The 72089-nt window shown below is 40.9% G+C and overlaps 3 protein-coding genes across 4 annotated transcripts; all 3 read left to right on the top strand.

Annotated features, from left to right (window-relative positions):
* The first annotated feature begins 29627 nt into the window (after positions 1–29627).
* On the top strand, positions 29628–36085 carry eaf2 (ELL associated factor 2). The gene is made up of 6 exons (XM_061087997.1): positions 29628–29796; positions 30813–30907; positions 31952–32088; positions 32478–32656; positions 32838–33050; positions 34010–36085. Exons 1-6 carry the CDS (start codon positions 29694–29696, stop codon positions 34051–34053), a joined length of 771 nt encoding a protein of 256 aa, XP_060943980.1. The 5' UTR covers positions 29628–29693; the 3' UTR covers positions 34054–36085.
* A 4097-nt stretch (positions 36086–40182) lies between these two features.
* On the top strand, positions 40183–53820 carry LOC133021660 (sterol 26-hydroxylase, mitochondrial-like). 2 transcript variants are annotated; one of them, XM_061088606.1, is made up of 9 exons: positions 40183–40503; positions 42321–42511; positions 44946–45145; positions 46361–46558; positions 47736–47899; positions 48513–48679; positions 51157–51238; positions 51720–51926; positions 52657–53820. In XM_061088606.1, exons 1-9 carry the CDS (start codon positions 40228–40230, stop codon positions 52774–52776), a joined length of 1605 nt encoding a protein of 534 aa, XP_060944589.1. In that variant the 5' UTR covers positions 40183–40227; the 3' UTR covers positions 52777–53820. The 2 variants fall into 2 exon arrangements, 1 of the variants encoding a protein (XP_060944589.1); XR_009682966.1 differs by lacking the exons at positions 51157–51238; positions 51720–51926; positions 52657–53820 and adding exons at positions 48931–49829; positions 49961–50042.
* A 3912-nt stretch (positions 53821–57732) lies between these two features.
* Positions 57733–70007, top strand: LOC133021334 (sterol 26-hydroxylase, mitochondrial-like). The gene is made up of 9 exons (XM_061088126.1): positions 57733–58123; positions 59198–59388; positions 61355–61554; positions 62752–62949; positions 65308–65471; positions 66137–66303; positions 66819–66900; positions 67293–67499; positions 68236–70007. Exons 1-9 carry the CDS (start codon positions 57854–57856, stop codon positions 68353–68355), a joined length of 1599 nt encoding a protein of 532 aa, XP_060944109.1. The 5' UTR covers positions 57733–57853; the 3' UTR covers positions 68356–70007.
* The last annotated feature ends 2082 nt before the right edge of the window (positions 70008–72089 follow it).

Raw genomic sequence — 72089 nt, 5'->3', positions numbered from 1 at the left:
GCCAAATATTATGCCCTGTAATTGGATGGTTTGAAAGAAATGCAACACGGGAGTCAGAGTTAACTTCTTAGGTTTTTATGCACACTTACAACTGATCTTTATAATGATCTGCTGAATTCATATTTATGTGTCCATGGATAAACAGAGTGTCAACTCTTTTGCAATAATGTAGTTAAAAGACAGTGTTGCATCATAATCTTCTCTCCTGTCTGCAGGAGTGTGTGTTTGTGTGTTGGTCCCTTTTGCTCTTCACACACTTATTTAGATATTAACCAATTGTGTCGGATCATGAATCGGGGTTGTTCTGGTCACTTTAGCCCTGATGTCCTGGCTGTGACGGTCCATGTCCTAATAACTTCTGATTAATGTTGTTGTTTATTGTAAGGGAGTAGAGTGAGGGCAGGTCTGCGGGGGAGTGAGGAGGGAGGACATGTGGCAGAGTAATCCAGCACAGAGTTTTTGAATGCATACATTGGGCAAAGCATGAACCAAATTAACCTACATGAGCAAGAGGAAGTCGGTTAGAGGTTATAAATGTCGGTTTCAATCAATTTTGGTTGATTGAAGAGAAGCTGCAGCAGTGGACAGTATGCAAAAAGTCAGTTTTCTCAACATTATAGGATGTGAACTTTTTCAAGTAATAACACCAGTTAAAATTATGAACCTGAATATCAGCATTATATGTCTCCTCCATCCAGATTGTAGTGCCTTGTAGTGTCTTCTCTGTGTTTCTTTGTTAGAATAAAAACATGGAAATGCCCCATAGACACTACAACCTGTCGTCAAACCTTCCCTATTTATGTACAATAAAATGAAAAGCACTTGTTTGAAATTGTAAAGTTACATGGATATTGACTTTCGTCTTCTTTTGGCCTTGTGTCGACACGCAGTTGCCTTTTTATAGACCACAGCTCTATAAAAAGACCACAGTTTAATTTCCCTCTTCTCACATTTCCCATGAAAACAATATGAGCCAGGAAAAGACGTCAGCCAAAACAGACCAAACTGTTGAGGCTGTGCACACTGCTGTGTATCCAGCTCTAATTACATCCAGTGTTAGTACCAACGCCACAGTGTAGAGCAAAAACACACAAACAACAACAACTATCGAGTCAGATACGGTTGCCATAAACATGCAATAAGGCAGTAGTCGGGTTCAACGAAAGTCTATGTGTAACATACACACACACAGACACACACACACACACACACACACACACATATCCCTGGGGTGTTTTCCTGTGTCTGTTGTCATTTCTGCAGGATATCATAATGACCTCAGCAACACCTACATCAACAATCAACAGTCTGCTCACATTCATACCCATATGCTCAGACACGGACACGCAGTTACACGCACGCACACACACACACGCGCACACACACACACACACACGCACACGCACGGTGTCTGACCTCATTCCTACAATCTGTCTCATGGGAGAAAAAGGAAGAGGTGAAATGAAGGGAGGCAACTCTTGCAGAGATGAATTCAGCCGCAGGTGTGAGGTATAGTGCAAGAAAAATAGACGGTAAAGGTCTGACATGGCAGAGGAGGAAGAGAAGGAGGAGGAGGAGGAGGAGGATTGAGTTTTGGGTGATTGGATAGAGGGATAAGCAGAGAAAGAGATAGACGAGGTAGATAAAGGTATCAGTGCCATCCTAAGAGTGGCGTTAATAAACAAGAGGAGGCTAATAAGGCAGGAGAGGATTTGCTAGGCAGCAGATGGCTACGTGAGTCACTCTCATAACCAGGAATGAAGGGAGAGAGGGAGAAAGAGAGGGGTTGAGAGTGGAGGTAGAAAAGAGAAGTATGGGATTGATGATGGAGTGAGAGAGGAGAAGAGAGAAATCATTCAAGTATGCCATTGAAGCACATATCTTTTAAGAATAAAGACATTCTGCTGTTTTGTTCAGCTGCTTTATTTGAACAAAGGAGGAACATGTTTCATTGATGCTCCGATGTTCCTGGAAAAGGAAGAGCCTCTTCTCATGAGAGACCTCTGACAGATGACTTGACGAGTCTCCCCTCACTTCCATGCACCTCACCAAACAGATATTTTCCAGAGGGGCTGTACGCGAGAACACAAATGACAGAGTCAGTTGCTCTGGATATTTTCCATAATGTTTGGAAAATTCTCCAGCAAGCCCATGTGAGAGTACAGGTGGAGAATGTCCAGAAAATTCACCGCAAGCAAGTGGTCATGTTGATGACGTTTCTAACCCATGACAGATGCAAAATGGGAAGAGTACAAATATCTCAAGATGAAAAAGAGGAGCCAGACACGGACCAAGACGTCAACTTGGAAAAGCAACGAGATTCAAAAGCTTTTGGTGATAAGAGCCAACACCAATGTCAATACGCTGTAAACAATATACGTATAAATGTATATAAACCGACACAGGAAACACAGCTCCTCTAAGCTTTTCTTCATAACCTTTTGACTCAACACGTCACCTGTGCTTGGGTTAAAATGTTGCCAATAAAAGCTTACAGTCCCTGAAGACTTCACATCGTCTTTATAACATGAAATATTCAAGACTCAAAAGGCAACAAGAGTGCAAACCTGCACTAAGACCCAAACGTCTCCTTAAATTCAATCAAACTGCACCAAAGTCCACATAGTATCAGTCTCCTAAACACGTCTGATATTCTTCATCGAGATCCATGAATTATTCCCTGGGAAATTGGTAAAGTTTTGAAAAAATGCCCACAGGCTAAAGTCCTCTGCAGCGGCCACAGGTTCGATTCCGGCTTGCAGCCCTTTCTGGCGTGTTTTCACATGACAGAGATTGGGAACAAACATTCAAGCTATCATTCATTATCCTCCAAAAACTAAAAACCTGTGCGTGGATGTGTTTTGATCAGATCTGACTGACAGCGCCTGTGACACAAGCAAACAACCCCCCAACTGTCCACTTGTTTCTGTCCAGACACAGTCCAGTGAACCCGAGCAGTTTATATAACACGCAACGGTTTCAGAAGGAAGATGATGGGCAGTGTCGTCCGAGTGTACGTGACAGGGAGATGAGATCAGACATTCTTGTGAAATAAAGACTAAAATAACTCAATGTTACAGATAACGCCCCTCGCCAGCCATAAAAAACCTTCTGCAGGAGTCACTAGACGACCTTGCATCATTTTATGGGTTTGATTAATAAGTGAATTAATTGTTTGATTGAAGAATACAAAATAAGAACTGCTAGATTCTAAAGATGAAATTTCAAAATAGTCCCAAAAGAAGAATTTATGGCTATAAAATTACCCCAATTCCAAAGCAATTGCTCTTAAACTCAGCCATGTGTTCTCAGTCGCTTCCCTACTCTGGATCAATGCTGCCCCTTGACCTTGCTGAGGGCGTGTCAATGTTTTCCAAAAAGATTTTCTTGTCGGCTCATTGTCGGCTCTAACAAGGATCCACAGGAGATGCATCACGGCCTGGTTATCGACTGACTGGCTCCTAGAGACGCCTGCAACCAGGGATCCGTATCTGCCGTAGGCATTCGGGATGTCATCGTATGACTCACCCCTTCTTTGAAGAGAGGGGGAGAAGAAGACGAGGAGGAGGAAAGGAGTGAAATTATAGAAAGCAGGGGAAGCAGGAGAATCCCCTTTCTTCTTTCTCCTTCAGAGGTTTTAGGAGAGGAGAGGAGAGGAGAGGAGAGGAGAGGAGAGGAGAGGAGAGGAGAGGAGAGGAGAGGAGAGGAGAGGAGAGGAGAGGAGAGGAGAGGAGAGGAGAGGAGAGGAGAGGAGAGGAGAGGAGAGGAGAGGAGAGGAGAGGAGAAGAGAGGAGGGGAGAGGAGAGATTTTTAGTTGACAGTGAAGACAGGGAAGACAGGGAAGCATTGAGGGAAAAGGGGGACAGGCAGATGGAGAGATAAGAGTGAAGAAAGGGTAGATCTGCAGGGATGTGATGACTTACAGAGGACAAGAGAGAGAGGACGTGAGAGGAGTGAAAGTGACAGAGAGGAGAGGGGATGGGTGGGCGCTGGGTTTGGAGATGAGGAGGAATGATGGTCATTGATCGACTGTCTCCACAGTTTACAGGGACCTGGCTAACAAGCGTCAACACTCCAGGCCTGGATGAACCCTGTGATGTCTTTGTGTGTGTGTGTAATGCTGCTAGTTAATCCATCCATCCATCGTCTTCCACTTAACCGGACCAGGGTCATTGACGTCGCCGGCCGAGTAGGGTATCACTCTCCCTAGCAACACTTTTCAACTCTTATTGGGGGATCCCAGGCATTTCCATGGCAAGATGGGAAATATAGTCCCTCCAGTGAGTTTTGGGTCGACCCCGGGGAAAGTATTCCTAAAGGACTGTACACTCTGTCCAGGTCCCATACCCTCCCCCAAAATGCTACAGACATTCTCCTGTTGTTGTTGACATTTACAACCACACATTGTCTCCAAAATCTGTTTACCGCAAAAGAGGAAGGGAAAGAAGACAAAAACAATCATGAAGAGAAGGTTTCCCTCATATCGTGGAAGTGTTACATTACTCACACACCGTCTGTCGGCTCCGCAGCCATCAAACCACTCTGAGCTCTGAAAAATCTAACTTGACAGCACCAAACTGGGTTCCACTTAATATTCTGCCCCACACACAGGACAGACTCCAACAACAACTGCTTTTTTTTCTAGATTGTTTGATGCCAGAGGAACTACAATGGTACTCAGTAGAGCACATATTCCGCAAAAGCCTGACAGTCCCCCGAAGAAACCACATTTAAATTTGAAAGATCCAGATTTTTATTTGACTCTGCACCGAAGAGACAGGAGTCCCCTTAACATGCCAGATTTTTTCATCAAGATTCATAACTTTCTCCTGTGGAAGTTGGGGAAAATGTATTTGCGTAATCCTGCTCACAAACAAACAAACTAAAGCTAAAATAGTAGAGCACACAAATCCTCTGCCAAAATTCCAACCAAATGTCACACACTCATAGATATTAGTTCCCTTAATGTGCCAGACTCTTATCACTAAGGTCTGACTGGAAGTCAGTGAAAAGGTCATAAAAATGCCCAACCTCGCAAAATTAAATAAAGGAATAAAATAAATCCTGTATCTACCCCTTTGACCTGATCTGCCTCAAAATGTTATGTTATGTCCCATCCTTCCACTTAGTTTCGTGGGAATCCATTTGGTGATTTTTGAATGATCTTGATCACAATCTAACGAAAATGGAGATAGAAAAAAACCTCCTTTACGTCATTCTGACTAAAATATTCCAAAGAATACATTTAAGATCTATTTACTTAGACTCAAAATGGACATCCAGCCATGGTGGACTGTATCTTTGTATCAATGGCAGAAGGAAATAACTAATTACAACCCCCAGGAAGCCTTTAGCTCGTCCTAACTGGTGTGTAAAGAGATGATTAACCTTGCGTGAACTTCCTAAGCTTCGAGTCCAAACCTCTGGCCTCCCACAGCCCAGCATCAATATCTCTATGCAAACCTGCTTCCATCAACTCGATTTATTTTCCAATTTCCCGCAGGGTGAAGAGTGCTTCTCTCTATCCCCGTCTGCCATCCATCACTCCACAACTATGTATTTTCTGTACCTCTTCTGTTTCCAGCGTCCCATCCTCTCATCTCTTATTTTTCCATTTTCCCGTCAGATTCAATTTCCGTGCTATTCCTCCATGTGTTGACCCACTAGGGGCAGAAAGGAGCAAACCGATAATCGTTTATATACGAGCCAAAACAATCAGTCAAATGATTGAAAGGAAATTAACAATTCAAACATCAACGACAGAGCATTAAAAACCTCACCAAGTAATGTTAATCTAACAATAAATTGAATGACTTAAGTGAAAGGGGTAACATTAACTTTGAGCTCATAGATTTGATTTACGACAAAGCCTAATTTAAACTGCAGTAGACAGATGTTTTCAACAAGAAAACTAATAAACATATTGTACATTACCTTTTATAAATAATGTAATGAATACGCAATGTAAAAACTAACTTTAGGAGCATATAACCTGAAAAGGCTGTGAGTTTTTCAGGTTTTTGTCACATGGTTACTCGGCAAAAGTGAGGCCAAAATATCTGGATCGCCACCTCATGGTTGGCTTTATTGGCAAATGTATTGTGTCAAATATTATAATGACAATATTCATATTACTATTAATGAGTAAGTATTTAAAGATTTAAAACCCAATATAGTGTAACACACAGCTGGTAATCAGCTATTACTGTTCATTAATACATAAGTTTGACTCCTACTGTGACGTAAGTGGAGGTTGCATTGTAAACAGAGGAATAATGATAATATAGTAAAACATCAAAAGGTTGATATGGCTACTTACAACTCATGACACAAGTATAACAAAATTGACAAAAAGAATATTGTCAATAATATAATATTTTAATTCCAACCTGATAACCCATCACTGGTTAGAGCTCTAGTTTACATATGAGGCCACAGACCAGGTCAGATGATGCTCTGTGAACACACACCAGCACAAACACACCAGGCTGCGGAGGAATTTATCCGCCACAACAATTAATCTCGTGGGAGGCAGTTAGTAACTGTATGTGTGTGTGTGTGTGTGTGTGTGTGTGTGTGTGTGTGTGTGTGTGTGTGTGTGTGTGTGTGTGTGTGTGTGTGTGTGTGTGTGTCTGTGTGTGTGTGTCTGTGTGTGTGTGTGTGTGGAGAAATGGGCCGAGACTACACAATAATACTGAAGATATCCTTCGCAGAGACTTCCCCTGATACACACTCGCACACACAAAATGTCAGGGTCAGCGAAGCAAGAGGAGAAGCTCCTCACATTCCCCACACCTGCAGATCATATAACATTCCCAGAGATGACAAAGAATCCACAACAATATCCACCCATGTGTCCTCCATTTCTTCTGGAGGAGACGTTGATGTGAGGTGAGCGTTCAAAGATCAGCCTATAAAACTCTTCCTGTGTGGCGTGATGATGTGAATAATCAGACAGGAGGTTGTAAAACTGAGCTGCCCTGTCCTCAAACAGCTTTCTGTGTCCATGCAAAGCATCACATTACACCTGCTGTCATCCCCTGACTTTCCTACACACAAGGCTACATGAATTATTGAGCGATCCCTGCTTTGTCAACTACTACACCTCCGATTGAGCAGAATAAATTCTCAATCTGCTTCAGCCATTCATAAAAAATGAACATATCCATTTAAAGGTTGCAGCATGCTGGAACAAGGACAAATATATATTGTATATATTTTTCAAAAAGGGGAAACATGCTATCCTGTCATTCACAAAGCAGAGCACATGCTTCCTCACATCTCTGGTCGCTCCACTCTGCAGCTCCTTTCAGCAGAGAAGCTACAGATGCTAGAAACTCCTCATCGCAGGAAATCTAACGGCTGGAATAATCCGCCTTTGCCGGTCTGAGTACTCACCTTTGTTGTGAGCGAGCGTGTTTCTGCTGGTTCGGCGTGTGTCATGAGCTCCGCAGCGCAGCAGGCAGCCTCTCCTCTCCGTCTCACTCCCACTGCGAGCTGGAGTAGAGTGTGTGAGGAGGAGAGAGACAGAGTGAGTAAGTGCGTGTGAGAGAGAGAGAGAGAGAGAGAGAGAGAGAGAGAGAGAGAGAGAGAGAGAGAGAGAGAGAGAGAGAGAGAGAGAGAGAGAGAGAGAGATACAGAGTGTGTGTGTGTGAGCCCTCTCACTGGCTATTGTTACATGGACGGGAGCCAAACTGAGCATGCTCCGCCATGAACAGCCCTTGTGGTTGGCATAGCAACCGAGAAGCGGCTGTTGTGTTTGAGTTGTGATTTGCTTTCTGGTACTCGAGCACACATACACACACACATACACACACACACATACAAACAAACACACACACACACAGCCAAGTAGAGGCAGGTGCTGTGTCATCATCCCAGTTTGGACACTTGATTAATCCTCCATCGTCCCTGACTTTATTCTCAGAGTGAATGAAATGACAGCTGCCCTGTCGTTCAATGACCTGGATTACATACAGAACTTCACAGAGCGTCCCGGATAAAAGTAAAGCCACCGCCGTCCAGACGTCTCTGTAAAACACCCAACGTTAAAACCTGGATAAATGTGGCAAAGAACAATAGAGTCACTGGAGCCGTTCCTGTCATAGTCTCATGATTTATCATCTCTCCGTAAACAGATCCTTACAAAACTCTTCTGTCTGTCTGAATCAATGATTAAGTTGCACAGAAATCCGCCTCCGTTTATTTTTACCTAGGCCAAGGAGGTTATGTTTTGATATAAAGTCCATAGGAGCCCATGGGAGAATAAAGCAGGAGATGAAAAAGCGGTGTCACGCACGAAAAAGACACAGACGAAGATGTCAGGAGAGTTTGTGGCGATAAGAGCCGACGCCTGGGTTGTATCTGTTGCTATTGTGAATGCGTCTCAGCAGAGAACCTACTGCTGGGTTGTGTATGTGAGAAAGGAAAGACTGGACCCCATTCTCCAGAGTTCCTCCGCAGGTCATGTCTGAAAACAGCTTAAGACGACTGTGACGAATTTGATGCTTCAAACATATGAGAGCATGTGCTTTCATGTATTATTATTTGCATTTGCTGTTTGCTGGGCACATCCCATAACCTTGATTTCCGTTGGGAACTCCAGTCATGAAAGGCCCCATGCATGCGTTAGCCAGAAGGCTCATGGTGTGTTTGAGTCTATGCGACAAACAGAGCAGCAGATGCCTTATTGCCAAAATTAGCCAACAACCTCTTTCGTTTCTCACGTCCATAATGTCGCTTTCTTCACCGCTTATTTTAGACTGACTCCATTATTCACAGAGCTCTATAAAGCACCGGTGACGCAGTTAGCAGTGGTCAATGCAGCCCGCTCACAGTAGGGGTGTGCTCACTAAACGCCCGGTGTTCTGCATCACAAAGCTCCCTGCCATCAACAGAAACAGTAAAACGTCCATGTCTGGTAAAGTGCTTCTTCAATGTTCAGCAGCTCAATCACAAGTCCAAAAATCAATATGGTGACCACAGGAGGGGGTTCATCAGAGGTTGGAGGTTGGTCTGCATGTTAATGTTTATTAGGGATGAATATGCAGTGACATACTGGATGTAATTGCGGCTAAGATGGCAATTGAATCGTACAATTCTACCGCACGTGCTGGTAAAACCATGGCAGGTGCTGCTCACATATAAATATAAACAGGCAGGTGGTGTGGACGACATGTGCAAAACCGTTCACAACAAAAACACATGAGCTCCATTTTGCAGCATCTCAAATGTGTGTGTACGATTGTGAGCAAGACACCAAAAGATGATTTGGGGATAAACTCAACTGAAATATTTCCAGTGAATGGACCTTTAATTAAGAAAATAATCTGCAGATAAATCAGCACTTAAAATGGATCGCTGTTTTCAGACATACTTTGTTCCTAAAGTTCCCCCATTTATTCTTATTGACTCTCTTGCATAACTTATGCTTTAGTAAGGGTTGGATCTTAAAGTGTTAAACATGTATGTGAATATTCAACCAATTGCCTCAATCACAGCTGTCAATCATGATGTTTTTTTACAGCATCAAACAACTAATTCAAACAAAATTTCCTGGAAAAATTAGAACTACTTGAAATAACAGTAACCATCTTTTGAGAAAAATGTATTTAAGGCAGGGTTTTTACTTTGGTCCATGTCCCATCTGCTAACATGGAGGAGGTAGGGTTTATGATCTATAGTCCAGGCAGCCACAGGAGTGATGGAGATGCTTAGGCTTCACCTTTGGGGAGCTGTCACGTCGTTCATTTATATCATTTGTTAGAATTATTATTAAAATTTTTATAAACAGTCAATGTTTCGCACATTTGAGTGAAACTTTTACTTTTAGTTATTTGATACATGATTCTAGTTAGTTGGAAGTAAATCTAGTGTATGTCGACTAATTACGGTTGGATGTCTCAATGTGAGGTAGATAAGCTTCGCCTGTGCAACTCCTTTGTAAATTCTGGTTTAAAAGCCCACACACGGTTCTGTCGAAGCCAGAAAAAAATGGTTTTTTACTGCAGAGTGTATGATACACTGCATATGTGTGTTTGTATTCAGTTTGGCCATGTCCCGTGATCACACCCATCCAGAGGTATAGGTGGTACTGACACCGAGGGGTCGAGATGAGATGTATCCACTGAGCTGCCCTGCTCCGCCCGGCGACACACGGCTAGATAATTTATGAGGTCTCCACCACTGGTTCAATAATTCAAAGGGCCCTCGCTCTGCCGTGGGTGAGTCACGGACAAGCCTTTTAATGAGGAGGGAGGGAGAGAGGGAAGGAAACGAGAAAGATAGAGAGGGAGGACGCATTTGAGAGGTGCAAACTCAATGAGAACGTGCCACACCAGGACTTTTTGAGGCCTGCCAAATTTAGCACAGTCTCCGTGACTCAGGGGAGGAGCCTCACGAGGGGATGAAAGAGGGTGAGACTGCTTTTAGTGAAGGGTAAGTAACCGTGGGAGCCTGAAAGCATGAAGCAGCCGACTGGAGCGCAGGGTTTTTCCCGAAGCGGCACACACAGGACAGGACTCACTCCTAACACACACACACAAACACACACACACACACACACACACACACACACACACACACACACACACACACAAACACACACACACACAGGGGAGGCCTAGTGTGTGCACAGGCAGCGAGGTTAACAATATGCAGAGAGCTCAATGCTGCACAATAGCTGTTACTGTTCCTACACAGCAACAATGCATCGTTGTTGACCCTCTTGGCTGGAGGGATTGTTTACATATCGAAGGGAGGAGGCAGAGTGTGTTAATACAGGATGCCGTAAAAACACGTCCTTTGCCAGTGGGTTTATCTGGTGGTTGATGACTTAGAAAAACCACAGCGGCATTGTGGGGCACAGCGCAGCCCTTTAATGCCCGACAATCGATAGAGTGATGGGTGCCATGGGTGGACTTTGATGCAGGGCACATTGCACAAAGGAACACAGTGATACACTTACAGGAGAGCGGCCACAGGCTGGACACACTGAACTAAATACAAACCATCAACTGGGTCTTGAAGTTGGGTTCATTTGGTCAAACAGAAGTAGCTCCACTACTCCTCAGTGTGTCGATATCCAGGAATTCCAAAAATCTCTGCCTGTATTTGTAATGCATATCTTAAGAACTGTTTGTTGTATCGGCGTCACACTTCCCCTCTGTATTGTTCAGGTTCCAAAAAGGAACAAAGTCGAATTTGGTGCGAATTGTATACATGATATGTTCAATATTAATTATTTAAAATTCTGAATAAATAGGCGACCAGAGCTCTAGCACCATCGACTAGGACTTTTCAACATTAGTGTCGATCCCCACAACAGAGAGTTAAAGGGAAGGATAACTGAATCTCCAGTTCAGGAGAATCAGTTGTAACAGCAGCATTTATAACATAATCATATAGAAAAAAATATATTTTAAAAAAGGGATGTGAATGTTTACAAGGTAAGTTTAAAAGTTTAGTACTGGGTTTGCCATAACTGCACTGCTGTTATTTTGGTAATAAAGTCTGACTTCATCCTACCTCGGCAGTCATTATCATACTTTACATTTGACTTGCTGATTTCATATTTTGTGTGAACACTCTGGTGGATTTCAGTTTCATATCGGAGATGAATGAATATCTCTTACTTATTCTATTCAGTTTGAAAGTCACTCTGGAAACTTTGGTCCTGACAGAATATCTCAACAACTACTGAATGCACCGTCAGGAAATCTGGTAGCGACGCTCATTCTTCCCAGACAGTGAATTATAATGACTCCTCAAGCACAAGTATGAGGTTTACAATTGTGGTGTTGAATGAAATGAGTCTATGTGTGTGGACTGTAGTTGTTCTGTGACAGGATCCTCTAATCGTATCTTATGACTCGAGCCATTTTCACACATGAAGGTATAGTCTGGGGTCAAATATGGAGATATAGATCTGTTTGTTTGTTATTTCAGAGATATTCAGTTAATTTAAAACAAGACAGCAACCAAAGAATCTTAATGATTATTTCAACAACTTATCAATTACAAAAACTGTATAAAATAACAAGACAGAAGCTTCCTACTCTAGATGCACAGACCATGGCAGCGTTTCATATTGCGATCCTGTGCAGGATAATATGTTGAGAAGATCTTTTCTGCTCATCAACAGCCGAATATGCTGGCAACCTAAATGTGTGTGTTTTTATTGATTGGACCAGGCAAGGAACAGTCTGGAAAACAGGAACTAAATGAAAAACAGAGGCCACACGTAACCAACATGACCCATTTACCTCATCGTTATTAAATTTCCCATCCGCAGGTCTGATAGGAAGGAGACGCTGCAGCCGAACTCCATTAAACTGGAATTTACATGTCAGATGTTAAGTAGAGAAAAATGACCCATATCCTCAGATGTGTTTGTGAATTAATATGTCAGAAGACAGTGTGAGTGTGTGCACATGCATCCTCCTGAGCGCTGTATTGGCTGATTTATATCCCCATGTGCAGAGGGGAGCCTGCTATCATAATCAGCATGCCTGCAGCCGCGCACTACACCGAATAAACCCAGCCCTCCTGATGGGAAGCCTTGAAATCCAATTTTCCTGTCGATCTATCAGTCTCTACAGTAAGTCCCTCTCGGAGCTGGGTCTCTTAGTGCACCGCCTATATATGCCTCTAATCAGTCTGCCTTGGTTGGTCTCCTCCAAAAGACACCAAAGATATGGATAGAGGAAGCGATGTAATGCAGGACTGTGTCATTATCATCATTTCCAGCCACAGGTAAATGAGAAAGAGGCACTTTCTTAAAAATGTTAAACTGATCCGCTTCCTCTGATTGTCCCATTTTCTTCCAAATGCCACTCGCAAAAGTCTGAATCTGAATCATTAAGCTGTTTTCACACCTGTAGTCTGAACCATGTCTTTGTTTTGGTTTCACATTGTAATGTAGGGAGCACACTATAGTATTTATATAAAAAACAAATGTCCCGTCGCCATCACCTACATGGGCTGCATCTGCCTATACTTGACATTGACCTATTTGTAGGCGACCGTGAAGTCGACATTTTGTCAATTCAGCTATTACAGCTACTACAAATGAGTCATTAACTGTGTTGCAACTGTAAAATCATTATGGTATTTCAACCAGCAAAATGAACATCATCATCGTTCAAACATTACATCTGCTGAGGCATTTTTCCACCTTTTGAGGCAAAGACAAGCAATCCTGTGAGCTGCTTTTGATTTACCTCATGCAATTGGTCCGAAAGTCCAAACTATCCTGAAATACAGTTTTTCACTCTGCAAAGGATTTAAATCATGGTTCATTTGATCCGGAGCAAGACCACCTCTTTCAGACGGACTGTGTTTTGATCTGCTGGTCTGAACTGTGTTATTTTTGTTCGGAGTAAACTGAAAAGTCCCAAAGTCTGGACCAAAAAGGTATGAAGGCTGCCTCAGATTCAGACATTGCATACACACCTCTCTGAATGTCCAATCTAAATTTATTGCCCCAGTAGATACAGTAAATACACCGCGATTGATTCGCCTCTGTGCTGTGGACCGAACGCATTGAATCTCCAGAACTGAAAAGGAAGCAGAAGCAGCGCTGCCTGGTTCATCTTCAATAAAGGAAAGATTAGCCTCTGAAACTGAGAGATCAATGATCAATGTTCCTCTTTTCAAGAGGCGGCTGCTCGGGCAGACCCTGCTGCTGCGTGGGAGGTCGAAATAAAAACACATTGGCCATCACAACTCCACCACGGCGATCTTTATGGTAATAGATGGAAGCTCCGGCAAACAGCAGAAAATTCCGCATTTACACATCAATGAAGGGGGCTGGCTGACACACATTATAATACAGAATATGCAGACAGTGAACGAGGCTTTTTGAATCTCAATGAAACTGTACTCGGGGCTGAGTGAAGGCAACAAGCGTTTGGCTGTGACCTGTTGGAGGCAATTAGTCTGCATGAGGGCGAGGTCCGTGTCTGTATCGAACACAGTTGTGTTGAACAGTGCAACATTATGCAATAGCCGGGATGTAACCAAAGGTACACGGAAAGAGCAGGAAGCCACACAAGGTCGCTGGCCTTTGAATAACTGCACGTGGAAAAGCCATTAGAGGAAACCTTGGGCTATCTCTGGATCAAAAGGGTCATCCACCAGTGAAGCAGATGCCATTAAAAGCGAGCCTCCTATGTTAAATATGGACAGACACTATGGGAAGAGCTGTTGATTATGTAAGTGTGCAAAAAGGCTGGAATTCAGAAAGGAGTTTTTTGTTTTAACCAGGGAGGTTCAACTGTATAGAAACTAGGGTTGCAAAGGGGCGGAAAGTTTCGGGTAAATTTCCGGAAACTTTCCGGAAACTTTCCATGGGACGATGTAGCTCAGGAATTTTGGGAATTTTGAAAAAAAATAAAATACGCAAATTAAATGGTGAGCAATAAAAACATAATTCAAAACTCTATGTTAAAGATGTATGGATATCTCATATGTGGAGACATTTCACCCAATCCAATGTAGAAGGAAAGGCTGTGTACATTTGCAAATACTGTGCAAAGACCTGTGTTAAGAAAGATGCAGAAGCATATTGTCAAGTGCCCAAAGTTTCCTCATGGCTCAAATCAGCCTATAACAAAACAAAATGTTTATATTTATGTCTGTATATGACAAGGTAAATACAGTTAGTATAAATTACCCACAACATTTCCAGTTTATTCCCGTTAATTCCCGTTAATTCCCGTTAATTCCCGTTAATTCCCGTATATTCCTGTTAATTTCCATGGAAAGTTTCCAACTTTGAATATTCCTGGAATTTTGCAACACTAATAGGAACCAACATTATTTCGGCCAGGTTGCATGATCAGTGACTGTGACTCTACATCCTGTCTCATAATGTTAAAAAACTGTTTGCAGGTTTATGAAAGCCATGCAGCGAAGGTGTTTAGGAGCTTGTATCACTGTTTCATCGCCAGCGGCTGTGTCGATTCAGGTCGGGCCCAGTAAACGAGTTTTTGGCGCTGAACAATTTCAGCAGCTCAGCTACTTTTAAAAAAAGACAAGATCAGTGAAAAGTGTTTACCTCTGGATTTAAAGTCCCTGGCTGCCAGACAGTTATTGTGTTTCCTGCTGCGGGAAAACGCTGATCACGGCAGTTTATAAACGGATCAAGAGGACTTTTCCGGTCAGGTTTTTACCTCAGGGGGCTTTACAGGGCTCCATGATTCTTCTTTGCATCCTTTCCCCTTGATTTGTATACGGAGAAACATCTACTTTTTATATCAGCACTTCATGGAGGAGAAAGACAGAGTGCGGAGGTTGTACGGACCAAAACTTCAAAAATATATATTACAGATGAAATTGCTGAAGGCAAAGCAGACGCACAGAGAGTCAGCGCCGGGTCTTCAGCCTTTTGAACCAGACGGTTTCCTCAGGGACCCTGATGATCAACTAACCAACCTCTTCACTGAGCACAGGCCTGTCAATTCAGCTGCTTTCAGCATAATCTTTCCTCCTGGTGAAAAAAATTTGCTCTGACCTGAATCCTAATGGTCCAGTGGAAGGTTGTGGACGCAAACACATGCAGAAAACACACACAAACACACAAGCAGAGGCCGTCTGCAGGATGTCAGGAGAGAGCGGCACTCAGGCTTTCAGTCTCATTAACATTCTGCATCTGGATTCACATTATAAACACAAACCAAGAGGAATGTGCATTCTGCTGGTAAAATGCCACTGACTCTGCTCAGGAGTGAAAATCTAAGAGAACATTAAACATTACCCCACTGTGTGGTGCTTTCTATTCTTGTTCTTTGAGGCCTGGTGCGCACTTGAGGATTTCTAATTTCAACCGAACAGAACAATCCACAGGACACACACACTATAAAATTTGGCCTTAAGATTCTTGTCTTGAAACTCACGTGATCAAGCGAAAAATCAACATCGTCAATTTGCTGAACTTGCATTTGTTCAGTTTTGCAGTGAAAAACAGTAGAAGGAAGAAAAACAATGGATGGAGCAAATGGTCTGATGTGAATGGAAATTTCTAAGAAATATTTTCAGTAGACATTGTACAGTCACTGAGTTTTAACCAACCAGGACATCACCCGTTGGTGTGCGGGCTGCAGGTTTGAAGCCTCGAGTTCCACATTTGGTCCAGCGCCGTCTTGGCTTTTTGAAACTAGAGGTAACCGTATTTGGAGGAGCAGGGGGTGGAGCCTGACTGAGAGCTTGAGGACACTCCACGCCCACCTACACCTGCCCCCTGAACCCATTGGATGGTACTGGCTTTCAATTGCACGGTATGGACGCCCCCCCTAATGCAAACCGTGGTTAATGATCTATTTGCATAAGATGTGTTTTCTCTCTGGCATCTCTCCAAGCTGAAGCAAAGCTATGGCTTTGGCTCTGCAGTTAAAACATTTTTTATTTCCACTGCACCACACACGTTTCTCATCCAATGTCAGCTGGGGATTAGCTCCAGCTCCCCCCACGACCCTCAGAGGATAAGTGGTATCGATCATGGACGGACGGATGGATCAGTCGTGATGGAAAAACTCAAACATGCTAGTGTGTCACGGGGTAATAATGTGGGGTCTGCTCACTTCCTCTCCAGCTGAGCCCAGTTTTTTCCTCTTCGCTGGGCAAAAAGAAAGAAGCAATGAACAGAACTGAGATAAATGAAGGTTCGGACAGAGGGGATCAGACGGGAACATCAGAGCGTGTAGCAGAGAGAAGCCAAAGGGGAGAGGAGGTGCAGGAAATGAGAGCGAGGTTACAAATGGTTGTTAGTGAAGGAAAAAGGTTGGATGGCGTGAGCGCAGCGTGAGCCCCGTCTGCAGCTCTGCTCGTGGCGAGACCGTAGATGATGGGTGGAGAGGTCACGCATTGAGGGAGCTTTACTCTGCCGAAAGCTGTCAGTGAGGTCGAGCTCTGAAATAAATGACAGGAAGCTGCTGCTGCACAGAGAAGCTGCTGAAGTCACCACCTACATATTTTGTCTGACTTTCGATTTAAAGGTGGTACTAGAGTTATATAGGAGGTAGTAAAACATCTTTACCCACATTTTAAACCGATAAAATCAAAACAAAACAATAGTAGAAGGGCGCATACCTCTGCTAAGGCTTACTCCATATCTCACCATGTTTGTGCAAATTAAATACAAATTCCTGGATCCACCCTTTTGAACGTATCCCCGTTAAAGTTAATGGGTTCTTACTTGGGTCATGCCAGTCCCCTCCACAAATATTCATGGAAATCTGTTTGGTAATTTCTGAGTAATCCTCCAGAGACACACACAAATGGCAATAAAAACACTGGAGTGGAACAAAGTAGAACACAAACCTTTGCCAAGGCCCAGATGTCCCCTCAAATTCATGCAGCACCAAATCCAATCAGAGATATCAGTCGTCTTAATGAGCCTGGGTGTTTACATCAAGATCCATAAATTATTTCTTGGGAAATTGTTAAAAATGTGGGGGTCGAAATTTCCTTTCTCATAATGTTTCAGGAAGTGAAAAAACAAGCAGTAAAAATGACAGATTTAATTGAGGAAACAGAAACATAAGGTTTATCCAAATAATTATTTTTTTGTCTGCTTTGTTCTTCTAGCACCACTGCACCACGGATTATGAACCACAACTGCATGTCCTGTATGACAATATGCTAATGCTACCAGAGTAATGAACCTGAATGGATTATGCAGGCTAATCCAGATCCTGTTATTATGGGATTAAGGCTTCATTAGAGCAGGATGCCTCACATGTCTCGCACATTAGAAATGAATGCTGTAAGAAAGTAAAACATCAAAAACAGGTTTTCAATCAATCAAATGCATCACAGGACAAGAGAAGGAAAATGATGATGATGTTCTCAGCCTCATTTATATCTGAATATGTCAAAACTTGTGGAATTCGTTAAAAATTATATGTTTAGTATGAAAACCGAAAGAACAGGTACATGACACAATCAAATCATCACATGGTAAATTGTGTTTTGTGTGCGCCGTCTGTAATGGTTTTCTACATGTGATAAACTGATGAAATGTAAGTCATAAGTACAATAACCTTAAACATCATATAAGTGCGATGTTCTTCATTTCTTAAGCCAATAAATAATAACAAACTGAATTTAAAACAAACCTTAATTATTTAATATAATATACACAGTCTTGTTGCTGACCGTGTATTGTTTAATCTCACAGAAACATGACGAGTTACATTCCAAACTTATCAGTTTCTGTTCACTCTGTCTGTTTAACAGGGACATTTTTCCGTGGAGGAGTCTGAGACACCATGTCCTTCACATCGCTTGTTGAATTGTTTGAGCGGCTGCATGTGTGCGAGTTGTATGTGTTTTCATCTCAGCCGCCCTCATCAGACTGCTCTCCAGTCAGTTTTTATCTTTCACAGCAGAGTTCTCCCTCAATAAAGACACAACATGTTGCTCTGCATGATCCAAACTGTCCAGAGAGCAAAATCTGACATTTTCCAGAATTTATCTAGATGGGCCCTATGTGAGAAAGCAAATGTCTAAGTCAGTTGCTGTGGACATTTTCCCACCACCCACCAGCCACCATGTAAAATAGGGCCAACGCTGGTGACGATGTTCCGTAAAAAGCAACTATAAGTGATTTCCACAGCAGATTTTTCACATGATGTCGTCCCTCCGGCTGCTCTACCCAGGCTCCAACCCCTCACCTGAGTGTTCCTAACATTCTTATTATGATCGGGACATGGACTATCTCCTGCTCTATCTTACGAACAAATGTCCATGTGAGCTTACGAGAGAACACAGCAGAAAAAATTACACGGCGAGCGAGTGGGCGTGTTCATGACGTTTCTAACTCGTGACGGACGCCAAAGTGAAAAAAACTAAACAAAATCGGAATACTTCAAGATTGGTGACAACGCTTGTGTAAATGAAAACATATCATTTCCACAGTGGAATTTAAATGTCTTGCCACATTGCGGGTCACAGACTGTGTAGCTGCGTATTGATTGGTGTGCACGTGCGAAAGGGATGTAAGTGACCGTTTCACCTCCGGCAGCAGCAGCATTTTTCTCCATGGTCTCTTGGAAGCAGTTTGTTGTTGCCACAGCTGCATGATTCTTAACTACTGCACTGGTAATTAGTGGTTGTCTATAATTGGGATGGGGACTAGAGACTGTCATCCACCCACAATGCCCTTTGTTTATAGTGCTTTCTGTTAACACAAGGAGGATGGGTGACACACACACACACACACACAGAGGAGTCTGGCTGCCTTCATGTGGCTGTGCATGCAGCTGTGACTGATGTTCTAACAGGACACAGGGGGATGAGATCCAGTTGATCCTTCAGGCAGGACGCTGGAACAAAGGAGGTTCTCAGGGGACGACAGGGTTCAGTGTGAGAGGCTCGACTGTGTGCGACGGCCTTAAACACATCCACTGTGTGGCATATTTCACAGGTTGGTTGTTGGCCTCAAATTCCTCAATACAATATCTACAAATGAGATGCCATAGAGGCGTCACTTCTCCTGGGGATTGGATATTTTGAATATTTTTACGAGGCGTAATGGCTGAATCAAGGTGGCATTCCTCTCATCAAGGCTGAGAGTCTTTCAGCTGAGGTCAAGAGTTAAAGAGAGGGTGCATTTGTTTAAATTCTATTCAGCCTTTTACTAGTTTAAACATGTCCATTCCTCTGCATGTAAAATTGATATGGGTATTTTTTTGTGTGGTAAATCTGACTCAAGCCGAGAAGAGGTTTGAACTCTCAGAAAATCAAATCTACAAAAGCCACTGGAGCTGGAGATACTTCTTGAGCTGGCTGGTGTGGTTGGAATCGTCCATCCATGATCTACAGCGAACCCGTGCGTCCTGTGGAAGGTCACAGGATCTAAAGCCTATCCGACCTTAACTGGGCTGATGCAGACGATCATTCACTTAGAAGTAATCCCAGCACCAACATCACGCGACCCTGGTTAAACGATATCACAATATTTATGATGTGGGACATTTAAAGTAAAGGCAGCTGAAAGCTACAGGAGAAACTGCTGTAGAAATTTTTGAATTTCTTTGCTATTTATATATCATTTTAAATAGACTCAAAATACAAGATACAAACAGAAGCCAAAGTTGTTTTTGTTTTAGAGCATTTTCTAAATCTTGAAGCTGAAACCACAGAATTGTGAAAAATTTATATCATTATCCATCTGTTTTACCATCTGTTTACTGGACAGTGACAAGCAAGGACACATGTGGAAAAATTCATATCAGTAATAAAAGCCTTATCTAAATAGCTGTTATCTAAATATTTACTAGTAATGTTCTATAGTCTTTTGTAAACTGTGCAAAACTACTCACAACATACAACCCTAATCCTTTTAATGACCCCAATAACGATTGCTACTTAGGGTCTGACTAATTGGAAGTCAATGGACTACAAAAACACATGAACTCTGCCAATAAGTTAATGGAAGCTAATTATTCTGTGTCCAGTCGAGCTGATCTTGTTCCCAAAACAAAACCAGTGCATTACGATGCCGCATAGGCATTGAAGGGACCCGGGGCCCTGTGTACACCTACCATGCATTTCTGCTGGTTTAGCCTCACACATCCACCTGTCTCATTAAATCTGGTCTTAGTGAATCCTGTTTTGCTGTGCACATGTGTGTGTGTGTGTGTGTGTGTGTGTGTGTGTGTGTGTGTGTGTGTGTGTGTGTTTGTGTTAGCAGGACGCTGTAGGAGCCTGCAGGTCCACTGTTTGACCTTTCATCACATCACCCTGCTGTTTGAATCCATGTAGAGCTCAGGAGGTGAGCAACAAAGAAACACTGCAGGAAAATGGAAAATCGATGACAGTCTACAGTGTGTGGTCTTTCACTACGTTAAACAAAATGCCTATGAGAGCGGGTTCGTTTTACAATTACGTGTCGTTCACACAGATAAGAAAGTGGTCTCGGACTTTTGAAGCCCGGCGTGTATGTAAAATGGAAAATCTACACAAACATCAAGTGCTCTTTCAACTTTTCAGTTAGAAAAAAACAGACTACTGACTTGAAAAAGTCATGTTTATTCCTCTGAGCTAATGCATGCTAATTATGCTCAGACAGATCTGAAAAGTGCGACACATTTTTGCTTCAACTAGATATCAAACACCAGCTAGAGACCATGGACTGTAAATAAAGATGGACCACGCATCTCCCTCCCATTGTATTCCAAACTCAGCAAGGGAAGGAGTTGCAGTAAAGAGGTATTTGAAGTGTAATTCTTTTGTAGGGTTGATGTCCCATCCACTAACACGGAGGAGGCAGGGTTTATGACCTATATGCTAGCCAGCCACCAGGCGGCAATCCAGACATTTAAACGAACCCTAAAACTGAACCAACTACCAAAGCTAATGTTAGCATGCTAATACACAACTAATTTGATGCAACCCACTTTAACAAGTCTCTAGTTTGAAATGGGCTCAGAAGAACCTACAGGAGGGATTGTAATCCGAAACACAAATAGATTTAGCTAATATGAACACCCAGGTAGTTCAAACTAAAATACAAAGTGCAAGACTTCAGTGAAAGAGAATATTGGTTATATTAATTTACTTCAGGGACAGTAGAAAAAGGCCTTAATTGGATCAATTAATCCATAAATGATGGAGAAGAAAATTCAAGTCACTACCAATTAGTACCAGCAAAACCAAATGAATGAAGAATTTGATTCCTGTTAATGAGCCCGTTGTTTCTGCTTCAAATCTCACATGTCAAGCATTATGCAAGCGAAGCAGTTACATGTTTCATGGTGCACTAATCCGTGTCCTGAGCCTCCATTCACTGCTCAATTCAAACGCTTTTCCAGTCACGTGACCAGTCAGTCATCATTTGATCAACTATGTATGAGCTCCATTATACAGCATTTTCCATCCCTATACCAAAACGGAGGGAACTGCTGCTTGTGCAAATAAGAGTTTTGCTGGATTCATTAACATTATCTGATTGCAGCCTGGAAGTCAGCCAGCTTTCCCATCAGCCCCGGGGGCGTTTCCAGTCAAGGCTTGGATGCACCTGCTTCCTGACAACCAGTCATCCCCAAAATGTTCCACTAAATGACTCCTGGGAGGATCCAAGGACCTGAAGGGGCTCCCCAAGGAACAACAGCACTGCCTCGGTATGTCATTTACTAAATGTCATCACACATTGAGAACAGAAAATAAAGACAAAAGCTGCATGCGCATAAACTCTATTATCTTGGGATTAAATCATTTGTACCAGCTCAAACCCCCTCAAATCGTTCAACTATGAGTGGTTGCTGAACATGATAATAAAAACCAGTTGTAGTGCTCAGTGAGAGTTCGTCTACAGGACTGTCTGACACCGATCAGTCATCAGGGACAATTCCCAAAGGCGAGGAGAGTTCAGTCTGGCAGCTGTTTCCCTGCTTTGCTTCAGGTAATGACATTAAGATCTTCAGTGTGTGGGAGTGAGACAGAACAATAAAGATCCTTTCTAATTTGAATTCACATAATTATATGATTAAAAAATGTGTTTCCCCCCCATTTCTTATCCTTGTAAATAAAAATTGAGGTGAACAGGATAATCCCACCATAATTTCCTCTCAGTAGCTGTTCCAGTCACTGTATTTGAAGAATGGAAATGTTTCTTTTTCTCAGAACTTGAAATATCCTCTTGTCCCTGTTGGCTTAAAAGTTGACACTGAAAGTTTATTTCCTGAGCTACGAAAACAATGTTTAAGAAAATAAATGTAGGCAATATTCATTATTTTAATTATTTAAAAACTAATAATAGAGGAAAAATATCGATCAATATTTTATCGTCTATGGCCAATATATCTCACTAAAAGGCAAAGATGCCACTTTAGGTTCTCTTATATTTTTATATTAAACAACTAATGATATTTACAGCTCCTACTAAGACAGCCAGTTTATTTTTATTTAAAAAACTAACATTAAACTATATGGTCATTTAGGACAACATTGAGCTCATTTGTGTAACTGTTCCAGATATTTCATCTCTCATGAGAAAAGGGATGGAACTGAAAATGTCCAAACTTCTATTTTCGACGGGGACTTTCAAATCCCTGTCGGATTAAAAACTGAAAGTTTATTTACTGAGCTTCAAAAACATAGGTTTACAAAAACAATATCAGCATTTCAACATCATTTAATTTTAAAACAGAATAATGAAAGAATCAATCTAAACGAAATTTGACATGACCAATTTAAAAAGATGCCACGTTGGGTTCCCCTTATTTGTGTTGAGCATTTTCTGTCTTGCAATATAGTCTATTTAATATTTGATACCAGTCCTATAAAAAAAATTATATAAATAAATTAGTCAGATATTTCCAGCTCCACTCAAATTCCCTGCTTCTTTTCAGGCACATGCAGTCAAACTGTGACAGGTTGCAGGAGGATAACCACGAAATATAAATATGTCAATCACAGTGAATAGAAAGTGGCCTTGCATGGTGATTTAGGGGGACACACTAAGCTCATGAAAGTGAGTGTAAAATCCCAGTAGAGGAAAAACAATCCACAAATCACCACAAAGCTTCAGGTGAACCGCATCATTGATTTACGCGTAAAACCACAAGGTATCAATCATGCATCAGTCAATCATCTGCATTTTGCATCAAAGGAATAGATATACACAAGGTGTCATTTTGCAGGTTACTCACTCTGTTATTTCCAGGGCTCCTTCACGTCACATCACATCACAAGAGACTCGGTGGATCCACGTTCCTCGGGCTGATGGACCCGGGACCCGGGCGCGCTGGGCGGGGACGGCAGCGCCATGAAATCACGCACTGACCGATCATTGGGACTCCGTGTTAATATGAGAGGTTTTTTATTTACTTCACGCACACACCGACCTCCTTCATGTGCGGGTTTCTCCTTGGAAACTGCGATGCGTTCAAGTCCTGCTCGTAAAAAAACCACCCCTTGCGGTGTTATGTTTGGATCAACTGAAGAGGGCTGGGTTTTATTCCTTCAACCTCTAGCCGGACAATTTTAAGGCAGCAGAGTGAAAGAAGGAAGGAAAAGGAAAAGGAAGGAAAGAAAGAAAGAAAGAAAGAAAGAAAGAAAGAAAGAAAGAAAGAAAGAAAGAAAGAAAGAAAGAAAGAAAGAAAGACAGACAGACAGACAGACAGAAAGAAAGAATTGGCAAAGGAGAGGTCAAAGAGAGCGATATTCCAGAAAAACCAAATTAATGTGTTGTAAAAAATACATGAACCTAGCCACAAAAACAAAAAGCCAACAAAAACACATACAATATGATACGTTACAATGTGATACATGATACATTACGATACGGTACGATACAGCATGACCCGATGCGGCACGCTATGATACGTATGATACAGTACAATGCGATACGATGCAATCCGGTACAATATGATACAATAACAGATACTTAGGGAAACTGAATGTCACCTTACACATATAGGACGGACAGCAGGCAAGAGAAAATGATTTATGTTTCAAAGCAGTACGATAAGTGGAAAGCTTAACAGCGAGGGAGACATTGATGGGACATCAACATATTCATTAATAGCAACACAACCACAATCCTCAGTCCAACCATCTTCCTAATCAACAACATCATCATCAGTGACAGCCAACGACAGTTTTAAAATCTTTACTGCTTTTCTACCAACTCACAACTCAAGATCATAAAGGATTTGCTTTTAAATGCATAGCAGCATAACCTAATAGGACATTATTGGTCATAAAAGCAAAATGTTCAGGCCCATAAATTACACCATTCATGTTGTATGAGTCTAATGTTGGATGATGGTCAGGTTTGGTGGTGAGGTCTATATAGAAGGGAACATATACATACTGGACACTGCAGGTGTTTGGTGGAATGAATGCATTTTCAGCCTTTAGTGGTTCTTTCTCATGACATTCACACGGTGAAGATGATATTTCCGACAGTAAGTGAAGACACCACCAGCCGTATCCCAGTCTGAGGCTCTCACTCTGCTCCTGATTGGTCCAGCTAAATAAAGCTGGCTGAGGTCACGCTACGTCCCCCTCCTCACCCACCAACCCTCCCCCACGACTCCACAGACAGAGAGGTCAGATCACGGTGCTTATGTTCACTCTCCATCACTCGTCATGAATCAATCTGAACATCACGTGTCTGTGCTCTGACAGCTGACTCTCTTCCTCTAGCACTAAAAAAAACATCTACTCTAAATAGACATTTTATCATTAATACCAAAACAGTGTCATAGTGTACAAAAAGTGTACAAAATATAACAAAGAGCCCAAAAGTACAACCATAATCTTTAACTGTAGTGTAGTACATTGGATATACTGTATGAATCCGGATTAGCAGGCCACATGACAAACATTTTGGAGCTTTGGGATACAGATACCAATAATACTTTACAATATATAATGCAAATCATGTTAACACTCCCTTAATCTATTTAATCTATTCAAATTTGATTTCTATAGCACACATTCATTGCAATTCAAAGTGCTTTACAGGGGTTTGAAAAAATAAAGGATGTAAAAATTAATGAAAAAGTTCTGACTAAGAGACTAATATCAAATCAATTAATAGAAGAAAAGACAGCAGGAAAATAAAGTTGATATTATAAATAATATGTAAAAAAAAAAAGAAAATTTCATAAAACAAGCTAACAAATTACAACTTTTTGAAAGAGTTTATTCTTAAAGGAAGCCGTGAGTAATTTCCCCCTAAAAATTCAACAAAAATGTAGAAAAATCCCTTAATGTTGTAACGTTAAAGTGAAAATACAAGAAAATTATCATTACAAACATTATCCAAAATGTTCTGATACTGCATATTCCTTATAGCAGGTCACTATAGCCATATGAATACTACACAGTTTACAGTCTACAACCTGGCAGATTAAATTATTCTCCCCCCCTCAGACCGGGGCTGTCGCCTCCGTCACCGCTGCTGCTCACTCACAACCCGGGAACTCTCTATTGTGCCTGGGCCGCAGTATTGTGAATGTGTGGATAGTTGCTTGGAAACAGTAAACCTTGCCTCCCACGATCCAAGGGCAACCCCCCCCCCCCCCCCTTCACAGCAACTGATATCACCAGAGTGCAGCCAGTGTTTACCTCCGTCCATGGAAACAGACCCCGGCTGGCTTCTCCTCACGTGGGATGTAGACACAGTGAAACAGGATGATCGTCCTTGTTGCAATCCATCTTGGTTGTTTTTCAAACATGGCACTTGCACGTGAATAAATGATCATTCCCTCCACCACGGAGATTATGTTTATATTTGTGTTTGATTATTCGCAGGATTTCCCAAAAAACTACTGCTTCAATTTGCATGAAATTTTTGTGCAGGGGTGTGACACGTTCCAGGGAAGAGCTTTTTACATTTTGGTGTAGATCCGGAACAGAACCGGGAATTTGTCACTTCCTTTAACAATGTGAGATGGAGCGCTTTTGAACATTTTGGTTGATTTCCCTGAGAACAATTCACAGATTTAGGGGAGAGATATTTTATGATTCAGTGCAACTTCAGATCCAAATAAAAAGTAATTCTATTCATTCTAGTTATCTATGGGCTATCTATAATAATTTGTGTTTATTAACCTCTACTATCACCTACTGAGATCATCCCTAACTTCTTAAACTCAATTTTCTTGCAGCTCATAAACTTTTACCCCACAAGCTTAAGGTCAAAGGTTAAAGAGCCCCACTCTCCTTTCAACACTCTTCCACGTCCTTTTCTTTTTACTTGTATTTCCCAAACTGCTTTTCTCCCTTACATGACCCCTGCCCTTGCATCACCACCTCAAATGTTGTGAGCAGACAGGAGGCAGCAGGACTGTGTTGTGAAACCGGTGATTATACGCCTCTATAATCTCGACATTCCACTTGTCTCAGATGTTGATCCTTTAATGTTTGAAGGCAGCGGAGCATATGGTCAATGGTGAAGTCTGGACAGGGCAGGAATTTAAGGCTTAGGAATCATTATCAGTTTAAAGAAAGGAAAAGAGATTATTGTCGCTGCCTCGCGGCTCATGGAGCTCCGAGCCCCTGCAGCCTGTGTGAGGTTGAATGGGTCGTCAGTGAGTGTTACTGCAGCAGTTCATTAGTCTCTGATTGCCAGATCTTCAGGACCCTCAGTGGGTTTTCAGAGCTTTTCCAGCTAATTCAGTAATTACTGCAGTTTCACAACTCCACCCACTGCTGCTGCTAATTTAGTGCATAAAGTATTTTTGAGTGTTGGAGGCAGCAGCTTGAGATTCTAATATATGTAATGTTAAATGAAAAGTCATTTCGTTTTCATCCGTTGAAGCTTTGGGTCTAAGCACGTTCAGATTTGTAAGGTTAACACACATGAGCATAATATCAAAGATCATGCATAAGACAGATCAGTAAGTCTCCATCAAAATAAAGACCCATTAAAATGTATCATTTTTTCAGAAGGAAAATGTGACACTAAGGCAAATTAGTACTTTCCGGTTTTACCTTTGAAAACATGGTCAAGAACAGAAATTATGCTATATATTATTTTGCAAGAACATTTTAATGTAAAACAAAAAAAATACACACTACCCTAGTTTTTACATATAAAGGACTTGTTGCATTTATAATGAACTCAAGAGGAAGATGAGCTTCTTCATACTTTGAGTTTGATGCCAAACTGAATCATGTTCTGGATGGAATAGAATATCTTTAGATTTCTTTTAGTAATTATTATCTGGAGCTGAGTAGACAAGTGCACAGTGTTAGAAAATGCATATTATATATCTCGTGAATATCAACTTCTATTTAAACACAACGTATTATTGTGCAACAATTCATGCTGTATTTCAATTGATGTTTTACTTTAGGATAAGTAGGCTAAACATGAACTCAATAACATGAATTGGTAAAACAGTAATAAAATAGTCATTGTAGCCAAGGCTGCATTAGCATTCAGAAATCTGATTTTTATATTATTTTTAAATTTGAATGAAATGTTCAATACTGAAGTACATTATGAACTATGGCTTGCTCTCCACCGTCTATCTCAGGCCCTGAGGGGATGGAGAATGGGAAGGACACTTCACCAAAACCTACTTTTAAGATCTTAATAATTACGTTTACATTGAGCTCATTGAATGGTATGTAGCTATGTGCTATGTAGTTAACCTGTATGGTTAAACCACTTATAATGAGGACTTTCGCTGTATATAATACTGTATATTACTGAACTAAACCACACATATTTATATAGGTTATTTTGTACAATGTTGCAATGTAAGGGGTTTAATTATATAGTTAAAATGCAATAAACAATTAAAATTCCCAAATCTATCCAGTACAAATGTTTGATATTCAGTATGTAGGTAGTCAGAGAGCAAAGTGTTTTTACAGTACTTTGAAGTATCCTGAAATTATCTATTTTCTACAGTGAAAATCCTGAAATTATCTATTCCACAGTGAAAATGTTGGACTTTACTTTGAAAAATCTCCAAATCTTTCCAGTAAAAATGTTTGCTATTCAGAATGTATGTAGTCAGAGAGCTCCTGAACACATGCATATCAGTCTCTCTGAACTTATTGAGCAAAGTGTTTTTACAGTACTTTGAAGTATCCAAGTATCCACTGGGCGGGCCCGAGCACATGCATTTTAAAGCGTTGCAAGGTGGAGTGGTGCACTGCAGGAGTGGAGTTGTTTGTTTACGGCTCAGCATCAAAGGATCATGGTCCATGTATGTCCGCATTACAGAACATCGTGTTTTAATGGCATGTAATCAAACTCTGACGCCATGCTACGGTCACACAGTGTGTCGAAAAATCAATCTTTTGATAACTTTGTATCTCCATCTTGTTGTGATGACACTCATCTCAATTTGAAGTTGATCTGATGAAAGCCCTGGTACAAGTACCTCAAAGTAAAAATGTGGAATATGGCCAAAATGGCCACTAAATGCAAAATAGCAGGCTTCCTGTTGCGTATTTCCCATTGCACCTCCAGACTTTTTTGTTTGTCTGGTCATGATACACCTGTGTATCGATTTTTGTGAAGATCGGTCAATGTGAACACGTTCCGGGGGTCGCCCATTGAAAATTCCTCCAGAATACGTACATTTTCACCACTTTCTAATTTTCTGCAAATTTTGGTAAGAATTTGAGCATGTTAAAGCCCTCAAAAAGCCAATTCATTGTCTGAATAATAATAATAATCCTTACAATAGGGCCTTACCTGTCAGTGACTGTCAGTGCTCGGGCCCTAATAAACTGCAGTGATGCAAACACAATTAAGCATATATCATAGTAATAAGATGTATATGATTATTTTTCATTAGTTTATGCATAAACAAGGATAAAGGCATTAAAAAACAACCAATCCAATCAATTACAGGTACTAAGATTTATTTTAAAATCATACTTTTGTAGTTCTATACCTATATGCTAAATATATTCATATGCATTTTTATTTTGTAGTTTATAATGGCATTAAAATACTATGTTGTAGAAGTAGAAGAACACAAGTGCTGTTTAAAAAAGTACCAAGAAACCAAGTGTCATTTACCCCTGTCATTACAAAGTCGTGATTGACAGGCGCTAAACAAATCAGTCAGGGGAGGGGGGGGTAATCAGGAAGTTTGACCAATCATAAGCAGAGGGAGGTGGGGTTTCGTGGCAGCAGTGAGGCGTTCAGGGCCGTGGTCGTACATCGGATAAAACAGCAGAGAAGCGTGGACGCTGGTGAAAGCGTCAGAATGAACGGGACCGCGTACTCCAACTTCGACAACCAGGAACACGTCCTGAAACTGGGGGAGACGTTCGAGAAGCACCCGAAGAGCGGCTTCCACACGGTCCGCTGTGAGTGCTGCTTCCCATCACTTTATGTCTGGAGAGGCTAGCGGTAGCATGCTAGTTAGCTCTAAAGTCCGAAAGGTAGCTGTTTAGCCGCGTCGACAGTCCTGATATAACCACCTGTTAGCTTAACTTTTTACTGAGCTAACACTTCTTTGTGGTTTTCATCGTGTTCGTTAGTTAATCAGTTAAATCTCAGATGTTTAAAGTATCGATAAACCAGCTGATTCGACTGTTTGCTAATATTAGCATTGCGTTGATTTGTACTCTGCTGCCATCTGCTGGGCTCCGCTGTGTAGCTGCAGCACCCACACCAACAGCTGCTGTGTTCACAAATGTATAAATATAATATAATATGAATATTCACATATATAAATACTACATTACAGTGGGTAACGTTGAGCATATAGTGTGTCTACTACAGTGGCCAGTGGCCGAGTGTCCCAACAATATGCAAATACAACAGGGGAAAACAGAAATGTTTCCAGGGGACCCAAAAGAGTGCTGAACCAGGCTGTAGTTCAATGCTTTGTGAAGTTATTGATGTCCGGTCAGTGGTGATAGAACTTCACAAAGCATTGAACTACTGCCTGGTTCAGCACTTTTTGGGGTTCCCTAGAAACACTTCCTTTTTCGTAATTTGCAGCGTGTGTCTGTGTTCCAGAATCAGATTTTATTGCCAAGCAGGTTTACACGTACATGGAATTTGCTGTGGTGTGTTTGTGAAAGGTTGTATAGTATAGGAAACGAATATTAAGTGTAAAGTACTATAAGCACCTTGGGAGGGATTGTGCAATATGTTGTAAGTAAAGACCACAGACTGGAATGTGCAAAGTGTAAGATTATTTAGATTATTTGTATTTTTTGCAGCACATGTGTCGTCACATTGATGAAGTTGTTAATTGCACATGTTTTTCTATTTGCATGCGTTTCATTAATTGCAGTGCCTTGAGCTCTCACCATAGTGTATATTTAAAAATGTGTTAAACATGATGATTCCTTTATATGTTTTCCTCCCACAGATGATTTCAAACCAGCCTCCATTGACACAGCGTGTGAAGGGGAACTTGAAGTGGGCAAAGGAGAGCAAGTCACTATTACTTTACCCAATTTAGAGGTGAGAGGGTGATGAAGATGAGGTTTTCCATACTAGTAATGTGTTAACGTTTGCCATGGCAGGATTACCTTGTGCTGGGCAACACGGCCAAACATTATGTAAAGAGCAAAAAAAAGGGTTGACATCAATTTAGCAATGATTAACTCAATAAATGTCATATCATTATTTCTTTTTACGTTTCAAAACTGCTGGTGCTAGTCTTTATACTTTCTTTGTGGGCGGAAAATGACAATCTCTTGACAAACAGCAAAGCATTTTACAAATTGTCTCCTCACTGTGTTTATACAATGCATATGCAATATAATATATTGATATTTATTGTGCATTTGTTATATCGCTAGTGATTATGCTACAATAATTATTGGTATTGTTTTCTCCAGCCCGAGGTTTAACGTCCTGATGGATCCCCAAAAATGTTTGTTAGGCCCCTGTTGACCTTCACTTTGGTATTTTTTTCAATATTTCCTCAGGCAAACAGAAACCAAGCAGTATGTCAGAGCTAAAATGACTCACAGATTGTCAAGAAAATGTGTTGAAACGCTTGAATGAGTATTTGCTAGTTCCTAGTTTTTCTGACTATTAACTGGACATATTTAGGTATTTGAGTGTTTGATAGACCAAGTTAAGAAATTTGAATCAGCTGGACTTGGACTTCAGGAGTATATGTTCTTGTGTTTACATATGTATTATATGGTGTTGAAGTGTGTTTAGAAAGGGGCCAAAAATATAAAAAATAAGTGAAAAATCAATCAACTATTGAACAATTATTCTCAGATATATAGCTAATTAAAAATAATTAGTAGTTAAAACAGATAGGTTTTTGGAAAGTCAAACAAAGGTCTGCTCCCTGAAAAGCAAAGCGACAATAGACCAATAGTAGTAAATTATAAAAGACTAGCTGTGATTTCATAGTTAAAAAAAAACAATGAGACTAAACGCTTTAGTTTTGACTTTAATTTTGCTGTGTGGTCAGAGGTTTGTGAGTGAAAGGAGATTCAGACACATGAAAATCAGAACTTCATCCTGCCTGTATGTGTTTGTTAGGGTTCAAGTGCTCCAGTGACAGTCTTCAAGGGCTCCAAGAGGCCGTACATGAAGGAGTGCATCCTCATCGTGAACCATGACACAGGAGAATACAGACTGGAGAAACTCAGCAGCAACATAGCTGTGAAGAAAACCAGGTGGGTAGTAAAGAAAATCTACTGACAAATTCTGGTAATACTGTTTCTCTCTTTAAGTCTTTTACTTCTTTAACAAAACCATACCGACTGTATGTTCATGTCTGTTGACATGTTTCTATTCACCTCTTTCAGTGTGAAAGCCAAACACAAAAGATTTTAAGTTCGACTGAGGGTAAAAAGCAAAACCTGGCAGCAATAAAATACCCTGATGAATGAGATTTACTGATGCTGGATTACTTCATGTAATCCTATAATGCCCTCTCCGTTGTATTCACATGACTGGGGTAGATGGAAACATGCTCTGCTTCACAATTTTGTTTGCAGGTATTTGTTTCCTCATAGTTTTTTGTTAGAAACGTGCAATGATTGTTTGCACTGCTTGTTCTCAGGGCTGAGGGCAGTAGCAAGATTCATTCTCGCCTGGAGCAACAGACCAGCCGCCTGAGCCAGCAGATGAAGGGCAACAACAACAAAGACAACAGCAGTAACAAAACCTCAGCCAGCTCCAAGAGTTCTCCTCCTAAAGAGAAGACGTCCCCGGCGTCTCCCATGGACGACATTGAGAGAGGTGACACTTTGCCAAAATTTGTGTAATTGTACTGGATATTAATTTACTTAATTTAGGGTTTTATCACATTTGTATCAGGGAGAATTAGGCAGAATCCTGTTTGACCGCTTGGTTTTTATTTGATGTCCTTTCTATTCCATAATGACTTCGTCTTACTTTGTGCTTTTGTCACTGTGTGCAGAACTGATGGCAGAGGCACAGGTCATGGACCAGCTGAGCAGCGGCGACAGCTCCTCAGACTCCAACTCGTCTTCCAGCGACGGCAGCTCCAGCAGCAGTGACTCAGAAGACGAACGGACTTCTTCAGCGCCCCCAGCGCCGGCCAACCACAGCATGCCGATCATCAACACCAGCAGTCGCCCCCAGGAGAGTGGCGGACTCATGAGCACACTCAGTGAGTAGCCCTCAGAGTATAAATGCGAGCTAATCACCTTTTATCCTCGTGCTGTTTTATTTAATTTTATTTCAAAAGAATAAGATCGCAGCCAGTTTCTTCTCTGACAAAAGTCAGGAGTTAAATAGTGACAGAACAACTATGATTGTGGCTGCAACTCAATTTCAGACACTAATGAAACAATTCAGATTTTGGAAATTTTTGAGCGCTTGCTTTTCACATATGAAGAAAACGGCAAGAGCTTTTGTGCACCAGATGTTTTCACATCAACAAGAACATTTCCGGAACATTGAGACGTGGGCTGGCCCCAGGGTACAGCATGCAAGAGGCTGGACTTGTTTCTGTTTACAGTACAAAGGAGGATGCACTGTAGAAATCTGGGATTGTTGGTAAAAAGAAATTGCACTCCCTCACTGCTGTTTCCCCTAAAATTACAGGAGTCCTAAAAAGAACCAAACCGGAAAATTAACCTAAAAAATTATAGCAGGGGTCTTACAGTCTTTTAATATATTAAAATATTGTGTATATGGTCTTCAATACATTATTTGGGTCTTAATCATTTTATTAATTTATTGCCACTTCTGTCCCATGCAAATGTTTTGCATGCATAGTTTGTAAAGTCTGTGTGCTTTAATTTAACATATTGTCTAATAACGCCCCAAAGGTATCCCTGTGTGTGCCGTGGGAGGAATATGGATAATTACTGTCATGCATGTATTTTGCGAATTATGAATTTTTCTCTGCTGGCATTTCACCTTATATTCAATTATGGAGGAATTTAAGTAATTCTGGTACTCTTATATTCCTTCATATCTGTTGTCTTGAATTATATTCATTATGTTATTGTAAAGTCTTAAATTAAAGTTGAGGTAGAAACCTCCAATGATTCTCTGGTTTTGTTAATGCACGTAAATGCTCTCTAAAACTAATTGTATATTCTACGTCTCCTTGTGTTGCAGAGAATGACCTCCAGCTCAGTGAATCAGGTAGTGAGAGCGATTGAACGCCGTGAACATGTCTGCCGACCTGTGGACATCAGGAGGATTTTCAGTGACGAGTAAAGAAACCAGGCAGGGACCTGTTTCTGTCATTGATTCCTTAAGCGTCTGTGAGCCCGTCTTCGCTACTTATCCACAACTCTGCTGGCAAACACTGTGTAATTTGTTGCTTCTCTGCCAACAAACTTCAAGTCTTATTTCTTGCTTCGTTATCTGTTAGTTTTGTATGCTGCAGTATGTCAGAGATGCCTTAGTTCAGAGTGATGTGATGTGGTTGGTGCAATAGAAGCAGTAGACTATGCATACTGTTTAATCTCATTGGATGAAGGTGTGTGTTTAAAGCATATCAGAGACAGAAAATATTCATTTTATGTAGATGGAGGTTTCTGACCATTAATCAGTTGCCTTAAACCCCCGCTGGAGCTTCTGTATCTCCGCTTATTCATATTTGGAACTGTTTTTGTGCCTGGGACAGATATTAAGCTTGTGCTTAATTTGAAGAATGTCTGGTGTATTAGTTGTGGAAGAAATCTTTTCTTTTCGGATGAGCCACACTGATATGACACAGACATATCTTAGCTGTTGCCTTATACAGTTATTATAGTTAGCTTTAGAGCCTTTTGCTTTGAATTACCGAAACCCCGCTGCAAAACAACAAAATCTTTTCATCTAAAGTTGCATTAATTTAAATAGAAAGACCCTGAGAATTCATTCTTTCACTAAGGTTAATGCCCTATCTTGCATGTAAGATAATGGAAGGCCCAACAAAATGTAATGGGATCTTCCTTTGGTCATACCCAACCCCTCCACAAAATTTCAAGGAAATCAGGTCTGTGGTTTTTGAATAATCCTGCTGACAGACAATCAAATGGCAAACAAATGTTATGTTTTCACCAATGATGGTTTCTTTGTTTATTTTTCAACAGGATTACACAAAAACTGCTGAATTTATTTCCACACATCTTGTTGAAAGGATTGGAAATGGCCAAGAAAGAACCCATTACCCATTGGCATGAGTCGGGATACTTGCTATTACATTTTGAGATAGATTTCCCAGGGAACCAGTCATGGGTCTTGATGAAAAAGCAAGGGCGAGCTTGTGGATTCAAATGTGGTTGCAAACAGGAGTAGGGCCCTTGGTGGAGATATGCACCCTGAAACATAACATTGATTGATTGTCACCTTATTGCATAGAATATTCACTCCCCGCTCAGCTCTGTTTTGGTCCACCCCACAAACATTTATCTGATCGATCAGCTGCTCTTTAAATCCTGGAAACAAGCTTGATAAGAGCGGAGATTGTTGCTCAGAAAACCAAAACAATGTGCTGAACAATGGTTGAATGCTCTGCTGAGCTTTAGCTGAAAGGCTGATGAGTATGTGTAGCTTCATAAACCCAGGAGAACTTTCTTGCATTCTATTTGTCAATTAATTCAATATTTATATACAAGTTTGGATCACTGCAGCTTTAAGGATTAAGACATCTCGAAAACCTTGTTTCTTCATATCTCAGTATAGAAGTGAGTCTGATTCATTCTTATGTAGTGCACTAGTGCTCATTTGACTCAGTCAGGGTCATGCTTTGTAGCTTTAAACCTGCAATACTTGAATCTAATTATTTATATTTCAAATTATACTCGACCAATGGTGAATTGCTTAACATATTTTATATATATTTTAATAGCCAAGCAATTGGAAGTGCAAGTTGGTGTGAACTATACTGACAAACAACCCAAATGCTTTGATACAGAACCGCGATTCGAGTCTTAAGAGAACTTCATGTGCCTTTTTGTTTAGCCTTTTTCCAATTTCAACGTGTAACGCCTTGTTTTGCCCCATGAGCCGTCTCAGCAAACAGGATGCTGCTGTTTATGTTGCAGCATATCTCTGGCTTCAGATTGAATTGACAACGTCTTTTGAGTCTGTGGAGTCAATAATACAGTGGGTTTAGCCTTATGGAGAGGAGGGGGTCACCTCTGAGCATCATTTCTAAACAATGAGTCATTTCTTTGTAGAAGAATAAAGATTTTAATTGTTTTTGATGTTTGTGTTTGATTATTTCAGATCTCCTTAGTTAATGTCCATCATATGTAAAGTTGAACTGTCATTTAACATCTGTAGCTTCATGCTGGCATGTTTAACCACAGGTTTTTTACAACTGTTCTTCAATATTGCAGAAGCAAATTCTCTGGGATTTAGACCCACAAATAAAATCTCTCTCTACCTCTGGCATAATAACTAAGAGATTTATTTATTTTTTATTTTGCTCATGTCAATGTACAATGTTGAACTCTAAATATTTTCTGTGATTATTTATGTAATGTCAAACAACGCTAACTGCATCCAGCACAAATCTTGGTGTGTTGGTTCTACCCCATACCTCCTGTGGTGGTAAAGTTGTACATTTTCAAATTCTATATATATACACTACCGTTCAAAAGTTTGGGGTCACCCAGACAATTTTGTGTTTTCCATGAAAACTCACAATTTTATTATATCAAATGAGTTGCAAAATGAATAGAAAATATAGGCAAGACATTGACAAGGATGGGAATAATGATTTTTATTTGAAATATTAATTTTGTTCTTCAAACTTTGCTTTCGTTAAAGAATGCTCCATTTGCAGCAATTACAGCATTGCAGACCTTTGGCATTCTAGCTGTTCATTTGTTGAGGTAATCTGTAGAAATTTCACCCCACGCTTCCTGAAGCACCTCCCACAAGTTGGATTGGCTACCTGTGCCACTACGCTATGACGAGAGCGTCTTTCCCGACCCTCACACCTTCAGACCGCAGCGATGGCTCCATGGAGAGGTGGAGAGGGTCAAGCATCACCCCTTTGGGTCGGTGCCGTTCGGTTTTGGGGTCCGGGCGTGTCTGGGTCGATGAGTGGCAGAGCTTGAGATGTATCTCCTCTTGTCCAGGGTAAGAACATGTGATGTTGCTCTGTGTCTGTTTGATGCAAAAACAAACACAAAATCAGGGTAGACTGTATATAGGTAATCAAGCTGTAAAGAAGTGTAACTGCTCTGGCCAACAATCACTGGAGGCTGCAGTATAAATACATAATACCATAGGAATATACTGTGGTACTGAAATAAAAATATTTATTGGATATGAATTGTTATAATGTAGAAAAATACTGTTCATTAATAAGAATTTTTAAATGTCTAAATAACTGATTTCCTACAACAAAGTGTGTCGCAAACAACTTTCTAAAACCATTCTTACTTGGTTTAATTGTATTCATTGACATTTAAAAAAATGTATATTCATTCATTTTTATTTTCCTTAGCGGGAAGAGTTTCTGTGAACTGGTTTATTCACTTGGTGTCGCCGGCCTGTCACTGGACACCACGGCTCAGATACAGAGAAGTGGCTGCGTGGAATGTGCCAAAGATATAATCTGGGTGGAGAAGTAGCTTGAACAGTAAAGAATAAAATGCAGTGTGTAAAGACATTTTAAAGTTTTATGGATGTAAATATAGAATCTTGTGTGAGTGTAAGGAGTTTAATCTGTTTCCACAACACAAAAATACATCACTTTAACGTCTTCAGCACAAATCTGTTGTTACTCTATATTTTCATTGTTGTCCACAAACTCCGTGAGAAGCTTTGAATAGTTTCCAACTATCAGATTAACTTAAAACTAAGTTGATTTAAAATTTTAACTTTTCCAAAAAAAGTTGGCAAACTGGCAACGACACTCAAACAGTGGACATGTGCTGGGGCTACAGTGAATGTAGGATTTACAGTGGGTGTGTGTGGGTGTGTATATTGTGGGTAACAGAACATGTTGATGTAACATAGATATATATTGAGATTACAAAGTATAAGTAACTATATTTAGTTACAATTTAAATCGGTGGGAATCTAAATACTTTACATTTCTCAATAAATACATTACTTTTTACTATTGTAAAGGTTCTTTATTTACTCTGATATTTAAAAGAATTTAAGTGGAATATTAAGTTAAATATTGTCCATCCAGCTACTAAATGTTCCAGGTGTAGCCAGCGTGCTATACATCAAACTAACCAAATGTTGGAGTTCTTTTAACAACATGCATGATTCGATTATAGTTTACCCACTAATTTCTATGCACCATTATAAATACCGACCTAAGTGCCTGGGAACATTTAAACAACTGTATGAGCCTATGTTATCTACGATCAATGTTATTTATATCGTTTCAACGATGTTGTGGAAAAAAAGAGGATATAAAAACGACCTTTTTCTCATGTTATTTTCATTTAGGATGATTCGTTTAAGGCAACAAAGTGAAAAAAAATGCTCTATGGAAGAAGAAAAGTCATTTATTTTTATTTTCATCTGGTTTATTGTTTTTCCCTTTTTCATAAATGCTGTGAAAAATTAAAGATTAAAAAAACCTTCGTCTTCATCATTTTTCTCCTGACTAAACTTCATGCTTCAAGAATCACTAATGTTGATGATGAAAAAACCCTAAAATACCTCTTTAATAAAATCTAAATAATTTATAGTTCTCTGGAATAAACATTTCTTAATTATTAAATTGGCAGTGACGCTCCAAATCATTTGTAATAAATGGTTAATATGCAGTATATATACAGAAATACTTACTTTGAAAATCTAATTGTTACTGTTATTTTGTTTCCTAACTGCTGTGTTGTTATTGTCAGTTGTCTGAATAGCAGTGGACCAATGCTGCTCTCCCGTGGACTGTTATGACACTACATATCTTATCAATGTGCTCATCCAATTCCCTTCATAGATATAATAGTGACTGTGTGATTATAACTTATTTGTCCTTTTCCTATTTTATTTATTTTATTTTAGCCTACAACTAGATATGACTTTTTCAAGAAACTTTGAACCCTGATGTGAAGGTTTCAAACTCATTTGTACTCCTCATAATTCTGTCGCTGAGCTTATTTTAAATATTTCTAAGACTTGCGTTACAAATTTCCTACACAATCATCAGTCTTGTGTTTATTTTTTGTGTAAAATGAAAAGTAACTTGTTTTCTTGTAAATTGTGTTTTCGTCAACTCTGTGCAACTTCATCAGAAAGAAGAAGTTGATGAGAAATCCGTCTGAGTATCGACCACAAGAGCGACGCCCTTCTTTTCAAAGAATAGTGCAATAACTCTGCTTAAATTCAACTTAGTTAATGTACTTTTGGTGACATTTATCACTACATTCCTCCATCAGTCTGTACTTAAAATAGAGACAAAATAAATGTCATTATAATCACTTTATTACAACGATGATAAAGCTCAACCAGAAAGAACACATGCATGTGACTGGAATGTAATGTTTCTAAGTGTCTTCTCAATTTGTTGGGTCTCATACTAAAAATACACACTGGTCTCTCCTCGTGTCCTCCTTCATTCACTGTGAAGGCAATTAGTAACACCATCACTATCTATCTATCTATCTATCTATCTATCTATCTATCTATCTATCTATCTATCTATCTATCTATCTATCTATCTATCTATCTATCTATCCAACTATCTATCTATCTATCTATCTATCTATCTATCTATCTATCTATCTATCTATCTATCTATCTATCTATCTATCTATCTATCTATCTATCTATCTATCTATCTATCTATCTATCTATCTATCTATCTATCTATCTATCTATCTATCTATCTATCTATCTATCTATCTATCTTACTATCTTTTCAACTTGGTGTTTGAACACTGTGTCTGGTTTGTCACTGACCGGCTGCTTCACGGGAACGAGCTCTGATCTCACTGTGTGTCTCTGAGCGAATGAGTGGAGGCGGAGCACCGGGGCCTGTGTGTGTGTGTGTGCTGTCTGGACACACACACACGCACGCACACACACACGCACGCACACACACACAGAGGCTCGCACACACACACACACACACACACACACACACACACACACACACACACACACACACACACACACACACACACACACAAACCACTGTACAGGAAGCCGCTGCAGACCCCTGGCTACTGCAAAAGAATGATTTGTTCACTGTTCCACCGTTAAAGAGATACGGACGTCAAAACATTAGTTCCGCCTCACACACACCCCCCTACCCCCCCTCTCCCCGACTGTTATTCCTCTTTCCTCTGCCCCCCCCCCCACCACCACCACACAGATTGAGAATCACTGCACTGGACACAACACACCGACTCTGAGCTGTGAACATGATGCGCAGGACTCTGATCCGCGTCGGACTGCGACTGAACCGACAGCCGGGCACCGGGATGGGGGCACCGGCAGCCGGCCTGGGCCCGGACTCCCACCGACGATATGTGTCCAGCTCCGCCGCCCCCCCCAGCAGCAGCAGCAGCAGCACCTCCGTGGTGGGAGCACCCCCCAACAAACTGAAAGCCATGGACGAGCTGCACGGACCCAGTCTCTTGACCAACCTGTACTGGCTCTTTGTGAAGGGATACTCACAGACGACTCAACAGATGCAGGTGAGAACTGATACGTGTCTTACATGAACACTCATGTTGTTGACAGCCTGCTGCTGCTTTTCATTTTCATCTGTATCAAGACCTGGACAATAACAGCTACGGAGCTAACATGTAAATCATGAAAGGCTATGAGTCATTACTAGATAATAACAATACCTATAATAATATGTTTTTAATATACATTCCTCTAACACACTGACTCACTTCGATCCCTACCCGAGTTGGACTCTGGACATACCCTGGCTGTAACGCTAACCAATCATCAGTATCCATGCGTTAACCCAACCGAGGAAGTTCTTGAGTTGCAGCCAATCAGCGGCAGGGTTATGGGCGGGTCTTAGCTCACTTTGGTGGGTGGGAATAATGAGGCAATGTTGACACGTGCACATACTCCAGTGTGTTTCAGGCGTTGAATGTCCTACTCATGGTCCTACTACTGAGAAACACCCAGACGCTATCACAGTACAAGTACGCTGTAATAATAAAAAGACATTTAAAAAAAACTTGTATTTACATTTTACTTTTCAAATACACGTTTACAAAGTGGTTAAGATTACGATTAAGATACATTTATTTATCCCACACACATGCACAGACATGCACAAGCACACTCATGCAAGGAGGGAAATGGAACCTCTGCTTTTAACCCATCTGGTGCAGGACACACAGAGCAGTGGGCAGCCATGTACGGCGCCCGGGGAGCAGATGTTGGGGGAGTAAGGTGCCTTGCTCAGGGGCACTAGACAGGGTAGGGAGAATCCTCTTGGATTTTTGGACAGATCAATCCAGGTTCGTCTTTTTGTTGTTTCTCCGTGGAGTCGAACCAAAGACGAACCAGAGACCTTTTCTGCCCATAGTCCAAGTTTCTGCCACTAGTCACCGCCTCTCTTCACAGACATCTGAAGATAAATGCTGTGTAATGACATGATTTTAAGTTAATGCAAGTGACAATGGAAGAAGTAAAACAAAAAACTAAACAAGTGTGTAGTTAATAACAAAATGCTAATAATAAAACAATTTTATTAATTAAAATCCTCCTAAATGGTGGAATGAGCTCCCAATTGACATCCGGATATCTGAAAGTTTACACATCTTCAGCAGAAAACTAAAAACACACCTCTTCCGACTGTACCTTGAATAAAAAAAAATAACAAAAAAAACTAACCACTTTTGAAATACTTTGGTAGCACTAAAATGGCACTTACCAATAGCACTTTGTAGTTCTGCTTTATTTCGAAGAAATTGTACTGTCTTGATTCTTGTTGTTCTGGGTTTGTTCCCTCGGGGTTGAATGCACTTATTGTAAGTCGCTTTGGATAAAAGTGTCAGCTAAATGAAATGTAATGTAATGTAATTAGAATTTTATTTAGCATATCATCCTCAGCCATTCTACCCATTAGACTCCCCACAGCTTCTTTAATTGGTGCATGGAAACCTGTATTTCTTTTGAGATTGTTTGAGATATTTATGAAATCATTGAAAGGGACATTAAGGCTTCGGCGACTGGAAACCCTGCGATGACAGCTGTGCCTGCTGATGAGAGCCTATAAACTCCTTCAGGCGTCTTGATGAGAGGTTTATAGAAAAAGGAAGAGTAAATGAAGGGACGTTTATAAGTAGTAGTTTGAGGTAGAACCTGATCTACCTGTCCAGCACCAAGGCACCAGAATGGACAGGTTTCATACAACATTTGGTGTTAATGCTCAGCTTTGTTGGACTTATCCAAGCGTCACAAATACACACAAAAAGCAAAATCTCAATAGAATACACTCTATCCCACAAAAAAATATGTATTAACTCATATCGTTTGCTCAAAGATCGAGCACCGCAAGATCTACGGTCCGCTGTGGAAGTCGGAGATAGGTCCTCTGACCCTGGTGAACGTGGCTCAGGCAGACCTGATAGAGCAGGTTTTGAGGCAGGAGGGGAAATATCCGATCCGGACCGACATGCCCGTCTGGAGGTTGTACCGAGAGATGAGGAACCAGGCCTATGGACCCCTGACCGAGTGAGTGAACCTCTCTTAGCTTTACCATTTGTCTCTCAGTCAGAGGACAAGTCCAACGACACCTTTTTCCAAGATTTTTCAGTGAATATCAGGTCTAGAGAGACGATTTAAAACTTATCAGAAAATTATTCTGCATCATAAGAAAACATTTAGAAAATAACACAACTATGTTGAGCTCAATAATTTATTTTTCCAACAACTATTTGGTGTGTAAATGTAGTGTCTTCACTTCTGCCTTGTGAATATTTTTTTTCTTAAACCCTAGAACACTTACGTACAATTAGTAACACCATCACTAACGTCTGGTACATTTTACCCGATATAATACACCTGATAAAAAAAACTTCTCATAAAAATGTATTAATGTACAACAATACATGGCAATTTGAAGTACTCTTCTTTTATATTTCCCGATACAATATCTCATAAAACGAAAAAAGGTATCATGGGCGGACCCTATAAAAAGGCTCTAAAATTAGTGAAAAATTAGGGAGTCGTTAAAGACATATTCCTAAAAATATTAATAATATAGCTGGGAACTTGTTCTGGACATGTCCTATGAAGGCACAGTCTCCCTGCATAATTTCCAATTTATATTAAATTCAACAAATATTTTACCCTCTATCACTAACGTCGTGTGAAAATTACCCGAACACGGGATGGGAGCAGGGAAACTAGCCGACCTTCTATGACGTCAGTGAGCAGACTGCAACACAATGAAAATCCCATGAACACCCTCGCTCGGGTAAAAAACACCCGACGTTAGTGTTCTAGGGTTAAAGGAACACTCCAAATCCAATGTCTTTACAATTTATTGTCCGTCCATCAACATCTAAACAGATAACTGGGATTTTCAGACTTTTTCTTCCACCTGCAGTTGTGGAAACAAACAGTTTCTGCATGAAGTTACTGTGTGCTTGTCGCCTGTACAATATACATAGCTTTACTTAGCTTTCCCCTAACAACACAATGTTCAGTAAGAATGCTATCAGTACCTACACTGGCAGCACCGCTACGCAGCAGACACACCTCTTCGTCACATGCAGGTTTACACAAATACAATATTTGACAACACAACAAACTAACATGAAATCATTAAAACAACATTATATAACATGTACACTAACTTCTGATGTTATTTAAAACTTAAAACCAATAGAAGTCAGAATAGCGACAAAAGTACATACCTTCCCATGGGAGTCCAAGGCAAAGAGGAAGCCCCACCTATGGAAGTGCGGGTAATGTCATTATCAAATAAAAACTCCCACTCCACTTCCGCCAGTACTTCCCCCTAACACACACACACACACACACACACTCCCTCTGTGTGTGTTTTGTAAGTTGTGAGTTCCTCTGTAACCGGTCGGGCCACCTTCTCATTTTAGTGCACTTGTGAGTCCCTGTGTGGGAAACTGTTGGTCCACCCCCTCCCGATGCTTGTGCTAATTTTTGCTGCTATGTTAAGTTAAAAAAAAACATTAACTGAAGTAAATATTTGATTGTATACATCTTCAGGGCAGCAATCTGGAATTTCTTTAGTTTGTTTTATATTTTGCCAATAAGCTTAACCAGTCGTGCCTCTGGTTATGTGTTTAGGAGCCACTTTCACCGAATTTCATAATGTCAATAGACTGTAGGCAGCAACCGAGTGAGCTCATAAATGTAGTGTGGAGGTGTGGCCATGGAAGCAGTGGAAATGCTGGTGCTATGCGACATGTACTGTATATCATTTGCACCATCATTGTACAGTATATAGAACACTTAGAGCAGTTATTATCAAAGTTTTAATTCTAACAAAGTAAAATCCCATACACTGTACATGGATGACGTTGCATTTCCACTTCCTCCCAATATCCAGAACTGAAGCAAAAATATCCCGACCACAAACGCTGCCATCTCTTGCCCAATGCTGTGATATTTGAGCCAGTCTTAGCTATGAGGGGGTGGAGCTTTGGTATCAAGGTATCGCCCTATACATGTGCACGGGCAATAGCGATAGGGCAATACCCTATTTTTACAACATCAAATAACTAAGTGAAACCAAACTGGGAAAATATGCATTTGAACATGCATCAGTGTGACAAGAACTACCTTAAATGACAGAAAACATTTTTCAGATGAATGTTGTTTGGCTCATGCCCAGATCTGCAATAAAACCTCTTGGGGTAATTTGCCTACGCCCAAGAGAAAGTCCACCATTATGAATTGAGCGGCCATTTTTCGTGATTTGAAGACTTGTACCATAACGAACTTCCTCTGCAGAATTAATTGGATAGATCTCAACATCTTTGTGTGCAATCTAGTGACCTCCACAAAGAGAAGTCATAGAAAAGATTGGGTTTTCATTTTAGGGTATAAATTCATTGTACATGAACAGATCTGCCCCAAACTGGAACTGGAGCCTCATTTCCACTTATTATCCTCCTCTTTTTAGGATGGGGGCCAACTGGCAGCGGATCCGCAGTATCCTGAACCCGCGGATGTTGATACCCAAACACGTTTCCTCCTACACTAACACCATCAACGAGGTGGTGACAGACTTTATCGACAGACTGGCCTGGGTGAGGGAGAAAGACGGCCAGGGAGTTATGGTCAATAACCTGACGGAGGAACTCTACAATTTTGCTTTTGAAGGTCGGCAGGAAAAAAAATCTGACGTATTCTTTCATCAGATGTGGAAAAAAAGATGAATTAATAATACTATGTAGTACAGGAATGAGAAAAACGTGTCACTTGTGTTTACAAAGTCTAACATGAATGAAAAGTAACTGCACATATGTTATAATTCATCACACGTTGAATGGAACAAAGTTTTCTGAAGTGTTTTTTACTTCTTTCGTTAAAAAAAATTGGATCTGTCAATCATTTTCTCTTGGAGAGCCACTCCCACGAACAATGAGAAACGACGAAAAGTAATGATTTCAATGAATGACGGGTATGAGTTAAGATGATAAAGCATCCAACTTCTCTTCAACCTTTCTAAATGGTTTATGTCTTTATTATTTATTAACAATCCTACGCTAGCCTGCGAGTTGAAAGTGCAAACAACCTCACTGCAGTTGTCCTTGACTCTTTCACTCCTGCATCAGATCTTACAGCTTTAAATGAGTTTTACTCGAGTGTTTTGTAACGTTTGTAACTTTAAGTAGTTGGAGCAGAGAATGAACTATCTCGAGAGGAAGTGAGCGTTCTGTCATTCAGGCGTGTTCACTCTGACACGGCTGCATAGTATTTGGCCTTGACCGCTGAATAGATACAGAGAGATAAACTGTGGAGTTGATCCCAGTGTCTGCTGAGATCACACAGGGAGGATTAGGTGCATTACATGACCTTTACCCAAAGTCTTTGTTACAACAGTTTTTAAAAACCCTCCCTCAGGCATGATCAATGTTAGAAACTCGGGTAACTCTGTAAACATGCTTGTTTACTTTCTTACTGATAGTTAGAATAGAACCGACTCTGCAAGCTAATATTGGAACAGTAAACATGAAGCTTAGTTTAAACACTGACAATAAGGAAAGAGCCCACGGCTCCACCTACCAGTTATTTTTATAAGCATTTTCCACCAAGGAGGATATGTTTACATTTTTTGTTTTTGTTTGTCAGTGGAATTTTAAAGTCAATTTAAGCCACTTAGTTGGCTGGTGGAACTCTAGTGGAAAACCTGAAACCAGGAATGTGAAGGACTTTAGTCTGAACTGTTACCTCTGCGTGTAAATTTCAAGTGTCCACATGTTTTTGGTCATAGTGTAAAAACTCTGGGATTAAGGTAGATCTAAGACTAGTGCATGACCTATTCAAATCTATTCATGATATTCATAATAACTTTATATTCCTTTTTGAATGTAGGTATCTGTTCAGTGTTGTTTGAGACACGTATGGGCTGCTTGAACGAGGTGTTGCCTGAGGAAACCAAAAAGTTCATTACTTCCGTTGGGGAAATGTTCCACCTCACGCAGGTCGTGATCCTCTTCCCGAAGTCCGTGTGGCCCTACCTTCCCGCTTGGAAACGGTTTGTGGCGGCCTGGGATCACCTCTTCAAAGTCGGTAAGCAACAGCAACCTTCGGAAATGTTACAACTCCCTTAATCACAGACTTTCTTTGAGTTTACCTTAATTAACTTTTTTCCAGATTCCACATCATTATGCAGATGGGTGCGAGTGCATTTGATGGAATGTGGGCACTAGATGGGAAAATTACAAATGCATTGGTGTAAAACTAGTAAAGATACTTGCTGCTATGTGTTAGGGGCAATATGGCTGCTAATGGTGCCGTATTGCACTGAAATTTAAGGGTGGCTAAAAAGAGAGATATTTTTCAGCCTGACCTTGACCGTCAGTTGGGTTTAAAAGAGTGATGACCTTATCTTATGTAAACAAAGTCTTGCCCATGACCCGAGGAGGGAAGTGGGTTAAATCACTACTGTCTCACTTCAGAGACCCGGTGCAGGAAGGCTGAGGAGATCAAATTACTTTTGTTAATCTGCAAATTAATCAATCATCCAGATTTTGACCTCTCTACAGAGTTTTCTTTGTCAATGGTGATTTCTCCTCATTGTAATCCCAAACCTTCCTGTAGGGGATGAAGATGAGCCGAGAGCAAGGGTTGTGTCTCAGCCATTGCTCCGGTGCCCTGCTGGTGTTTTTTCCTCAGATGATAAAGACGTGCGGCCACGTTTTGGTGGATTAATAAGAGTGAATCAATCTCTTATGTGAACCTGGTGTCTGATGTGAGGAGTTCTTTTAAAGGCTGTTTTGGTAGAGCAAGAAGTTTCATGACTTGTATTTTCCTCCCGTGTTCTTCTACATTTTGGTCCTTTGTTTGTGTTTTTTATTTTCATCTGTTTAGTTTTGACTACCTATGGTAATTGATGGTTTCCTATGTACATTTTTTTGTGACTGTTTGACTCTTCTGGATTCTGCTGCTCTTTTACTCACATCAGTGTCTGAACCATAGTCTCAACAAGATCCCTCACAGTCTTAAGCCATCCGATGGCCAAAAGTGTTGAGCCAATCTCCTCTTAGTCTTAAAAAACTATTTTTCTTACGACCATTACTTTCCTTATCCATAGCAACATTTCTTCTATTAATTTCTGTCATTGTTTTTTTTTTATTTATTTTTAAAGCAGCTTCAAGTACCTGGAAGGCCTAGTCATTATTACTTTTTTAATTCTAATTCTCCCTAAGAAATGAAGCAAGACAACATTTCTCTTTGTGTCCTGTAGCTGGGGAGTTGGTGCAGAAGAAAATGGAGGAGATACAGGAGAAGGTGAAACTGGACCAGCAGCTGGAGGGAGCATACCTCACACACCTGCTGTTCAGCGACAAGATGACGATCCCTGAGATTCTGGCAAGCATGACTGAGATCCTGCTGGCAGGAGTCGACACGGTGAGTTGACCCAGTGTGTGTTCGCTCTGTGGAAGGGACGAGTCCAGTCTGCAAGAGGCTTACAAGACAAGTACAATAAAACAAAGAAAGAAACCAGGTTAGCGGCATCAATAAAAAACATAACAAATAAACCATCCTGACGGTTTGCCAAGATTAAGAAACAAAGGTTTTTCAACAGACCTTTTATTTCATGTGTTATAGATTATTTATTTAAATTATATCATAATAAGTGCAATACAACCTTTAATTTACAATTCACACAACCTGTGGACAGGAATCATGTCCTCGATAAGTTTCCTCTAACACAAGATTTAGTGTCTAAAATTTGCTCGATTTCAATGTGTTTTTATTTTGGTTTTTATACAATATCTAACAACCATTTTTCTTCAAATATAGTAAAAACATTCATCTAATTCTGATCAAGCTGCATGCGGGCCTGTGACCCGTGAAACATTTTGTGATTTACTCCAAGGAAAAACATGTCCATGCTTCAAGGGGTTTGAATGTATTATTGTTAACACACAGTTTATAGTTTAGCATTGAATTAAAGATTATACTTCATACCCTGACAGCTTTAGCAACTGATAACATTGCGAGTTGCTCTCGGTTGCAGACCTCCAACACTATCTCCTGGGCTCTGTACCACTTGGCAAAGCTGCCAGAGATCCAGGAACAGTTGTACCAGGAAGTGATAGGAGTTTGCCCCGGAGACAAGATTACGTCCAGTGAGGACATCGCTCAGATGCCATACCTGAAGGCCATCATCAGGGAGACGCTACGGTAACATGGAATTTTCCACCTTTGTCAATGCATTTTATCAATAGGACATTGGTTGGATTATTTGCCTGTTTATCCATCATGTTGTTCTTTGGTCGAATTGACCCAGAGTGTGTGTGTGTGTGTGTGTGTGTGTGTGATCATCCGCAAGCCCTGGCTGTTCAGGTAAAGGGTTAGGGTAACCCAAGGATTGGTATTATCCAATTCTCCTGGGTGTAGTTGAGACAAATGGATTGTCATTCTTGATTCTTCAGTCAGACCCACGGCCGATTCCAATTCAATCAAGAGGGGTATAAAGAGCAGCCGTCCCATTCACCGTGTGCCACCCTCCCTGACCATTCCAAGATATCCCGTCGGCGCGTCTGCACGATTGAAACAGCTATTCTCCGATGATCCCTCCTCTGAGCCGGAAGAGGATGCAAAAGAGCCAGACCTAGCGGACGGACAACCAGATGGAGTAGCAGACCGGGAAGAAGACAGAGACGGCTTTGAGGACGACCCAGTTGGTGATGCTTCTGTAGATTTATCATCCTTGAAAGAAGAAGAAGAGGTACAAGACCACGGCTGCACCACCAACCCCACCGGACTCGTGGAAAGAGAGACCTTCAAGTCAAGAAACGGGGAAATAATAAGGGCATCGCGGGCGTACGGCCGAGAGGGGAGCCGCTGCTCCTCCTCCGCCGTTGATGCGGCTCTAAGCGGGGTCTGTCCGGGCCCCACGATGCACGCAAAGTCCCACGCCGGTGACATAGCCTCGACGTTCCGCCTGTTCATCACGCTGACGGTAGAGAACATCATCCTGGAGATGACGAACCGGGAGGGTCGTCGAAAATATGGTGACGAATGGAAAGGGATGGATGAGACCGACCTGCGCGCCTAGTGGGCTGCTGATCTTAGCAGGCGTGGCCGCCGCCAGCCTGTGGCACCCCGAGAACGGCTGGGCGATATTTCGTGCCAAGATGCGCCTAAAACTACTCCACACGTACTCCAGACTGCTGCGCTTCGACGACTGCGAGACGAGACGCTGGAGAAGAGCAACGGACAAATTGCCGGCGGTGTGAGAAAGTCTGGGACACGTGGGTGGCGCGGCTACCTTGTCTCTACAACCCGGGGCCCGAAGTGACCGTGTTTGAGCAACTGGTTCCGTTCAGAGGTTAGTCTTTATATTATATTATTGTTAGCATTATTATTATTATGTTATGTTATTATGTCATGTTAATAGCGGCTGCTTGTCCCCGTCCTCATCTCCTCTCCTCTTCTTCTTCTTCTTCTCCTTCTCCATAGGCCGGTGTCCTTTCTGTCAGTACATGCCCAGCAAGGCGGCAAAAAATGGAATCAAGTCGTGGGATACCTGCGATGCAAAATCCAGCTACGCTTGGAAGATGCAAGTGTACACACGAAAGCCGGGCAACAGACGCCCAGAACAGAACTTGGGGTGGCGGGTAGTGCTTGATGTAACTGAGGGACTACACGGTCGTAACGTCACATGCGACAATAACCTCACCTCCTACGAACTCGCACGGCAGCTTCTGGAGAGGAAGATCACCGTGGTCTGCACAGTTCAGAAAAACAAGCCCGAGCTCGGGCTGCTCACGGTCAGGGGAAGAGAGGTGTTCTCATCCAAGTTTGCATTCACGCCCACCGCCACTCTGGTGTCTTACATCCCAAAGAAAAACATGAATGGGTTGCTCCTGAGCACGCTGCACACCAAGGCCGACGTCAGCGACCACCCGGAGGGGAAACCGGTCATCGTCCAGAGCTACAACCGCAGCAAAGGTGGCGTGGACAACCTAGACAAGGTGATCAGAACATACAGCTGCAGGAGGATGACCGCGCGCTGGCCCCTGGTTGTCTTTCACACCATTATCGACATCTCCTCCTACAACGCCTTCGTGATATGGAGAGAGATCCACCCAGACTGGGTGCTGGCGAACCTAAACAAGCGGAGGGTGTCCCTAGAGCAGCTGGGAAAGGCTCTCGTTTCTCCGTTCATCGAATGAAGGGAGCGTAACACTCCCCCGCACGGAATGCGGGGGAGTGTTTGCTCAGGATTGAAGGACCCAACATCACTCCTTGCATAACTTGACCAAGGCTGCTGCTAGTAACTAACCTTTTTCAAGTTGAGGTTTTTTAACATCTTAACTTTACTGTTGTATATCAAAACCACGAGCATCAGGTATGAATGTTTTGAGGAGCTTAAAGTTTATTATATGTGATCATGTAGCTTAAAGATTATTGTTCACTTTCTTGCCAAAGGTGACATTAGAAGAACTATTCTCACTAAATCTCACCAAGTGACTTTTGAAGTTTAATCAGAAGGAGAAACAAAGGGGAGATAAATTCTGGACAATAAAACAATTCATATGTAAACAAAGCTCAGTTGAAAACAACCCAATATCGTAACAGTGGCAAAAACTAACAGCTTCTTTCCAAGAGAATGAAACCTGAACCTTCTCCCTGCTCTGTTCTGTGCTCACCAGGATGTATCCAGTGGTGCCAGGAAACGCCCGCGTCATTGCTGAAGACGATGTTGTGGTGGGAGATTACGTCTTCCCCAAAAATGTGAGAATTTGTGATATATCATGGTTGATGAGAAAGAGTGTTATTGTCCATATATTCAGTAAATATTCCGTTTGGTCTTATCAATCTTAGGACTTAAGAGTGAGAATGACTTGATATATTTTGATTTAACAAATTCTATCGAACATTTCTGAAGATAAAGAGGTTTAGCCTGTTTGTTTGAAGTGTTGAGTAAATATGTGTTTGTTTAGTTTTAGCTTTGCTCTTTGTCATCTTATTAATGACAAAGAGCAAAATATTTTTATGATATAAAATGTAATTTATATTTTCATTTTTGCTTCTCCTTTGAGGGATTTAAATGAGAGTTGCAGGTTTTGCTGAAGCATTCACAATATGCATGTGGAACTTTAACATGATTGTTTTTAGTGCACCTAAATGTTAGTAGAGTTTTGGGGGTTTTAGGTCCTTAATGTGTTCTGCTTGTTTGATGAAAATGAGTGAACAAAGGATTCCTCTCTCACAGACGTTGTTTCACCTGTGCCACTACGCTGTGTCCTATGACGAGAGCGTCTTTCCCGACCCTCACACCTTCAGACCGCAGCGATGGCTCCGCGGAGAGGTGGAGAGGGTCAAGCATCACCCGTTTGGGTCGGTGCCGTTCGGTTTTGGGGTCCGGGCGTGTCTGGGTCGACGAGTGGCAGAGCTTGAGATGTATCTCCTCTTGTCCAGGGTAAGAACATGTGATGCCTATGTTGCTCTGTGTCTGTTTGATGCAAAAACAAACACAAAATCAGGATAGACTGCATATAGGTAATCAAGCTGTAAACAAGTATAACTCCTCTGGGTAACAATCATTGGAGGCTGCTGTATGAATACATAATACCATAGTAATATGCTATTGTGCGGAAATAAAAATATTTATTGGATATGATTGTTATAATGTAGAAAAATACTGTTCATTAATCAGAATGTTAAATGTCTAAATAACTGATTTACTACAACAAAGTGTGTCGCAAAGCAAGCCGGAGCTCGGCTTGCTTTTCCGGGGAGCGATTTGCAGGTTCACCCCCGCACCGCGGCCACCAGCGAGATGAGCTCGCTGTGTGTGTCCGCCATGTCAGCCGAGACTTGAGGCCCCTGTAGGTGATGCAGGCCTGCTTCACTATCTTCTGAATCAGTGGAGTTTTGTTGTCCTGTGGCATTCTGGCTGCGGGTGAGGACAGCAGCCCAGTGCCCTACTCTCTTTCGCACGTTGTAATCGCGCACGTTGCGTTCTATCATATCGCGATTTTATCAAAATATTAATCGTTCAGCCCTAGTTGTGATTCTGTCAGCTGTTTAGTGGTTGCTAATCATAAACACTAACGTGGACTGTGAACTCTACTGTCTCACATCAACAAAGTTATTCCAGCCAAAACTTTCTTCTGCTTGATAAAGATTTTCTGTGTTTTATTTTGAAGTTGATAAAGCGATACGAGGTGAGGCCGGACCCTACTGGACAGACAGTGAAGCCCATCACCAGAACCCTGCTCTGCCCTGCTAAACCAATCAACCTGCAGTTTCTGGACAGGAGGCGCTAGAGGGAGGAGGCGAGTGTGGGGGCAGCAGAGGGAGGAGTTTCTCTGTGAACTGGTTTAGTATTCCCTTGGTGTAGCCTGCCTGTCAGCGGACACCACGGCTCAGATACAGAGAAGTGGCTGCGTGGAATATGCCAAAACTGTGACTTTTAAAACGTTTTATGGATGCAAATATGGAATATTTTACCTAGTGTGAGTGTAAAGAGTTTCGTCCGTTTTCTTCCGCTGTAGCTTCGCAGCAGGAAGAATTTGATGACCTTGACTTTGAGTGAGATTTCCTTTAGTTTCCACAACACAAAAATACATCAATTTAACGTCTTCAGCACAAATCTGTTGGTATTTTCATTGTTGTCCACAAACCCCGTGAGCAACTTAAATAGTTTCAAAATATCAAATCAACTTAAAACTAAGTTGATATAAAATTTTAACTTTTCCCAAAAAAGTTTCCAAACTGGCAACGACACTCAAGCAGTGGACATGTGCTGGGGCTACAGTGAATGTAGGATTTACAGTGGGTGTGTGTGGGTGTGTATATTGTGGGTAACAGAACATGTTGATGTAACATAGCTATATATTGAGATTACAAAGTATAAGTAACTCTATTTAGTTACAATTTAAATCGATGGGAATCTAAATACTTTACATTTATCAATAAATACATGACTTTTTACTATTGTAAAGGTTCGTTATTTACTCTGATATTTAAAAGAGTTTAAGTGGAATGTTTAGTTAAATGTTGTTCATCAAGCTACTAAATGTTCCAAGTTATTAGCATTATGACCCTGTTAGCTTTGAGTTGGAGTTCTTTTTACAACATGCATGATGTGTATTATAGTTTACCCACTTATTTCTATGCACCATTATGAATACCGACCTAAGTGTCTGGGAACATTTAAACAACTGTATGAGCCTATGTTATCTACAATCTACGTTATTTATATCTTTTCAACCATGTGGAAAAACAGAGGATGTAAAAACTGCCTTTTTCTCATGTTATTTTTATTTAAGATGATTTGTTTAAGGCAATAAAGGGAAAACTAAATGCTCTATTGAAGAGGAAAAGTCATTTATTTGTATTTTCATCTGGTTTATAGTTTTTCCCTTTTTCATAAATGCTGTGAAAAATAAAAGATTAAAAAAACCTTCGTCTTCATCATTTTTCTCCAGACTAAACTTCATGCTTCAAGAATCACTAATGTTGATGATGAAAAAACCCTAAAATACCTTTTTAATAAAATCTAAATAACTTATAATTCTCTGGAATAAACATTTCTTAATTAAATTTAATTGGCAGTGACGCCACAAATCGTTTGTAATAAATGGTAAAGTATGCAGTAATATATACATAATACTTACTTTGAAAATCTAATTGTTACTGTTATTTGGTTTCCTAAATGCTGTGTTGTTATTGTCAGTTGTCTGAATAGCAGTGGGCCGATGCTCCCCTCCTGAGGACTGTTATGACACTACATATCTTATCCGTGTGCTCATCCAATTCCCTTTATAGATATAACAGTGACTGTGTGATTATAACTTATTTGTTCTTTTCCTATTTTATTTATTTTATTTTAGCCTACACAATTAGAAAATGACTTTTTCAAGAAACTTTGAACCCTGATGTGTAGGTTTCAAACTCATTTGTACTCCTCATATTTCTGTCTCTGAGATTGTTTTAAATATTTCTAAGACTTGCGTCATATATTTCCTGCACAATCATCAGTGTTTATTTTTTGTGTAAAATGAAAAGTACCTTGTTTTCTTGTAAATTGTTTTTTTCGTCAACTCTGTGCAACTTCATTGGAAAGAAGCAGTTGATGAGAAATCCGTCTGAGTCCGAGCCATCACAGGACATTTTTGGGAAGAATGAGTATCAAGGGCACTTTAAGGTGTGGTGAGTTTATTATCTGTTTGCCAGATCTGGGCCACTAGTGAGCCATAGCAAAACTCCCTGTCATCCAAAGTTGCCATTTCTGACAAAAAAGTCCTGTGCTATTTGGGCGACAGTCACCATTAACCACACGGGTCACATTCGCTTCACATTCAGATTCCCCCGTGCTTTGACCACCAATTGTTTACCCAAAAAAAAGGCCCTACATTGGTTCTGGGAAATTAGGGCCACAATTCCTATTTTTCGAGGTTGTCCAGGCCCCAGAAAGCCATAAATGCCACATCATTATCTGAAGTGTCCCTCATCCGTGTGATCTGGGAGGAGCAAGTCTCAACACCTGTCTGGATGTAACACAAATGTAGTATCACACAGTGCTAGACAGGAAAAGAGAGGACTAACTTCCTAAAATGTTTATTTCCTTCCTCGCGGGATACATTACAGAGTTGACTGATTTAACATGATGAGTTTATAAAATATGAAGCAATGATTCAGGGTTTTGTCGTGTACAGCAGGTACAGCACAGCAATGGGCACCCAACGCACAGCCCCAGCCGTCCAGTAGCAAGGGGTAGTCAAGGGTCGCCCCGAACGGACGGCAGTTGTAATACTTATAACAGTAGGTAGAACTTGATTGGTCAATAATGAGGGGGAGTCCCTGTGGTTTAGACTTGGTTCTCCCGTGATGGTGCGCAGGCGTGGTCCCAGCCCCTAGGCACTGGAATCAGAGAATGATGAGGAACCGCTCCCAGTCAGGGCCCTCCTCTGACAGCCTCCGGACAAAATCTTCACACGATAACGGTCCGATTTTGTGTTTCATAAACAAGCCTTGACTAGGTTGACGCCTTGTGGGTTGGTGTTGTTGTTCATTGGAGTAAAGAATATTGTGTTCCTGCTTCATCGGCTGCAGTGGCGTTTCTACATTAGGGGCGCTGTTGTGCAGAAAGCTAGATACATCTGTACTTTGTGGCAAAATATATTTTATTTTATATGCAAAGTAGCGTGAATGTGTGTGTGAATATACTTGACTCACAAGCATTATAGTCTTGTTTTGGAGTAATTTGATTCGTGAGTGTTTCTGTCTGTGTGCCTAGTGTTTCTGTCTGTGAAATGCTGCTCACTTGCCGTCCGTCTCTGGACGGCGCAAGCCTAATACTTGTTGCCATGGAAACACCAATGAGCGTGAACCACACAGGCCAAGTTAACATTGGGAGATTGGGAACTTTCAGATGGGCCCAGCTAAATCTGCCAAGCAACTCGACTCTTTGAAACTAACAATTTAGTAGCACTTAAATGGCACTTACTTATAGCATTTTGTAGTTTTGCTTTATTTTTGAAGAAATTGTACTTTCTTGATTCTTGTTGTTCTTGGTTTGTACCCTCGGGGTTGAATGCACTTATTGTAAGTCGCTTTGGATAAAAGCGTCAGCTAAATGAAATGTAATGTAATGACTCCAGCGTCAGCCTGTTGCCTGCTCGGCTTCACCTGAGCTAACAGGCTAACAGGCTATCCCCGGTCAGTGAACACCACCCAAGTCTGTGGAGAGGTTTCACTCACATATCGGATGAATAATACATTTTGAAGTTCTGGTTGTTGTTGCGGGTGGAAATCAAAGGCAGGAGTCGTCGTTCTCAAGTTAAAATTAATCAAGTTTATTCAGAGGTCACAGGTCAGGAAACTGCGGTGTCTAGCAATTGAACATGCATGGGCCTCTAGTTCTACGCAGTAAGCTGCACAGGAAAAAAGGCGCTTAAACAAAGTGCGCACATAGTTTATATACCGATATACTGGGCGTGACAGAGGTTCTTCTTGGATTGGTCGAGACTAGACGGAAGCTGCTGCATGTACGCGAGGCAGTCCCTCGTTGGTCGGAGCACAAGGCAGTCCTGCCCTCCTGGCTCGTTGGGTCCTCCTCCTGGCGTCGCGTGTTGATGATGATGATCTGGGCGTGCACGCCATGTCGCGGTTACCAGAGGTCATAGTGTTCCGGCCTCAAAGCATTCTAAGACTGATGATCTCATTGTGTGTGTACTGACGTGTGGGTGAAACAGCCTGTATGATTAACACATGTATAGAATCAATAATACTACAACTGTTTCTCTCAATTGGAATGATGTTTAATCTTCTTGACTCAGGCGCAGTGTCAGACACAGAGCACAACCACAGGAAAAGCAGACTTAGCAACCAACTGGTAACCATGCACAGGAGAGAGGACGTCTCAGAATTAATACAATGAAGTGATTCATGAAACACTGTGAGAAAAGGCATGAAAACCTCCTCTAAGTCTAATCTGCTGTCTCCCCGCCGTGGCAGACTCCCTGTTTGATAAGGAGCATGAGAAGAAGAATTACATGACGTACTGTGTGTGGTGGCTACGGTGTGTGAATGTGTGTGCGTTTACAAGGTGTTAAAGTGTTGACTGTGCTAGGTAATGCTCAAAGGACATGGTGTGTATCTGACCACACGTTAAAGTGTGTGTATGTCAATATTGTTCTCCTGACAGAGAAGCTAAAGACGTCTGCGCTTCCGTTTCTGAGATTAGTCCAGTTTAGTATTGTATTTATCTGTTAGTAGTGATTCGCAGGTACCTGTACCTGGCTTGTAAGCCTACTGCTTATAATAATCAGCTACCTCTATTTTTGTGACGGTGACGATGATGACGTCATACAAAATTGCCCCACCAGAAATTTCAGGCTAAAATCGCCACTGATCGGCTGTATGTTGTGTTGTGTAAAAAATCATCCCTCAAACAAAACAATGCCTTGCCTATCTGCCCGTCAGAACCTGGGGCAGCTGCTTGAACTCTGTGTGATGTTGACCAAAGCTAAGGGAGTTATGCTTTAATATAAAAAGTTAAGTATGAGATCAAGTTAAAGTACAGTGGAGTTGTATGCCACAGATTTACAGTCTCCACAACAGGCAGCGGCTCCTATCAGACCTCTTATCAGGAAAGTGTGAGATTGTACAGCGATGTCACGCACACACATTCTAACTAAGCAGCAACGGTTATTATCAGTCATTGTGTGAAGGCCATATATCTGGCCCAAAGTGCTCCTGCCCCCACCCTCCTGCATTTGTTTAGAGTCCAGCTCCATTGACTTCACAGAGACACACACAAAGACAAACATAGATTTAAAAGCCCAGCAGCCTGCAGCTCTCACACTACACACAACACACCGACTCTGAGCTGTGAACATGATGCGCAGGACTCTGATCAGCGTCGGACTGCGACTGAACCGACACCAGGGCACCGGGATGGGGGCACCGACAGCCGGACTGGGCCCGGACTCCCACCGACGATATGCGTCCAGCTCCGCCGCCCCCCCCAGCAGCAGCAGCAGCACCTCCGTGGTGGGAGCCCCCAACAAACTGAAAGCCATGGACGAGCTGCACGGACCCAATCTATTGACCAACCTGTACTGGCTCTTTGTGAAGGGATACTCACAGACGACTCAACAGATGCAGGTGAGAACTGATACGTGTCTTACATGAACACTCATGTTGTTGACAGCCTGCTGCTGCTTTTCATTTTCATCTGTATCAAGACCTGGACAATTGAAGCTACAGAACTAACAACATGTAAATCATGAAAGACTAATAAGTCATTACCAGATGATAATAATATCTATAATAATATATTTTAAATATACATTTCCCCTTACACACTGACTCACTTCGATCCCTACCCGAGTTGGACTCTGGACCTACCCTGGCTGTAACGCTAACCAATCATCAGTCTCCATGCATGTGTTAACCCAACCTACTACTGAGAAAAACCCAGACTCTATCACAGTACAAGTACGCTGTAATATTAAAAATATATTTTAAAAAGTATTTACATTTTACTTTTCAAATACACGTTTACAAAGTGGTACACAGACATCTGAAGATAAATGCTGTCTAATGACATGATTTTAAGTTAATGCAAGTGACAATGGAAGAAATAAAGCAAAAAACTAAACAAGTGTGTAGTTAATAACAAAATGATAATTATAAAAAGCTATAAACATCTATAGAAAAATTTGAATTTAATTTAGCAAATCATTCTCAGCCATTCTACCCATTAGACTCCCCACAGCTTCTATAATTGGTGCATGGAAACCTGTATTTCTTTTGAGATTGTTTGAGATATTTAGGAAATAAAAAGCAAGGGACATTAAGGCTTCGGCAACTGGAAACCCTGCAATGACAGCTGTGCCTGCTGATGATAGCCTATAAACTCCTTTAGGCGTCTTGATGAGAGGTTTAGAAAAAGGAAAAGTAAATAAGTAGTAGTTTGAGGTAGAACCTGATCTACCTGTCCACCCCCAAGTCACAAGAATGGACAGGTCTCATTCAACATTTGGTGTTAATGCTCAGCTTTGTTGGACTTATCCAAGAAAAGAAGAAGACAGCAGAGTGATTAAGACGCTGTTACAAAAATAAGAAACATTCAAACTTTCACTCAGCGTCACAAACACACAAAAAGCTAAATATCAATTGAATACACTCTATCCCACAAAAAAAAAAAATGTATTAACTCAAATCGTTTGATCAAAGATCGAGCACCGAAAGATCTACGGTCCGCTGTGGAAGTCGGAGATAGGTCCTCTGACCATCGTGAACGTGGCTCAGGCAGACCTGATAGAGCAGGTTTTGAGGCAGGAGGGGAAACATCCGATCCGGACCGACATGCCCCACTGGAGGTTGTACCGAGAGATGAGGAACCAGGCCTCTGGACCCCTGACCGAGTGAGTGTATCATTCTTAGCTTTACCTTTGTCTCTCAGTCAGAGGACAAGTCCAACGACACTTTTTCCAAGATTTTTCAGTGAATTTCGGGTACAGAGAGACGATTTTAAACTTATCAGAAAATTATTCTGCATCATGAGAAAACATTTAGAAAATAACACAACTATGTTGAGTTCAACAATGCATTTTTTTTAGAGGGGTCTCTGTGTTCAGTAGGACTATAGATGAGACCTAAAGTTTAATAGATTGAAAAATCCATTGAGCTCCATTGTCAAAGAGCCGTTTTACAATCTTAAAAAATGTTGCATTGTCTGACAGTACATGGTGTGCATCACTCCCCCGATGCTTTTCATTTATAAAGCTGCTTACAGTGTGTGAGGTGGACCTTCAAGAATAAGTAATGATAATTTTCTTGGCTTTAAAGGTAACACACAAGATTTTAAACAACCAACAACTATTTGGTGTTTAAATGTAGTGTCTTCATTTCTGCGTTGTGAATGTTTTTTTTCTTAAAAAACAATTCAAATCCAATGTCTTAACAATTTATTGTCCGTCCATCAACATCTTAACAGATAACTGGGATTTTCAGACTTTTTCCTCCACCTGCAGTTGTGGAAACAAACAGTGTCTGTATGAAGGTACTGAAAGCTCGTCGCCTTCCTAAGGGAGTCCAAGGCAAAGAGAGCACCACTCAGTGAATATATATATATACATTAATTATCACTACAGTTAAATAAAATAATTAACAAATAAAATAAATAAAATAAATAAAATAAATAAAATAAATAAAATAAATAAAATAAATAAAATAAATAAAATAAATAAAATAAATAAAATACACTTTATATAAATAAGACAATCTAACGTACATGTTGGACATTAAAAAAAATACAATAAGATATACATAAACTCACATACCTGCAGCTCTGGAAACAAACAGTGTCTGCATGAAGTTACTGTGTGCTTGTCGCCTGTACAATATACATAGCTTTACTAAGCTTTCCCCTAACAACACAATGGTCGCTAAGCATGCTATCAGTTCCTACACTGGCAGCACCGCTACGCAGCAGACACACCTCTCCATCACATGCAGGTTTACACAAATACAATATCTGACAACACAACAAACTAACATGATGTCATTAAATCTTATTATATAACATGTACACTAACTTCTGATGTTATTTACAACTTAAAACTAATGAAAGTCAGAAGAGCGACGAAAGTGCATACATTCCCAAAGGAGTCCAAGGCAAAGAGGAAGCCCCACCCATGGAAGCGCGGGTAACGTCATTATCAAAGTAAAACCACCACTCCACTACTGCCAGCTCTCCCCGACACCCCCCCCCCCAAGGAGTCTTGCACACTTAACATGGTGTTCAACATACTTGTTGACCACTTCCTCCCACTATCCAGAACTGAAGCCAAAATATCCCAACAACGAAAACTGCAATCTTTCCAATGCTGTGATATTGGAGCCAGTCTTAGCTTTGAGGGAGTGGAGCTTTGGTATCAAGGTATCGACCTATACATGTGCACGGGCAATAGCCCCCCTATTTTTACAACATCAAATAACTAAGTAAAACCAAACTGGGAAAATATGCATTTGAACATGCATCAGTGTGACAAGAACTACCTAAAATGACAGAAAACATTTTTCAGATAAATTTTGTTTGGTTCATGCCCAGATCTTCTACAAAACCTCTCTGGGTAATTTGCCTAGACCCAAGAGAAAGTCCACCATTGTGAATTGAGCGGCAATTTTTCGTGATTTGAAGACTTGTACCATAACAAACTTCCTCTGCAGAATTAATTGGATAGCTTTCAACATCTTTGTGTGCAATCTAGTGACCTCCACAAAGAGAAGTCATAGAAAAGATTGGGTTTTCATTTTAGGGTATAAATTCATTGTACATGAACAGATCTGCCCCAAACTCATTTCCACTTATAATCCTCCTCTTTTTAGGATGGGGGCCAACTGGCAGCGGATCCGCAGTATCCTGAACCCGCGGATGTTGATACCCAAACACGTTTCCTCCTACACTAACACCATCAACGAGGTGGTGACAGACTTTAACGACAGACTGGCCTGGGTGAGGGAGAAAGACGGCCAGGGAGTTATGGTCAATAACCTGACGGAGGAACTCTACAATTTTGCTTTTGAAGGTCGGCAGAAAAACACATCTGATGTTTTCTTTCATCAGATGTGGAAAAAAAGATGAATTAATAATACTATGTAGTAGAGGAACGAGAAAAACTTGTCACTTGTGTTTACAAAGTCTTACATGAATGAAAACTAACTGCACATATGTTATAATTCATCACACTGAATGGAACAAGGTTTTATGAAGTTTTTTTTACTTCTTTCGTTAAAAAAAATTCATTTCCTCTTGGAGAGCCACTCCCACGAACACTGAGAAACGACGAAAAATAATGATTTCAATGAATGACGGGTATGAGTTAAGATGATAAAGCATCCAACTTCTCTTCAACCTTTCTAGTTTATGTCTTTATTATTTATTAACAATCCTACGCTAGCCTGCGAGTTGAAAGTGCAAACAACCTCACTGCAGTTGTCCTTGACTCTTTCACTCCTGCATCAGATCTTACAGCTTTAAATGAGTTTTACTCGAGTGTTTTGTAACGTTTGTAACTTTATGTAGTTGGAGCAGAGAATGAACTATCTCGAGAGGAAGTGAGCGTTCTGTCATTCAGGCGTGTTCACTCTGACACGGCTGCATAGTATTTGGCCTTGACCACTGATTAGATACAGAGAGATAAACTGTGGAGTTGATCCCAGTGTCTGCTGAGATCACACAGGGAGGATTAGGTGCATTACATGACCTTTACCCAAAGTCTTTGTTACAGCAGTTTTTACAAACCCTCCCTCAGGCATGATCAATGTTAGAAACTCGGGTAACTCTGTAAACATGCTTGTTTACTTTCTTACTGATAGTTAGAATAGAACCGACCCTGCGAGCTAATATTGGAACAGTAAATATGAAGCTTAGTTTAAACACTGACAATAAGGAAAGAGCCCACGGCTCCACCTACCAGTTTTTTTCATCAGCATTTTCCACCAAGGAGGATATGTTTACATTTTTTGTTTTTGTTAGTCAATGGAATTTGAAAGTCAATTTTAGCCACTTAGTTGGCCGGTGGAAATCTGGTGGAAAACCTGAAACCAGGAATGTAAAGGACTTTGGTCTGAACTGTTACCTCTGCGTGTAAATTTCAAGTGTCCACATGTTTTTGGTCATAGTGTAAAAACTCTGGTATTAAGGGAGATCTAAGACTAGTGCATGACCTATTAAAATGTATTCATGATATTCATAATAACTTTATATTCCTTTTTGAATGTAGGTATCTGTTCAGTGTTGTTTGAGACACGTATGGGCTGCTTGAACGAGGTGTTGCCTGAGGAAACCAAAAAGTTCATTACCTCCGTTGGGGAAATGTTCCACCTCTCGCAGGTCGTGATCCTCTTCCCGAAGTCTGTGTGGCCCTACCTTCCCGCTTGGAAACGGTTTGTGGCGGTCTGGGATCACCTCTTCAAAGTGGGTAAGCAACCTTCCACATCATTATGCAGATGGGTGCGAGTGCATTTGATGGAATGTGGGCTGGAGATAGAAAAATTACAAATGCATTGGTGTAAAACTAGTAAAGATACTTGCTGCTATGTGTTAAGGGCAATATGGCTGCTAATGGTGCCGTATTTCACTGTTATTTTGAGGGTGGTTAAAAAGAGAGATCCTTTTCAGCCTGACCTTGACCGTCAGTTGGGTTTAAAAGAGTGATGACCTTATCTTATGTAAACAAAGTTTTGCCAGTGACCCGAGGAGGGAAGTGGGTTAAATGACTACTCTCTCACTTCAGAGAACCGTGCAGGAAGGCTGAGGAGATCAAATTAATTTTGTTAATCTTCAAATTAATCAATCATCCAGATTTTGACCTCTCTACAGAGTTTTCCTTTGTCAATGGTGATTCCTCCTCATTGTCATCCCAAACCTTCCTGAAGGGGGATAAAGAGGGTTGTGTCTCAGCCTTTGCTCCTGTGTTTAGTTTTGACTACCTATGGTAGTTGATGGTTAAATATTTTCCATGTTAATATTTTTGTGAGTCTTCGACTCTTCTGGATTCTGCTGCTCTTTTACCCACATCAGTGTCTGAATCATAGTCTGGACCAGGGTTCCCAAACTATTCAGCCCACGACCCCAAAAATAACGGTTTCAGAGACTGGCGACCCCCACCGACCCTGGATGTGCTATATAATGTTGCGCACAGCCACGCACACGCACTTTTAAGGCCGGCGCATTCTTCTGCGTTTTCAGGGGCACGCAAGCGCAAGAGTACTTACGTGTCTGCGTGCATCGCCCAATTTTTCTAACTATACGGCAAAGCTCCGCAAGCCTCACGCAGCCGCAAGGCGGGGATTGCCTCTGCAACTGTGTCTGCGGCTTTTCACGCAGCTGTGTCGACGGACTCATTTTAATTTATGGTTCCCCAATGGTTGCGCGTGTTGCATAGCAATTGACTGCCAGAACACTAGGCGGAGTAATGTTTTTTGTCGAAGACGACCTTAGAGACGCCTTCTTTGTGTGTGGCATTCGTCATCGACTGTTTATTTACATCGCCACAGCGGCTCCTCATAGCCTTTTTCTGGCGGAAAAATCTGCCAGTCAGTGACGGGTTCTACAAGTGGTCATACTTTCGGATCTCTTCTGCCAAACGCTTTTCTATTTGGTCCATATTCGTTCTTCTAAATCTTCCGTGAACCGGAAACCTCTAGTTTTTATAGAGGTTATACAACAAAGCTACACAAGCCTCACACAGCCCGTAAGGCTGTGATTGGCCTCCTTACTAGATACCGTCCGGAGTCTAGTTTCCAGTTTCATGCCCAATAATACCGGCAGAAAACACGGAGATTTAGAAGCATGAATATAGACCAAATAGAAGAGACTTCGACAAAACACGTTACTCCGTCTAGTGTTCTGGCGGGGAATTAACACGCGCAACCCTTGGGAAACCATAAACCAAAACGAGTCCGTCGATGCAACTGCCTGGCCAGCCGCAGTTGCAGTAGCATCTATAAATCGGCCTTAAGGCGCTTGCGTGCCCCTGAAAACGCAGAAGCATGCGCCGGCCTTTAGACTCTCAAAACAGCATTACGTTTTCCATCAAAACTGTATCTCATGAAAACAAGCTGTTGGGCAGAGTTTAATATATATGTGGATCATCTAACTGTAAAGCATATTTCCCTTTCTTAACTCTATCCACCAGCTGGCACGTTAAGTCCTGGGCCATTTCAGTGATGCGCCGGGCAATAGTCCCGTTAGACAGCGGCACTGATTCCAGATCACAGGCTTATTATTTATCCCCATGCATGGCCAGCTGTATAACTACGGCAGCAGGTTTAGTTAATGTTTCGTCGATTTTGTCTGGCTTTTTTGCCTGTGCAATTAAATATGCCACCTCATATGAAAAAACTGATGGAGATGTTTTTATTGCATGGTTTTATTCTAATTTCAACTCATATTTATGTATGTATATGAACAATAATTTATTAATTTTTGAAATTAAATTATTTTAAAATCATATTTGTTTTTTGGACAGCACCTCGCGACCCCCACTTTGGGAACCCCTGGTCTAAACAAGATCCCTCACAGTCTTACGACATCCGATGGCCAAAAGTGTTGAGCCCATCTCCTCTTACTCTTAAAAAACTATTTTGCCTCAGACCACTAGTTTCATTATCCATAGCAACATTTCTTCTATTAATTTCTGTCATTGGTTTCTTTTATTTTTATTTCTTTGTAAAGCAGCTTCAAGTACCTGGAAGGCCTAGTAATTACTACTTTTTTACTTCTAATTCTCCCCTAACAAATTAAAAAAGACAACATTTCTCTTTGTGTCCTGTAGCTGGGGAGTTGGTGCAGAAGAAAATGGAGGAGATCCAGGAGAAGGTGAAACTGGACCAGCAGGTGGAGGGAGCGTACCTCACACACCTGCTGTTCAGCGACAAGATGACGATCCCTGAGATTCTGGGAAGCATGACTGAGCTCCTGCTGGCAGGAGTCGACACGGTGAGTTGACCCAGTGTGTGTTCGCTCTGTGGAAGGGACGAGTCCAGTCTGCAAGAGGCTTACAAGACAAGTACAATAAAACAAAGAAAGAAACCAGATTAGCGGCATCAATAAAAAAACTAAACAAATAAACCATCCTGACGGTTTTCCAAGATTAAGAAACAAAGGTCGCTAACTTAGACTCATAAAATCATTACAATAATTTCAACAGACCTTTTATTTCTATAGATATAGATGCTTAATTGAAATTATAGCATTATAAATGCAATAAAAACTTTCAATTTACAATTCACACAACCTGTGGACAGGAATCATGTCCTCGATAAGTTTTCCTCTAACACAAGATTAAGTGTGTAAATTTCATTTAGACACTAAATTTATTTAATTTCATTGAGCTCGATTTCAATGTGTTTGTTTTTTTTGTTTTTTTATACAATATCTAACAACCATTTTTCATCAAATATAGCAAAATTATTATTCTAATTGTGCTCAAGCTGAATGTTTGGCCTGTGATCCGTGAACATTTTTGTGATTTACTCCAAGAAAAAAACATATCCATGCTACTAAGGGTTTGAATGTACTATTACTTATATACTAAGATTATACCAGTTCATACCCTGAAAGCATTAGCAACAGATAACAGTGGGAGTTGCTCTTGGTTGCAGACCTCCAACACTATCTCCTGGGCTCTGTACCACTTGGCAAAGCTGCCAGAGATCCAGGAACAGTTGTACCAGGAAGTGATAGGAGTTTGCCCCGGAGACAAGATGACGACCAGTGAGGACATTGCTCAGATGCCATACCTGAAGGCCATCATCAGGGAGACGCTACGGTAACATGGAATATTCCATCTTTGTCAATGCATTTTATCAATAGGAGATTGGATGGATTATTTGCCTGTTTAAAGTGTGTTTGCTCAGGATTGAAGGACCCAACATCACCTCTTGCATAACTTGACCAAGGCTGCTGCTAGTAACTAACCTTTTTCAAGTAGAGAATTTTTAACATTTTAACTTTACTGTTGTATATCAAAACCACGGGCATTAGGTATGAATGTTTTGAGGATCTTGAGGTTTATTATGATCATTTGGTTTCAAGATTATTGTTCAATTTCTTGCCAAAGGTGACATTAAAAGAACTATTCTCACTAAATCTCACCAAGTGACTTTTGTAGTTTAATCAGAAGGAGAAACAAAGGGGAGATAAATTCTGGACAATAAAACAATTAATATGTAAACAAAACTCAGTTGAACACAACCCAATATCGTAAGAGAGGCAAAAACTAACAGCTTCTTTCCAAGAGAATGAAACCTGAACCTTCTCCCCGGTCTGTTCTCTGCTCACCAGGATGTATCCAGTGGTGCCAGGAAACGCCCGCGTCATTGCTGAAGACGATGTTGTGGTGGGAGATTACGTCTTCCCAAAAAATGTGAGTATTTGTGATATATCATGGTTGATAAGAAAGAGTGTTATTGTCCATATATTCAGTGAATATTCTATTTGGTCTTTTCAATCTTAGGACTTAAGACTGAGAATGACTTGAAGTGTTGAGTAAATATGTGTTTGTCATCTTATTTATTTTTGAAAATATTTTTTGTGATATAAAATGTAATTTATATTTTCATTTTTGCTTCTCCTTTGTGAGATTTTAATGAGATTTGCAGGTTTTGCAATAGCATTATTCACAATATGCATGTGGAACTTTAACATGATTGTTTTTAGTGCACCTGTGGATGTTAGTAGAGTTTTGGGGGTTTTAGGTCCTTAATGTGTTCTGCGTGTTTGATGAAAATGAGTGAACAAGCGATTCCTCTCACACAGACGTTGTTTCACCTGTGCCATTACGCTGTGTCCTATGACGAGAGCGTCTTTCCCGACCCTCACACCTTCAGACCGCAGCGATGGCTCCGTGGAGAGGTGGAGAGGGTCAAGCATCACCCGTTTGGGTCGGTGCCGTTCGGTTTTGGGGTCCGGGCGTGTCTGGGTCGACGAGTGGCAGAGCTTGAGATGTATCTCCTCTTGTCCAGGGTAAGAACATGTGATGCCTATGTTGCTCTGTGTCTGTTTGATGCAAAAACAAACAACAAAATCAGGGTAGAGTGCATATAGGTAATCAAGCTGTAAACAAGTATAACTCCTCTTGGCAACAATCATTGGAGGCTGCTGTGTAAATACATAATACCAAAGGAATATATTGATGTAATGAAATCAAAATATTTATTGGATATGAATTGTTATAATGTAGAAAAATACTGTTCATTAATTCAAATTTTAAATGTCTAAATAACTGATTTTCTACAACACAGTGTGTCGTATTCTTACCTTGTTTAATTGTATTTATTGACATTTTAAAAATGTATATTCATTTTTATTCATTTATGTTAACCTCAGTGACCTTTGTCTCCAGCAGCAGCCAAACAACATTGTGAACTGAGCAGGTTAAACAGCAAACTGTGTTTTTATTCCCAGGAAATCAGTAGTTTTTTTAGCTGCTCTCCAGGAGCAGCACTGACCTGTAGTAACCTCCCTACCAGAGCACAGCGACCCGGCTGCTCCGCTTCTGTTTGTCTTGGCACAAACCAAAAAGCCTTTGTCCGACTTTGGACCCAATCAAAAACCCCAGTTGTGGTTCTGTCAGCTGTTTAGTGGTTGCTAATCATAAACACTAGCGTAGACTGTGAACTCTACTGTCTCACATCAACAAAGTAATTCCAGCCAAAACTTTCTTCTGCTTGATAAAGATCTTCTCTGTTTTATTTTGAAGTTGATAAAACGATACGAGGTGAGGCCGGACCCTACTGGACAGACAGTGAAGCCCATCACCAGAACCCTGCTCTGCCCTGCTAAACCAATCAACCTGCAGTTTCTGGACAGGAGGCGCTAGAGGGAGGAGGCGAGCGTGGGGGCAGCAGAGGGAGGAGTTTCTCTGTGAACTGGCTTAGTATTCCCTTGGTGTAGCCTGCCTGTCAGCGGACACCACGGCTCAGATACAGAGAAGTGGCTGCGTGGAATGTGCCAAAACTGTGACTTAGAATATAATCTGGGTGGAGAAGTAACTTGAACAGTAAGGAATAAAATGCAGTGTGTATAGACATTTTTAAAGTTTTATGTATGTAAATACGGAATCTTTTACCTAGTGTGAGTGTGAAGAGTTTTGTCCATTTTCTTCAGCTGTTGCTTCACAGCAGGAAGAATTTGATGACCTTGACTTTGAGTGAGATTTCCTTTAGTTTCCACAACACAAAATGCATCAATTTAAGGTATTCAGCACAAATCTGTTGGTACTCTATATTTTGATTGTTGTCCACAAACCCTGTGAGCAACTTTGAATAGTTTCCAACTATCAACTTAAAACGTATTCTGGAAAAAATTTTAAGAGGGTTGGCAAAATGGCTAAACGGTGTCTTCACAAAAATCGATACACATGTGTATCTTGACCAGACAAACAAAAAAGTCTATAGGTGCAATTTGAAAAACGCGACAGGAAGCCTGCTATTTTGCATTTAGTGGCCATTTTGGCCATATTTGTATTTTATTTCTTATTGAATTCAAGAACACATCTTTTTCCAGGAAGAGAAATCTGGTCAAAACGGCAGCTCAGCATAAAGACTCAAGTACCAGACAGAGGAAGAGTTTGATAAGCAAAACACTTAGCAAGATGCTTTACAGGCAGAATGGATGGGAATGAGTGATAGAGGGGAGAGAAAAATACAAAATAAAATAAAATAGATAAATTATTACAAAACAAGGATTATCTCTGTAGAAAGGAGGATTCAAAAATCAGAAATGCTTCAAATAAATGTATTAATACTGAGGCTTCACTACCTGTTAGGTAGTACACTTATACTTCTCCTTGGGAGAATGTCCTTTGTCCTTTTTTTTATTATTTGTTATTTATCATCATTGTACTCGGTCTTTTTTTTTTTGAACTTCTTTTTATTTCCTTTTGTCAAATACAGTCATACAGTACATCGTTTTTAACATGAAATTAGGTATCACGGGTTCAAGTCTTAGGTTACTGGGGTTAACTGTCCATGTATGTCTCGGGTCCAGGCCATCATGATCCAAATATATCAAAATCAAGTTACCGATTAACAATGTCCACAGACACAATACATTTCACATAACATTTCATCAAGACATTATTCTGAAATAGTATGACCTGCATATGCCCATTGCTTAAAAGGGGAAAAAAAGGGAAAACAAAAGCAATATATATATATATATATATATTGCTCATATCAGATGGAAATGTAGAGCAATCGGGGACCAGTTGTTTTTAAAAACCTCTATTTTCAGTTGTAATAGTGCAGTCAAGTATTCCATCCTGTACATATCTTGAATTCTACCCCTCCATTGGGTTATTGTGGGGGGCTGTGGCTTCAGCCAGGAGGCTGTTATTAGTTTATTTGCTATTAAAAGAAGGACTCTCAGAAGTTTTGTCTGGCTATTTTCTTCAAGGTTATCAGGCAGTATCCCTAAAATGAAGTGTGATGGTTCTAATGGTATGTCTATAAATAAACAAGTTTTTATTTCCTTTTGTATTTTTTGCCAGTATTCTGATAGCTTTGGACATTCCCAAAATATGTGTGTATGGTGTCCCACCTTGCCACAACCCCTCCAACATTGTGCTGATGTGATGCTCCATTTGGATGTTATAAGTGGAGTTCTGAAGTATCTCATTTTAAGCTTCCATCCAAATTCCTTCCAGTTAGGACTACTGGTTACTCTGTGTCCCTGTTCGAATGATTTTTCCCATTGTTCATCAGAAATTGTTATTTTCATCTCTAGTTCCCATTTTTCTTTAATATCCAAATTATTCTCCTTTAGTTCTTCCTGCAATATCCTGTATAAATGTGATATGAACTTTGCTTTCACTGTTCCTTGAATTGCAGATATGAAGAAGTATTCCATTTTGGATGGTGGTGAGCAGAGCTTTTCCCATTCTTGATGTGTATGTAAATAATGTCTTATTTGTAAGTATCTGTAGAAGTCTTGGGTTGGTAACTCGTATTTCTCTTTAAGCTGTTCAAATGACTTCAGTACACCTCCCTCGAACAACTGGTCCAATACTACTATTCCCATCTCTCTCCATCGTTCAAAACACCTGTCCAGTCTAGCAGGAAGAAATTCTGAGTTACTTGCTATTCTCATAGCTCTGGATATAGTCATGGGGAGTTTTAATTTTTTCCTCACAACTGACCATATTTTTAGAGTATTTTTAATCCATATATTTGTAATCTTATTCTTCCCACGGTGGTCTGAATTCAGGAATGGGAATCAGTCCAGTGGTGTGTCTGGGCATTCACTTTGTTCCATTCCTACCCATGTAGTGTCTGTTTCTTGAGATACCCAAGCAACCATCGCTCGTAATTGGGCTGCCCAGTAATATTTTTTCAGGTCAGGCAGGCTCAAGCCTCCGTTGTCTTTTGGACAAAGTAGTTTTTGAAGTTTAAGTCTGGGTGGTTTACTTTGCCATATAAATTTGGACAATCTTTTGTTCAGTGCATTAAAAGTGGTCGCATGAACATATATAGGTAGTGATTGAAAAAGAAAGAGCAATCTTGGCAAAACATTCATTCTTATTGTTTCTATTCTTCCTATCAAAGAGAGTGGTAGGATTTCCCATCATGTGAGGTCTGCTTTTATGTGACCCATCAATTTTCCATAGTTGACCTTAAACAGGTTTGATAAATCTGTTGTAATGATAATTCCCAGGTATCTAAATCCATCTGACCAATGAGCATTAAGCCTTCCTGTTAGTTGTGTAGGCCATTGTCCAACTAACATCATTGCCTCTGATTTTGATTGGTTGATCTGATAGCCAGAGAGCTCTCCATACTCTTTTAAATTGTCCATCAACGCAGGAACAGATTTGACTGGATCACTTATGTAGGTCAGGATATCATCTGCAAAGAGAGATATCTTATGTTCTCTATTCCCCATGTCCTTTATACCATTTATTTCCTTATTTTGTCTTATAGCTGCTGCCAAGGGTTCAATATTTATAGCAAAGAGCAGGGGACTGAGGCAGTCTCCCTGTCTCACCCCCCCGCAGATCGAAGAACTCAGAACAGCATCCGTTCACTCTGACACACGACCTTGGGTTATTGTATATGACCCTGACCCAGTTTACAAACTCTGGGTGAAATCCCATTGCAGATAGTGTTTTGTACAAGAAGTCCCAATTCACTGTATCAAATGCTTTCTGTGCGTCAAAACTTATGAGCATTGATGTCTGCTTATTTTTCTTAGCACAGGTAATAATGTTTAGGGTTCTTCTTATATTATTAGCACCCTGTCTGCTGGGAATGAATCCTGTTTTATCCGGGTTAATCAGCGTTGTAATATGTTTTTGGATTCTCTGTGCTAAAATACTTGTCAATAATTTCTGGTCATTACATATCAGGCTAATGGGTCTATATCCTTCGCAGTGTGTTGGATCCTTTCCTTCTTTATAAATCACAGATATGATGGCCCGGGACCATGTCTCAGGGGGGTCATTTTTGGAAATATCTAAACACCCTGGTTAAAATCGGCGCCAACTCATTTATGAAGCATTTATAGAATTCTCCAGAGAATCCATCGACTCCTGGGGATTTATTATTTTTCATCTTT

Source organism: Limanda limanda, chromosome 16 (assembly GCF_963576545.1).
Source record: "Limanda limanda chromosome 16, fLimLim1.1, whole genome shotgun sequence".
In the NCBI taxonomy this organism is placed as follows: Eukaryota; Metazoa; Chordata; class Actinopteri; order Pleuronectiformes; family Pleuronectidae; genus Limanda; species Limanda limanda.
Note: the sequence above shows the minus strand (reverse complement) of the source record. Positions and strands in the feature narration are given on the sequence as shown.

Excerpts from the sequence above, each read along its gene's own strand:
- LOC133021334 (XM_061088126.1), top strand. The coding sequence starts at position 57,854 with ATGATGCGCAGGACTCTGATCAGCGTCGGACTGCGACTGAACCGACAC. Across the intron at positions 62,950-65,307 it reads GGATCACCTCTTCAAAGTGG|CTGGGGAGTTGGTGCAGAAG; the intron begins GTAAGCAACCTT and ends TGTGTCCTGTAG. Across the intron at positions 65,472-66,136 it reads TGCTGGCAGGAGTCGACACG|ACCTCCAACACTATCTCCTG; the intron begins GTGAGTTGACCC and ends TCTTGGTTGCAG.
- LOC133021660 (XM_061088606.1), top strand. The coding sequence starts at position 40,228 with ATGATGCGCAGGACTCTGATCCGCGTCGGACTGCGACTGAACCGACAG. Across the intron at positions 48,680-51,156 it reads ATCATCAGGGAGACGCTACG|GATGTATCCAGTGGTGCCAG; the intron begins GTAACATGGAAT and ends TGTGCTCACCAG. Across the intron at positions 51,927-52,656 it reads TGTATCTCCTCTTGTCCAGG|TTGATAAAGCGATACGAGGT; the intron begins GTAAGAACATGT and ends TTTATTTTGAAG.
- eaf2 (XM_061087997.1), top strand. The coding sequence starts at position 29,694 with ATGAACGGGACCGCGTACTCCAACTTCGACAACCAGGAACACGTCCTG. Across the intron at positions 29,797-30,812 it reads CGGCTTCCACACGGTCCGCT|ATGATTTCAAACCAGCCTCC; the intron begins GTGAGTGCTGCT and ends TTCCTCCCACAG. Across the intron at positions 33,051-34,009 it reads CGGACTCATGAGCACACTCA|AGAATGACCTCCAGCTCAGT; the intron begins GTGAGTAGCCCT and ends CTTGTGTTGCAG.